This window comes from Lissotriton helveticus, chromosome 12 (genome assembly GCF_964261635.1).
Source record: "Lissotriton helveticus chromosome 12, aLisHel1.1, whole genome shotgun sequence".
In the NCBI taxonomy this organism is placed as follows: domain Eukaryota; kingdom Metazoa; phylum Chordata; class Amphibia; order Caudata; family Salamandridae; genus Lissotriton; species Lissotriton helveticus.
Window position 1 is genome coordinate 782,192,097 of NC_136073.1, and position 72,089 is coordinate 782,264,185.

A 72,089-nucleotide genomic window follows, 5' to 3' on the forward strand; every position below is an offset into this window, starting at 1 on the left:
CTGGGTTCAAACTGGAAAGGCATGGTGAGCAAAAAAACAATGGATTTAGGCCCATATCTCTGTACTGGGGTGAATGTATGACATTGTTCTGCATTCTGTCCATCACCTGTTGTTTTTGCTTTTGCCACCCCGAGTGGGACTGGTATGCTCAGACGTGAGTCCCGTGCTCTCCATGCCACTGGAATCAAGCTATCCAGGCTGATGAGGGCTGAAAGCCCGAAACTGGTCCTTGGATGCTTGTTTCCAGTCTAGGGAGAACCTGGCTTGCCAGTTCGGGCTGGACTGTTCCCATGGGGCACAGGGTCAAGACTGATTTGCATATAGCTGGGTTCAAACTGGAAAGGCATGGTGAGCAAAAAAATGATGGATTTAGGCCCAGATCTCTGTACTGGGGTGAATGTATGGCATTGTTCTGCATTCTGTCCATCACCTGTTGTTTTTGCTTTTGTCACCCCGAGTGGGACGGGTATGCTCAGACGTGAGTCCCGTGCTCTCCATGCCACTGGAATCAAGCTATCCAGGCTGATGAGGGCTGAAAGCCCGAAACCGGTCCTTGTGTGCTTGTTTCCAGTCCAGGGAGAACCTGGCTTGGAAGTTCGGGCTGGACTGTTCCCATGGGGCACAGGGTCAAGACTGATTTGCATATAGCTGGGTTCAAACTGGAAAGGCATGGTGAGCAAAAAAACGATGGATTTAGGCCCAGATCTCTGTACTGGGGTGAATGTATGACATTGTTCTGCATTCTGTCCATCACCTGTTGTTTTTGCTTTTGTCACCCCGAGTGGGACGGTTATGCTCAGACGTGAGTCCCGTGCTCTCCATGCCACTGGAATCAAGATATCCAGGCTGATGAGGGCTGAAAGCCCGAAACCGGTCCTTGGATGCTTGTTTCCAGTCCAGGGAGAACCTGGCTTGGCAGTTCGGGCCGGACTGCTCCCATGGGGCACAGGGTCAAGACTGATTTGCATATAGCTGGGTTCAAACTGGAAAGGCATGGTGAGCAAAAAAACGATGGATTTAGGCCCAGATCTCTGTACTGGGGTGAATGTATGACATTGTTCTTCATTCTGTCCATCACCTGTTGTTTTTTCTTTTGTCACCCCGAGTGGGACGGGTATGCTCAGATGTGTGTCCCGTGCTCTCCATGCCACTGGAATCAAGCTATCCAGGCTGATGAGAGATGAAAGCCCGAAACCGGTCCTTGGATGCTTGTTTCCAGTCCAGGGAGAACCTGGCTTGGCAGTTCGGGCTGGACTGTTCCCATGGGGCACAGGGTCAAGACTGATTTGCATATAGCTGGGTTCAAACTGGAAAGGCACGGTGAGCAAAAAAACGATGTATTTAGGCCCAGATCTCTGTACTGGGGTGAATGTATGACATTGTTCTGCATTCTGTCCATCACCTGTTGTTTTTGCATCTAACATGAAGGGGCTCACTGCACTAGGATTGGGTAATGATCTATTGAATCCCAGTCAACAGGGACAATCTTAAGACTTTTGTGAAATGGAAGACCAATTTCTTCTAGCAGGGAATACAACATTCTTGGGTGCCACACATGACAATGCTTGATTGACAGTTTTGTCTTTAGCAGTTCACTGTTTCTCAAGTAGGATCCAAGATTCACTGCTTGTTCTCGGTCCACCTGTAGTAGTTAGTTGTCTCTATAGGTAAGCTGAGCCTTTTAAATTGATTTATAGGAAATAGAACAGGTATTGAAAGCCATGCATGTTTCAAGGTGAAGCCGCAGGAATCTGACTTCAATTGCTGTTATGTGGTTAAGTTATTTGGATCCTCTAAGAGTAAAAGGCCACCTGGTACTGGTGGCGGGATCTAAAAAGTTGCTGGGCTCTGAATGTCCCTACACAAAAGCTGTTGGTGAAGAGAGGGTGAGGGAAGACACCTGTAATGAACGTGTAGCCATTGACACACCATTCATGGTGGCACAGACTCACTGGGTGGAGAAAGGCACCGAATGTACAAACTCTCTCAAGCCTGCTACCTTTCTCATTACTTCTAACTCATTGCCAGACTGTTAATTATGTCTCCCGCTCTCATCTCCTGCTCTTGAAGGTGCTGATTATAAAATCTTTTTTTTCGTTAGGTAAGTGTCTCTCACCCTTACTTAAGCTCAGTCGTGATGTTTTAACTTCCATTCCTTCTCCTTTTTCCCCACTTTTGCTATCCAATACTTGGGGACATATTCTCAAGCCCCTTTCGCCCCCACAACGTTACTTTCAGTGACGTTGTTGTGGCGATAGGGGCATAGCCTTATTCACAAGGCAGCATTAAGCCTGGCTTAATGCGGCTTAACGCTGCCTTAAGGCCCCCTTCACGCTGTTTTTTTGCGTGAAAGGGGCATGCAGTGGGTGTCGTGGTGGGCATTCCACCGCAACACCCTTTGAGTTTGACGCTACATCCTATTCTCAAGGGCAGCGTAAGCAGGAGGTAGCGCCTAACTTAAGACCAGGAAAGATCTGGTCTTAAGGTGGCAAAACGAGGAGAAATGCTTTATTTCTCCTCATTTTTGCTTTTTACATGTGTGCTGCCTTGTGCAGCACACATGGAAAAAGCAACATGCCATGGTTTGTTTATGTACAGGAAGGTGTCTCTTCCTGTACATAAACAAACCTTTTTAAAAAATACTGTTTTGTAGCACGAAGCAGCACACATGTAAGTTACAAACTGGCATTTTAGGTTGTTTATGTGCAGGAAGGGACACCTTCCTGTACATAAACAAACCTCCCTGCTTGCAGACACCCTTGCACTCTGGTGCAAGGGTTCCTGTGCTGGCACTAAGTTGTGAAACTTAGAGCCATCGCAGGGGGAAACGCGAGGCCTCACCCTATTCTTGAAAATAGGGTGCAGCCTCGCGTTTCCGAAGTGGCAAAGAGAGGCGTTAAGCCAAGAAGGCTAACGCCTCTCTCTGCCACTTCATTGAGAATATGGCCCTTAGTTTCATCCACAAACCCCGCTTCTCATACTCCGAATTTCACCATTATTCATCCAGTATTCATTTTCTCCTCTTTTCTTCTCCTCAGCTGACTTTCTTCTCTACGCCCCTTTCCTAATTCTCTCTTTTGTTAATCCCCCCATGTTGCTTGTGACCCCATTACCCTTTGCTCACACTGTTCTGATCACTGCTTCACTTCTATCCAAATAGAATCTCTTCTTGCTCTCCCAAAGGGATATGCAAATTCACACACAGATTTTGTCAAGTTCATGATGTTTTTTAAACTTGTTAGAACATATGCAGACGAACTTGCAGTGCACATCAAGTTCACATTTCATCAGGAAAAATCAGGCAAAGTTCCCAGAAAGAAGCAAAATGTGTGGAAATTGATGATCAGATCAAAGGACCAGATTTACTATTTTTTCTCGCAGTGAGGCAACCAAATTTACAGCACTGCATTTCGCAAGAGGGAAAAAACAGCGGAGATCCGTATCTACTAGGGTTGGCCTGCAGTTGCTGTCTTCCCCCGAGCTGCCACTCTAATAAGTTTGCCTTGCTTGATGTATAAGCCTGTGCCATGATCCATAGGTAGTCTGCACTGTCTAGCATAGGATTTGTACTGGATGTATACATTACCAGTACATACTGCTATGCTTAGAGAACCTCAAGATGATTTTATGCATTGATTGTGTACTGTGCACTTTAGCACACATGCAATGCATGGGTTTTGTTTGAGAAATTAACACATATCCCCTTTCTAATATCTGGTTCAAGGAGGTGTTACTTTTTTAATCAAAGCCCCATATGTCTATCTCAGCAGATCAATGTTTGCGTGAAAACGTGTGTGTGTGTGTGTGTGTGTAGGTGAATGCCCCCTTGACACAAAGTAACACAGAGCAATTCAAATCTCTTTTTTTGCTGGAAATAGGACACCTTTCCAGCATAAACTACCCTTTGTAATAGGAGAAGTGCAATCTTGATCCCATCTGAGATACTGTAGGAGTGCATCATAATTAAGGCTCTTGGTTTCATGGTATTTTTTATTTTTTTATTTCTGTCTGCATTTATCCTAATTTATTTTTGGGCCATTTTATCTATATTTATCCATAAATATTTTGTGTTTTGCATGTAAATGTAGTTGTAAAACTGTACATTTCCATATTTATTTAAATGATAGATGCGCGCTCATACTTTGATGTCTGACGTGTTTTAGCAATTTAAATTGCCAAATATTACATAACAGTACATCCACTGGCAATTATTAGCATTATACCACAAATGTATGTTGTCACATGCAGTTATTTAAAGAAATTTCATCCTGTTTTTTAATTTCCCACGCAGTCCATCAGCTCAGCTCTTGGGCTATAATTAATGTTACGAAGGAGAATGGAGTATTGCATATTTAAAATATTCCATATGAAGTATTTGTGTATAGAACATGATTATTAAAGGTTGATATAACGGTAATATATTAATGGGGTGGACAAAGTTAACATAAACCGTGTCCCATTGTGAGCTTACTAAATTAGAATTTGTATATGTAAACTAATGTTTAAACATTTATATGTGTAACAAGAATGAATTTCATCCAGGCGCAGGTAGAATGACATCTTCATAATTCTTTACAATTTATACCTGTATTAAGAAGCTGAATTTAGTATGTGTGTAGAAATGTGCACGTATTCTGTAACCTTGTGCACTTTTGAAGTTGACAAGAGTTGGCCCCGTGAAACCAGTTCAGTTCATGCTCATGTATAGAGTCTAAAATATAATTCATATTTAACCTTCAATGCAGAATGCATGTGCTTGTATTTTGTTTCCACTGCAGGTATGAACAGAGCCTCATTAGTTAGCATAGAATGGTTTGTTTTCTTTAGATAGCAAGGTATGAGAAGACGAAGTTGGCAGGCAGAAGCGCGGTAACGAGCAAGGAGGCGAGTTCTCATGGGAGAGGAGAGGAATGACCAAGGACTAACGAAGTTACAACTTATCGATCTGGTAAAGGTTGTACAAGTATCCAGTTGTTCCAGAGCCACAGAAAACTATCACGGATCACATAGGATTTTTTACTCTAAATGCAATTGATATTTGATGCTGAACCTAGTGAGGGACAGGAGAGTCACCTTAGGTTTTCACAGAGAGCAGATCTATGCTTCTTTGGCTTTCTGATACTCGACCCATGACTGGAGTGCTGAAGAATGTAACAGCTGACTCCTCTTTGATTTCACCTTTATTAAATGTGTCTTAGTTTAGGGTTGCCCTGTTAAGGTAGAGTGGGGAAAGACAGCTTGCTCATGCTTTCTTGGAGAATCATCTGATGCAATTTAATACTCTGTTCTTTTACCCGATCATCTGTATCATCATCATGAGCGCCAAGAAACCGTTGGTGTACGTGCGCTTAATAAATGCTTTTAACATAACATAACATAACATAGAGTTAGTTGTCTGCTTTGTATTTCAAAGGTTAAATCGCTTCAGGAGATTTGAACTGATCTTGGTCTTTCTGTATTTCTTTATGATCATGTTGAGATTGGTCTAAATTGATTTGTTTCTAAATTCATAATTAAACCCTACTAACCTCAGAGTAAGTTGTTGAGTGGGTTATTGTGTGGCCACATTTGATTACACTGCATTGAGATGTAACCAAGTGATAGTTTTCTTCCTTTACCTCTCATGCTGCTATAAATGTAGCCGCTCTGGGAAAAAATGTTTGAGTGGGCCTAACCTCCAACTGCTGTAAAGTATATAATGCAAAGCTACACACACTGCGTTAGTTGTATTTACTGGATGTTCTAATACTCCACCAAAAAACATGGGACTCAGATTAAGCCCCTCAACTTGCTGAAGAGTCCAAAAGGTGATTTGTAGGTGCTAAACAAAACTCTGAGAGGTAAATAGAAAGTGGCGTAATAAGGGCACCTTTTATCCTAATGCAAGGAAAGAAAATGGCCCCTAATCCCACTTAAGTAGTAAACCACGCCATAGTTTGGTTACAGTGAACCCCTCACACCTATGGCCCGGTGCCAGGGCATCAGCTGCACCAAGGGTAGCTATGCCACCCCAAAGAAACACATTTCATAACACTTTTACTTGTTTTTCTTTAAAGAGGACTAAGTTGGTCAAAAATATTGATCTTGAAGTAACAAGTGTGCAATTACTTGAACGCTTAAACTTGGAAATATTTGCGCATATGTTTTATTAGAAATTGTTCCTGCCCTCTCAAGTGGAGGAGATATGCCAATGGCCTAGGCACGGTCACTTCTCAGTTGGTGTCGCAGGTGCAGGACTCGGCATACATACATCGCCCTCCTTCTTCTTTTCCGCTGCGCTCAGGTCCTGATGGAACTTCCTAGCGATGTAGGTCAGGAAGGTGATGTACTCAGAGAAGTCGATCAGGCCATTCTTGCGAGTGTCGATGATATCGATGATCTCAAGGCATTCTGCCTCAGACACATTTTTCTGCCGTGAAGAGAAAGCAAGATGGGGCATGTTGAAAATCAGACTCAGGTATGAAGCTAAAGAGAGGAATCACATTGCATAAACTCAGAGCTTGATTAATGATTAAATGAGTGCCAGGGCCCTCGTCATGAGGCGACTGCAGCTAGCACCACCCATTGCCCCTGCCAGCGCTGCCAATGATTGTACCAACACAACTACAAATCATCTCACTGCTACAAATGTGACAATTCTGACTATTCCAGGTCCCAAAGCTATAAGAAACGATTGAGCGGCAGGTTTTAGTAATTTTTAATGCATATTGAATTAATAAATAACTATAGCTGTGCTTATCTCTAAATTAGTCAAACACCGCCACCATGTGGCAGACTGTCCTAAGTGCAGGTTTTGACAATAAGTACCAGTGCCGAGCACACCAGTTCAAATTAAGCACTGCATAAACTTTGCACTGGTGCAAACAAGCAGCAAATATTCTTCTCCACCATTTTTTTGTTTTCTAGGGAATGGGCAAGCATATTGTGCTTTGGTCAAATTTATCCATTTTTGGAGGAAACCTTGAGTCTCTGGCTTTTGTTTTATGCTAAAGTAGGATGTAAAACTCTGCATCACATTATCTGACTGTACATAAGGCTTTATTAACTGGGGCCGTATCCTGAAGAGCTGTGCTTGCTCGGTGCAAAGCTGAGAGCCAGCTAGTATGTGGTTGAGGTGGGTAAAGTTCATACATATGACTCGGAATCTATCAGATTTAATGCATGAAATGCAGACAGTGCAAGTTGGAAAAAATGAGGCATGTACTCTGTGGCTGCAGAGGTCTAAAGAGCGTACACAAGAACTTCTCGGGTACTTATTTCCCCCATTCTGAGATTAAATCTGGCTGCAGCAGGCGCTCGCTGATAAGTCAACTTTAGCTTCACCCCAATGAAAAAACCTGAACAAAACTGGCATGGAAGCGAAAATAGATCTCTGAATATTGCAAAGCAGGACAATGTCAAGAGGGAAGAAAATTCCCCGGGAAACTGTTTGGGAAGACTGTTTTACATGTATGAGGCACTTTCCATGTATTTTTCACCTGGTACGTATTCACTGTGTCAATAAAGTACATTTTCTTGTAAAAGGCTAGAAGGGGTGAAGACACACTCCCTACGTTGGTACACACCACAGGACAGCAGGAAACGAAGGGCCATATTAGCAAGGAACCTTGTTAAAATGATCGCCGTTTAGCGGCAGGAAACTGCCGCTAAAACGGCGATAATGGGCCTGCTAATATGCGTTATAGAATTCCAATAGAAGCCCAGGTTAGATGTCCTGCACATCTAACCTGGGCTTCTATAGGAATTCTATAACGCATACTAGCAAGCCCATTATCGCCGATTTAGCGTCCGTTTACTGCCGCTAAAACCGATAATTTTAACGAGGTTCCTTGCTAATATGCCCCGAAGTGCATTACAGGGAAACAATATTGGGATTTGCCCTATACTGGAGCATAGCTGCCAAGTTTTCAGACTTTCCATGTGTGACAATTCCAGTGCCAAATGTGTGGCATCAGGAAATGGCACTGAAGGGAGTGGGTCTGGGGCAGTTCTTCCAGGAAGCTTGCTGTATGCAGGCTTCCTTCAATAGCCTTCACTATTGTATTGCGAAGTGGTGAGCCAGGGGAGCGGGAATACAAGCTAAAAAAGGCATAATTATAAATACCTTGAATTGCACTCACCTGCTCCAACGGCCGCTACCTTGCTCCCGATCCTCGCCTCCTGCACATCCAAGAACTGCTGCACACTGTGCAAGCTCCCAGGAGCCAATCCCAGCACTGCTCTCATGCTGGGAATACTATTCCCTGCATGAGAGCAGCACTGTGGTTGGTCTGGTTCGGCACTCAGACATGGACTGGGAGCATGTGTTGGTTCTCCACCCGGCTGTACAGCACATCCAGGGGGAGAAAGGCTAAGTGCATGTGACGGTTTGGCCGGCCCCAAAGGGAATGGGAGCACTGTGGAGGGGCTAATGGTATAAATATATGGTTCAATGTACTGTGGTAAGGTGGGGTCTCCTCCAAGTAATCACGCTCTATCGCAGTCTTCCCCTGTGATTGGTCTATGTCAATATCACAAACACTATGCTTCGGAAACGGATGTATGATGTTACAACGCATACTTTTACAACGCATACTTTTACAACGCATACTTTTACAACGCATACCTTTACAACGCATTTTTTACAACGCAACATCAATTACAACGCATGCCATTGCAACGAATTTTTAAAAACTACCTTTACAACGCATTCCATTACAACGCATACAACCTTTACAGCGCATACCATTACCACGCATAACATTACATTGCATGTATGGTAAGTATTGGATAGTGTAGGGGTAAAAATTACTATTCTAACTCCAGGGGGGTGCAACAGTAGGGTAAGTGTTGGATAGTGTAGGGGTAAAAATAACTATTCTAACTCCAGGGGGGTGCAACAGTAGGGTAAGTGTTGGATAGTGTAGGGGTAAAAATTACTATTCTAACTCCAGGGGGTGCAACAGTAGGGTAAGTGTTGGATAGTGTAAGGGTACTATGCGTTGTAATGTTATGCTTTGCAATGGTATGCGTTGTAATGACATGCACTGTAGTGGTATGCGTTGTAGTGTCATGCGTTATAATGGTTGTGTTGTAATGGCATGCGATGTAATGGATGTTGCGTTGTAAAAGTTTCGTTGTAATGGTAGTGCGTTGTAAAAGTTGCATTGTAAAGGTTGTTTCCCACGGAAACTAAGCTTATGGCAAAGATTTTAGGCTATCTCAACATGAGATTGAAGGCCCAGGCTGAACTTTAAACCAGCGGCAGAGGCCCGAAAATTGCAAAGTAGGTCTCCGCACTAAAGCACTTGATTGTCAGACCATACAGTGTCTCAAAAACGAGTAAAGAACATGAATACCCCAGGTCAACAAATGAAATAACCTAAGGTACACTGAACACCATTGATCATACAAGAAATGAATTGAAGCACAGTTTCTCATCGAGATAACAATGCTAATTTAGAAGGTGAAACCAGTGATCAGAAACACATTTCCGCTGGGGTGTCCCTCCTAAGGCAGCACTTTGTCGTGTAGAAAGGTTACTCCAAAACACTGTTGTCGCAGGCTTTTTTACATTTTTACATCCACATTTATTACTGGCATTTGTGGGTTGACTATTACAAACAACAAAAGAGCGACAAAAAAACAGTAAAACTGAAATGCCAAACCCCTCTAACCCACAGTCAGTATTAATGAAGGAGAAAATAGAGGGGAAGAGAAATGAATGGAGAACAAAGTCGGTTAAAGTGAAGAACTGTGAATTGGAAAATGAACCCTCAAACACCAAACAAGTAGGTGTCCAATTTCATCATTGGGTTCTTTTTTCCGAATGGCCTATGAATTTGTGCCCAAAAAGGAATAGTGGATTAAAAGAAGATTCAGCAGTTCCCTACACCAATTTTAATCCAGGGATAGCCAAACTTCAATAAAACATTAGTAAAAAAGGGGACACCAATTGGATGAGTCAATTTGAACCATAGTGTCCTAACTATAAAAACGTGGTCGACATGTTTCTGCTGTAATGAGCATCTTCCACTCAGCACTCATCAGGACCAAAACCTATCCCACAGCGGTATACGCACCCAAAAGTAATCATAAACTCACGGAACTTCTGTGTGGTAACTCCTTAGATTTGCTAAGGGTCTTCAATTTTATTTGAAGACACAAAGAGCCTCATGGGCTTGTGGCAGGGGCAACTTTCATGCCCGGTGTTATTGCATCTGGACGACTACCCACTTGAAACCTCAGCATTCACATCAACGGCATTTGTAGGTTGACATCAGAAATGTTTTTTGCCTGCTATTGTGCAATTTTACCTTGCCAATTATGTGGTAAAATGTATCATAATAGGGTTTTCCCACTGAGTGCAAATGATAATATGCACAGATGTCGGATCAATACGCATATTGCTCAGCATTTTCACAAAAGTGCCAATTGTAATGGTGCAGGGCCCTAGGCCCTCATGCATGCATAAGCAATACACACAGACACAGTACTTGGATAGTAGAAGTGGCCCAGGGCATGTGTGCCCGGCCCCTTTTATTGGCAGGGGCACATGTCCAGTGACACCTATGCTGGATGGGTGTGGGAGGGGGGTGTAAGCCAGCCCTCTGGGAGTGGCTGGCACATCAGAACAACTAGAACAGTGACCAGCAGGTCACTACACCTATGAGGGATGGTAGGTGTCATTATATTCCGATAAATGCTTGTTCCACCACGTACTTAACATTTAGCACGAAGGGCTTCTTTTCTTTAAAAAAAAAGATCACACCGATGCTCCTGTTGGTTTACTCTGTCTATTGGATGCAGGTTCACACATTTTTCAAATTTACAAAGGTTTCGAGAGCACTTGTGGAAACCTGTTAGAGATTCTAATATGCATGAGTAAATCTCTTTACAAGATAATTTGCATTTGTACGTCAAGCCATTTGCGCTTGAAAGCCTCTAAGTTCACTGTACATGCATAGCTTTGTCAATTTGGAGCCAAGACTTAATGCTGACTCATGTGCAGGTTACAGACTTTTTAGATATTTAGAAAGACTGTAATGTTCAGCTTGTAAATCTAAAAAAAAATATTTACACGCCTATGTGTTGGATAATGTTTGTGTAGCCTTCTCATTCGGACAATCTTGCTCAGTGTGATTATACCCAAATTAGAAAAATCCCTACCTTTGCAGCCAGGAAAAGGAGAAAAAATACAGGTAAAAAAAAAATTAAAACAAATAAAAGCAGTTTGTCTTAAAATACTGGCTGACAGCCTGCCTGTGGAGAGGATGTGGCACAGTAGACAGAGCTGCGGACTGGGGAGATGGGGATCAGGGTTTGAGTCCGCTCAACAACCTCTGATTCTGGGCAAGTCACTTCATCTCCTCGTCCCCTTGGACAGCGCCAGGATACCCTCACTGGTGATAAGCGATGCTGTATAAACCTACAAATTTAATTAAAATCTTTAAAAACATAAAAAGACTGGATCTTGGCAAAAAAACACTTGAAGGGTCCCTTTATTGCTCATTCCCTATTCGGAGTTCTTTCAATGTGCAACACCTCCCACACCCCTACTTCCAGCGCCAATGGAGCAAAGGTGCGGTAGCAGAGTGAGAGGTTAGTGGTAGAGTGTGAAGCGGGGGGAACATCCATTATGACGCGGTGTTTACACCGCACTACCATTACAACGCTGGTTTTACAACGCAAGTCATTACCACGACTTGCGCTTGAGGGCGCTCTAGGCTAAGGAATAGTAGATTTACTATTCCAACACCTTTCCTACTCTACGTAGGCTGGTGTTGGAATAGTAAATCTTACTATTCCTAAGTCCAGCACCCTAAAGCGCAAGTAAAACCAGCGTTGTTATGGTAGTACGGTGTAAACACCGCGTTGTATTGACATACAACCGAAGCGAGCAGGATGGATTGCAGGCAGGCTGGTAGGCTAGCAGAGAAAATGGAAGGAGTAAGACTGCAGAGGTGAAAGTACGGATAGGTAGGGATAAAGGTAAAGGGAGAAGAATGCAAGTCAAATCAAGTCAAGTCAAGGTAAGGTTTATTTAGACCGTTGGTCCTTAAACATAAAAATAAAGGAACATTTCCTTCTTTCCATATTACAATATTATAATCATTTGTACACAATAAAAAAGCAATACCATAATAAATAGTTATTTCCTTTCCTAATCTATTCTGTTATCCTAAAATTAATTTCATAAAATCCCACTAAAAACATTTCAACCTCAAACATGAATCTCCCCCCCTTTGCACATGCAATATCCAAATAGATAATTTCCATTAGCAATTCTTCTGCCTGTGCACGGTTCATTATACCATATTTTATAAATACGGGTCGTAAAAATAATTTCTGTGTATCAAAGACCGTAAGACAATGTAACAAAATGTGCCAAATATTGCATTTCGTACCTAAACTGCAGGTGCACTTTCCTTCAGGATCCATCATAACCTCTTTTATCCCCTTATTCATATAACATGGGTTAGTTCCTATTCGTAAGCCTTAAAATGTAATTTCTCAGATAGCGGTTAGGTTGTATTTCTATATACAGGAACTGTTGGTTAGGTTTCCAAGATTTAATCAAAAATCCCACCGATTTTTTCCCCTCCAGGTACTTGCAATCCTGGTCTTGTGAAGAATGCAAGTTGTGTAAGAAGTTAAAGACAGAGGGGCATATTCACAACAAAAGTGGTAGTGCACGAGTTAGCTCCAAATTAGCTAAAGCCGTTCTCCGTCACTTTAGAAATGCCGGGATGCGCAGTATTTACAAAAATACAGTGCAATCCTGCATTTCTCCCTGTGCAGGCACTAAATTCAGCTGCCTATCACCAACACAGGCCCCCTTGCACCACTGTGCAAGGGGGCCTGCATTGAGGGAATGATTGTTTATGTGCAGAAAGGTGTCCCTACCTGCACATAAACAATCACAAATGGCAATTTGAAACTCCTATATGTGCTTAGGGTGCAAATCGTCATTTTTTTAAATGATTGTTTATGTGCAGGAAGAGACACCTTCCTGCACATAAACAATCATTCATGGTGTTTTGCTGTTTATGTGTGCTGCACAATGCAGCACACATAGAAACAGCAAAAACAAGGAGAAATTAAACATTTCTCCTCGTTTCGCCAAGTTAAGACCAGGTTTTCCCTGATCTTAATTTTCGCCCTGCCCTATGTTCACGCCACCCTTGTAAATATCAATGGGGGTTGCTCTGGAACGCCCACCGCAACACCCATTGTCCACCCCTTTCGTGCTAAGTATAGCGTGAAAGGGTGCCTTATTAACAAGGCGTTGTTAAGCCACGTTAAGTGGCTTAACACTGCCTTGTAAATAAGGCGAAGTCCCTGTCGCCACAGGAACATCGGTAAAAGTGATGTTTCTGTGGCGATAGCAGTTTGTAAATACGTCGCAGAGTGATAGTATTGAGGCAGCGTGGGCACATAAGGGAAACTTGCAGAGCAGATGCAAACTGAGGGGGCAGCAGGATAATGGCCAGAGTAGAATGAGAGGTAGGGAAAGAATAAGGCTAAACGGACAGGATGTGGGGGGTAGGAGAAAAGAAGGACCCAGGAGCAGAAGAGAGAGATGTTTCGGAGTAGATTAGGAGAGGGTAGGATCAAAGTGAAGGCGAGGGCAGAGTGAGGGTCCAGGTTAAGTTATTAAGGAAAGCACCAATGGTATGGACGGAGTTAGGTGATGAAGTATAATAGCGAAGGGTACAAGCAATTGAGGGCACTAAGGGTAAGAGCTGAAGAATGAGGTTTGGTAGAGTTAAACAGGAGCAGTTACTCTGTTAGGGCTCAGGGGCCGTGCCCCTCTGCAATTACCACACGTTTACCTAAAAAAATATTAAATAGATCGATTTATTTAGAGATAAGATCATACCTCTAAACAAATCAATGTATTTAAGTCTGGGCTACCTGTCCCAAGCTGCCTACCCTGCCTCACTCTGAAGCTGGAGGTGAAAGCCAGGCAATCCATCAACTTTCTGCAATGTGACACACGATGCAGGGCTGACCTTTCTAAAGCCCTTCATTGCCATTGTAGTCTATGGTGATATCTACTGTAGGAGAAGGGGGTACGCCATCGTACACCCTCCACAATCAATAATCAAGCAAACACAAGTGCATCTACTGTAGGATCACATCATAACACAACGGAAGAGATGGGGGTACGCCATCGTACACCCTCCACAATCAATAATCAAGCAAACACAAGTGCATCTACTGTAGGATCACCTCATAACACAACGGAAGAGATGGGGGTACGCCATTGTACACCCTCCACAATCAATAATCAAGCAAACACAAGTGCATCTACTGTAGGATCACATCATAACACAACGGAAGAGATGGGGGTACGCCATCGTACACCCTCCACAATCAATAATCAAGCAATCATAAGTGCGATGGTTGGAGATATACGGCCCAATTGCTTGTCTATAGTAAGGGTATTCCAATTAGAGTCCCAAAGGAACAGCTATCCTGAGTACCAATGATATTGGAAGCAGAGGCCTCACCCACAATTTGAGCATTGCTTCATCATAGGTGACCTCATCTCACCCTGGTAAGAAAATACAACCCGGGTGGACTCACCTCAAATAAGAGGGAGGTCTTAGATAAAACTAACTGGATAAGAGGGGATCCAGATATGCAAAAAATTCCTAAAGGTAAACCCAGGATAGTACCTTTATTTAGTGGGTACCTTCGGTATGCTTAAAAACAACCAGTTGGTGTACTGGTACAATGGTCCCACCATCCGCCACCTGCCATAAGACAACAAATGTCTGCCCTTACATTTGCCAGTACTTGTCAGGAGCATTCTTCAGGGCCAATGGGGATCCCTATCTCTATAACTCACACAAAGAGAGTGAGTAATAGGAATGTAGGTGTCAAAGTGAGTCCTACCTTGACACCTCAGGAGAAAGTCCCTAAAATATACCAGTACAAAACAAAAATCATTTAAACGAAATTATTGGACTTACGATTGGTAGGCATTTGGAACATTGCATGCATACACATCTCTGCAACACAATTAGTGACATTGCACTGCAAACAGGAAAACACGTGTATGGTGGACACATGCATATACCTAATTTTTGGCTGCTTACCCTAATATTAGGAGGAAAAAACGTCACGGTCTAGGTGAAGATAGTATCCTCTATAGTCACACACTGTAGTTATATAAAAAGTGACATAAAGATAATCATTGTTTCCACTAGAGGAAATACGAGTAGCAAAACCTGTTTAGTATGTTCATTATTCTGATAAGACATCTTTAATTTAGAAGGGTCATTGTTATTAGAAGGCCTTCAACATCTCAATTGCAAACCCCATAGCAGCAGGAAAGTTAATGATGACAAGATGGGGGAACTCTGTGTAAAACAGGCAGGACATGTAGTATTGACATATAGACGAAAGACTGACCTGAACATATATGCTTTGGCTCACACAGCTCCTTCAAACCACCATATTGCCACCGTATTGATGTTAGGAAAGATAGGATGCTGGTCCCTACTCAAGGAATTGATCTACTGATTCACTGTCTTTTCAAAGGCCAGTACCTCTGGTGGCATTTCAAAGGAGGGAGGATTGAATGTTGACTTAGGTCTAGGTCTAGGTCCGGTATTCTTGTCTAATGGTTCAGCAACAGGTTATTTTCCAAAGAAAACTTTCCATCAGATCTTACGTAGGAATTCTGCTCTCTCCATTTTATGTTGGAAGATGTTTTCCCAGGGTGTGGGTACAAACCCAATGCCTTTATTGAGAACACTGTGTGGCACTTTGGTAAGAGTATCTTCACTGTAATTATTAGTGATATCATTTGTGGGCATTAGGTTTTGCTTGTGCTTGGTGTTGCATCTCTCACTGCGGGGGTCCCTTGAGATGTATTTTGACACGTCATTCTTTGATTTTTCCTTTTTTCTCTTCCTCTCCCTCTTCCTCTCTCTAAAAAAGGTCTATTCTATAGAACCATGGAAGGTTCTGTGAGATATTGAGGGGGTGGTACACTATGGGTCCATACTTGGGTGACCACATCCATGAGCTCTCTGTAGATAGTGCAAGAGATCGATTCGTTGAGTAGGGACCAGCATGCTATTTTTAATAACATCACCAAGGTTGAAAGAAGAGCCCTAACTAAGTTAGCTACAGATAATTCAATTGTAATTAAACCTGCAGGCAAGGGCGGGGCAATTGTCATTCTATCAAAATCTATAAAAAATAGTGAATGTTTGAGACTTTAAAATTACACTCTCAATTGGCCATTTCTGTTGCTAACTGTCTAGGTGCTATGTGGTGATTCGTGGTAAAGCTCTCTGCTTCTGATTCGTGTAATACTTAAGTGTATTTCCTTTCTGTCTGGTTTATGCTATTTACATTAATATTAACATTACTTGTTTTAATTATATCTCTTTATAAGATAATCAATCATGAATTTATTTTATGTATAGATTTTATCTACTATCAGATGTATTTTAATATGATCTTTTTATGATTGATCTTAATTATGTAGTTTTTGTACTCATTGTATGTCGATTGTGCTTTCATGGGCCTGGTGGGCGAAATAAGTTAATCTGAAGACAAAGGATAAAGACACTGTCAATTATACGCATCTCTCAAAAGACCCACCTCTGAAATACAGAATGAGATTGCATTTTTGATTAGAAAGGCTCTTGATAAAGACTAGAACATTAAGCACGAGGATGAATTCCATATCCAAAAAGAACTTTGTGTTCCTTATTTTTAAGTTCATAAAGATAATTTTCCTCCCCACCCGGACCCCCCATCATGTCAGGCATTGTCTCTGTTCTTCAGCCTCTATCTCAAATTTGTGACTCCTTTCTCAGGCCATTGGTTAGATGTATGCCTTCCTTTTGGGTGGGCTCTAAAGATGTCTTGAACACATGGAAAGACTTAACCTTCAACAGTGAAAAAGAACTTTTGATCAGCCTGAATCTTGCATCCTTATATACTAGCATCCCACAAGAAACGACATTGTAAGTAACAGAGAAGCTCTGAACTGGATGATGCTGGGATTACTAAACACCACAAGAGTATATGTTGGATTGCGCTCAAATGACCCTTAAACATAATTATTTTGAATATTAAGGTGAATTTATCCTTCAAGTGCACAAGACATGAATGGGTAGTACATTGGCTCCAAGTTTTTGCGCATTTATATGTACATGCCTTTGGAACAGAATATGTCCTACACACGTCAAATCCTTTTATAAACCACATTAAATTGTGAAAACAATAAATGGACAATATTCTATTGATCTGGCAAAGCGTTGAAGATAAGGCTCTGATCTTTTTGAGATGGCTCAACTTACTTGATCCTTTCTGAACATTCTCTACTACAATGGAGAAAGCAAAGTAGTCTAGTCTTAACTTGCTGATTAGTGCTCAGAACGGCTGTCTAAAGACAGAAATGTTCTACAAATAATCTGACAGAAACAATCTCCTTTAGTTTGAAAGTTTTCACCGATGATGCCTAAAGAGTTGGAGTGAACTGCGGATGTAAAGATGAGAATCCTACCCCTAAAAAGTAACCGGGAAATGCCATACAGGGGGTTTTTAGTCAGGCATCTGGAGTCACTTCTTTCTTGATATTGAAGTCTCAATAAGGGCCCAACAGGGTTGCTACGAGGAACTTTCAGGGCCACAGGGGAATAGTTGACGACCTGGGCTGAGACAAGTGCAAGGCCATTGAGGACAGTGTAATGATTATTGTTAATTGTCTCTCATACTGTTACAAGAAAGGTATGACAAATGTCACACAAAAACACATCACAAACATTACACATCAGCGAAATGAAACAAGCATTGGAAATGCAATAGGTCTCGCATTAGGAAAGTTTGAGCAATTGGTATTGTAAATGACACTTTTTTTATTTATGTGTTTGTTTTGAAAATAGCAAAAGTAATAGCTTTGTCAGTTACAATGTCAATAGTTTTAACTTTCGCAAATGTGACACCTATAGCATTTGTAATGCAATGTGTGTTGTATTTACGTGACTTAGATGTATTGATATTGCAAATAACAATGGCTTTTAATTTTGTAAATAATTAATACTTAAATAAAATTTATTGTAATTTATAATGGCAATAGCTTAAACGTTTGTAAATAACTTTTGTGAAGATTATGTTCAGTGTATTTTATTGTGATGAAAATCCAAGAACATTGCATTTGCACCTACACACACACACAGCCACACACACACACACACACATAGATGTGGTGGTGGTGGATCTGGGGGATATGGTGGTGGTGGATGTGGTGGTGGTGGATGTGGTGGTGATGGTGGTGGATGTGGGGGTGGATGTGGGGGTGGATGTGGGGGTGGATGTGGTGGTGGATGTGGTGGTGGATGTGGTGGTGGAGGTGGTGGTTGAGGTGGTGGTTGATGTGGTGGTGGTGGATGTGGTGGTGGATGTGGTGAAAGTGGTGGTGGATGTGGTGGTGGATGTGGTGGTGGAAGTGATGGTGGTGGAAGTGATGGTGGTGGTGGATGCGGTGGTGGATGTGGTGGTGGTGGATGCGGTGGTGGTGGATGCGGTGGTGGTGGTGGATGCTGTGGTGGCGGATGTGGTGGATGTGGCGGTGGTGGATGCGGTGGATGTGGTGGTGGGTGTGGTGGTGGTGGGTGTGGTGGATGTGGTGGAGGTGGGTGTGGTGGATGTGGTGGTGGATGTGGTGGTGGATGCGGTGGTGGTGCATGTGGTGGATGTGGTGGTGGTGGATGTGGTGGTGGATGTGGCGGTGGATGTCATGGTGGATGTGGAGGTGATGGTGGATGCGGTGGTGGTGGTGGATGCGGTGGATGTGGTGGTGGATGTGGTGGTGGATGTGGTGGTGGTGGATGCAGTGGATGTGGTGGTGCATGTGGTGGATGTGGTGGTGGATGTCATGGTGGAGGTGATGGTGGATGTGGTGGATGTGGTGGTGGATGCGGTGGTGGTGGTGGATGCAGTGGTGGTGGATGTGTTGGATGTGGTGGTGGATGTGGTGGTGGATGTGGTGGTGGATGTGGTGGTGGAGGTGGTGGTGGAGGTGGGTGTGGTGGATGTGGTGGTGGATGTGGCGGTGGATGTGGCGGTGGATGTCATGGTGGATGTGGAGGTGATGGTGGATGTGGTGGTGGATGTGGTGGTGATGGTGGATAGATAGACAGGAGTATTCCTTAAAGACTCATTCCCTGATGACCAGGTATTTTTCAAGGCAAACAAAATCCTCCTTTATGAAGATGGTGAGGGAGGAGGCATAAGATATTTTGTAAGCCTCTTGGAGTGCAGCGCCTGAAAAGCTATTTCTTTCAATGACAGGTGTCTCCTTCTTCATGCCCGTATATACTGAAAGTAGTTGATTCCATCCCTTCGTGGTCCAAAATCCAGGCAGAGGCTCAAGAAAAAAGTCTTGCAGCTGAAGGTGGCAATTGTCAGAATATCCAATTTCGAAGGGAAAACAATCAACAGAAATGTTCCTTATACGGTTTACTGCGATTTGCAACATTACTATAGATGCCCACCTGACTGCGCGGAACAGGTTAAGCAAAGAGGGTAGAAAAAGAATCCGGCATATCCTTTGAGAATTACACCCAACTACTGAACACCCTATGCTACCCTACACTTACCCTCCAGTTAACATGTATGTTCACTTGTATATCAGACTAATTAATGCTGGGAATGTTGAATGCTCCGGAGTTCATGAGAGCTGTAACCAGGGCAGCAACTATAACATTCATATTTTCTCATGCTCGAACATTCCTGTTTGTTTAAGTTAGCATTATTTTCCCCAAGCTGGAAAGTTTAATTAAATCATGAAGTAATTAATCTCGATGTAATGCTTTAAATAGAACACAGCAGCTGCGTATAGCCACACATGGGGGGAGGGGGGGGGGGGGAGGGTGAGCTGAAGAGAGCCCATTCAGCACAATACTCCGGCCAAAGAGCTCCGGCGTAAGTTTTTCTTACGCACGTGCGCATAGCATAGCATAGGAGCACCTTGATTTGAAGAAGTCAATATCATAAGTATCGGCTTTCAGTGGCAGGGTCGAAAGTGCAGAATGGGGATCTGGACCAAGCGTGGCCGGATACAAAGCTGTGGGTGACTCTTGATGCATTGAGAGGCAGGGTGGTGCAGGGGTATCAGCATGTTATTGTACACACGTTAGATATGAGAGTGGAATGAAGGGGTTACAGTCGAAGTGAATCCAGATCTTGAGAGCGGATGAATTGTGGATGGAAACTGCAAGTACACTGAAAGGCTCTCTTGATAATCAAAGACCCGCATATGTGGAGAAAAGGAAAACATATTTTGAAAATTGCTGGTGGCGATGATTTTTCGTGTGAGGGAAGAAGCTGTGCTTTGGTCATTAGCATGCCTGGCCCTGCGCACAAGTCTGGGAGTGTGGAAAAAATGTGTAGGATTAGAAGGCATATTTTTTGCGATGAAAGCTGACACTGTCCGATGAGGTCAAGGCGCATGTTCGCCAGTTCTTTACCCCTCTCTTCCCCTAAAGTATGCATAGTCATAGGGTCAGGCAGACAGGGATCAGGAGAGTGCAGCTGGTGGGGAGGGGGACAAAAAGGGAGAACTGGAAGCATAGATGAGAGGACCAATACAGAATCAGGGAGAGGAGCGAGGGCACACGGGTGAGAAACAGAATGGGCGAAGATCACATGTCAAAGAGTGAGGAGGGCATGATGGACGCTGAAAAAGGGGACGGGGCACAGCCGTCTGAAATAAGAGATGGAAAGAAGTTGAAAAGGAAGCAGGGAGGGAAATAATATGATCGGAACTACTGGGAGGGAGTGTGGAATGGAAGCGAAGGAGAGAGGGGTGCAAAGGCTGGTACAACGTGAAAAGGAGACCAGGGGAAGGTTGTGAATAACAAATGAGAGAAAAGATGAAAGGAACTTAGAGAGCCGGACGGTGAAAATTTGACAAACAGCGTGAAAGGGAGCTACAAGCAGGAGTCCGATATGAGGCCCAGGAAATGAGAAAGAAAGAAAGAGGGAGTGTAGGAGCCCGAAAGAGAAAAAGACGAAATGGACGAGACGTGGTGACAAAGATGGCGAGAGGGTAAAGGGAAGAGAGAGAAAGATAATTGGTCACTGGGAGGGAAGGAACAAGTTGGTGGTGAAGAGGGATCAATAGAGTGTGAAGGCAAGAGTGGGAGAAAGAGACAAGCGAATGAAAGACAGAAAGGGGTGAAAGGGAGAGTAGCGGATAATGGGAGATATTGAGGAATCAACGAGGGGACAATGAAATGAAAAGAATGGCGAATGAAAACGATTGAGGGGTGAGGCAAACCTGAGAAATGATATGATGTGAAAAGATGTGGACGGGGGGTTAAAAAGAGATGTCAGGATACGGTGAAGGAAAGAGATAATAAAATTTCGAAGCACACAGCTAATGTTACCTTTCCCAGTGGGAGAATACAAACAAAACAAGACGGAGGGCATTGCTGTGGGGAGGGGGGAGGAGAAATGCGACACGGCGGGCAGGGGAGGGGGCTGAGCGGGGAGAGCGGCATGAGGGTGTGAAGCAGCAGGGGCCTGAGACGCGCCGCCTTTGATGTGGTAATGCGAGGCAGGCAGGCAGGCGGCTGGTGGCATTGTGCACGCGCTTTTTAGGGCTTGCGCATGCGCAATGACCTAAAAAGCACATGCACTGCAACAAATCGCCAGTGGAATCGCCAGTTAGGTAAACTCTCGATAAGCCCCTATATATCGAGCTCCCGCTCAATGCGCATGCGCATTGAGATAGGTCGCTCGACCTAAAAATGGCAAGTTAATGGCATCTATGGTGATTTCCTGTGGTGATTACCCTGTTAGGGAATTAAGGTGTCGTTGGCCTGAACTATGGCTCTGCTATACACACCTGCAACACCCCCTGTTTGTGGTATAAAAGCAGTGTTCTTTTTAGATCTGTTGTTAACCAAGACATTTTGATTTCACTAAATTATTTATGTATAACATTCTTACTCATAGAGGCATTCAGCCAGCACTCTTCAACTATTAGACTGTTGTTGTGTCATTCATATTTTTCTTCCGCCTACTGCAGGGTACAGCAGGGCTAATGAGTTCGCCTAATTCAGAAACTGACTAACTTGATGGTGAATGACAGCATTCTGCTTTTTTACAAGGACTACATCCACACACAAACTAGTTCCTTTCAGTTCCATGGACTGCAACGGCAAAGCACGCTTTGTGATGCCAAAAACGTATGTTTGCTTTAAGCCAATGTTTATTGTGTAAATTGGCAAGGGCCGGGAAGCTTAAAAAAAGTTTTTTCAAACTTAAGGTGAAACAATACAAGCACTGACAAAGCATAAAGGGCTGCCATTCAATGCCAGTCCTACTGTGTGTCCTCTTATAATGCGTTAACTCATTGATTAATCCCAAAGTATCTATCACTTTAATTAAGTCCTTATTATATATCAGTGACTGTTCTGTTAGTAATATGAATATCATTCAAACCACTGTAAACCAACAGCTGCCCTGCATAATTGAACATTTACCTGGCAATTCAATGTGAAAAATGTGGGGCCAGAATAAATCCTCCCTGCCAACAACTCATATCTTGGTTGACATAACTGGATTTATTATAATTTCTCTGGTTCCAAAGTAAACAAGTGACCTAAGACCTGAATAACGTCAGGAAACTCTTCACAAAAGGGCAAACCAACAAAGACATGTGGGGGCATATTAGCAAGAACCTCGTTAAAATTATCGCCGTTTTAGTGGCAGGAAACTGCCGCTAAAACGGCGATAATGGACTTGCCGATATGTGTTATAGAATTCCAATAGAAGCCCAGGTCAGATGTCCTGCACATCTAACTGTGATAATTTTAACGAGGTTCTTGCTAATATGCCTGTAGATCGTTGACACTCAGGGTAGCAATGTAGCACCTCCGGTCCATGCACCACCTTTTGTGGTTTTAGACAATTAAAGATTGTGTGAGACTTCTGCTTTTCGGACACCTAGCTGCTGGCTGGCTGTCCCCATGCTGCATGTATTATAATACATTTTCTCTTTCAGCATTTGTGCTGACGGAGTTTGTATTCATTTTTACGTAGAATTCTACACTGCCACTTCAACCCCGCCTTGCCAAGGTAGCATACTTGGTGACAGCTTCAAATCAACAGTGACTTGACTGAAGAATATCTCCTGCCTCCAAGTACCACACATACTCTTCTCACACAGGTCGCCCTCCGCCACACACCTCATTAACCCCGTATGCAGACTACGGCCTGTGACTACTTCGCCATATGCCAAAAATGCTACAATACCACACCTTTGGCAATTGAATGCTGCACAAGCACCAGAAAACATAATACAAGCAATGACATCCATATGCAAGAATTGTTCTACATGAGCAGCTCTTCAATCTAAGGTCATGGACATCAAATTTATGAGTTCAGGGAGGGTAGTCACTGCTGTCTTTCACATTTTCTTTGGGGCTCTTGATTTTCTCTTTCTTCCCTAAGGTCTAATGACTCAAAAAGGCAGCACCAGGGATATAAAATAAACTATGAACCCTTCTTAGGTCTGTCAAGAGAGTTTTATTTCATGGTCAGAGCTCAAATAAAAAAAAGAGAAGACAGTGTAGACTAGAGAGGGACTTTTCCTCGGGGAACATCCTTTACAACGCGGATGTTACCCCGCACTACAGTTACGACGCGTCTTTTACAACGCAAGTCGTAACCACGACTTGCTCTGGAGGGCGCTCAAGGACAAGGAATAGTAGATTTACTATTCCAACACCATCCCTACTGTACGTAGGCTGGTGATGGAATAGTAAATTTAACTATTCTAAGTCCAGCACCCCTACAGCGCAAGTCGTGGTAACGACTTGCGTTGTAAAAAACGTGTTGTAACGGTACGCGTGGTAATACCACGCGTTGTACCGTCGTACATCCCTTTTTATCTATACCTTAATTTGCCTTTGACAGCAGGTCAGCATGTGAATCAGCTAATGGTACCTCCATTGCACTAGGTATTGCTTCTAATGACTGGTTATTTTCTATTTTCCCACTTGTTGCTCTGGCTTATCCACTCAGCAGCAAATAGGAGGCTGTTAAGGGAAAAAGTGGACCAACAGACGAGCCGTTTCATATGACCAGATGTGTGAAGTCACATCTGCCACATCGAGCATTTGGTGAAACCATGTCAATGTCTGAAACAGGGCTACTGCCTGCTCTTAAAAAATGAAACAGAAATGTTTTCTTTTTCTTTTTTAAATGCATCCCATTTTCTTTTAAGGAAAATGGGCTGCATTTAAAAAAAAATACTGCTTTTATTGCTTTATTGAAAAAGCAGTCACAGACATGGTGGTCTGCTGACCCCAGCACGCCACCATCCTGGTGAGTGCTGGCCATTCCTAATGGGTCACAAATTGCGACCTGCCTCATGAATATTGATGAGGCAAGTCATTTGGGACCCCATAAGGAAATCGCAACCGGTGTCTGAGACACTGTTGTACATTCCATTTTGCGGGTCGCGAAACGTCGCAATTTGCGATTCGAAAAATGGAATTATCGTACATCCAGCCAGTGCTTCTGTCCTCTCTTGGTGTTTGGGTAGTGGGGCCTTACGGTACTCACCCCACAGAAGATGGGCAGTTCCGTCTGGATCATCCTCACGGCCTCTTTTGTGCTCAGGGTGGTTTTATCATTGTCCGTGTCTGCGTACTTCCGAAAGGTGTCAATTAGGAACAAGAGAGCATCTTCCAGGACAACTTTTGCCATCTCGACTGTCTCCTGAAAGACAAACAACAACATATTTTGGGTGAAGGAGATACTAAACGGTAGTGGGTGGACCAGTCTTGTCATTTGTGGTCTAGAACCCAGCGTGGAAGGTTACAAAATAGTCTTACCTGATCTCTGCCTTACTTTTTTTTTAATCTTAACGTGATGTTTCTGTATCATATTTATGTCTCCTCAAAGGCTGTTGCCTTCAAGGACTGTGGAGGACGAAATGCTGACGAGTGCGAGGAAGCAGGATGGATACGACAAGAGGGCGGAAAGAAAGAATAGAGCTGGAAGGAGAAGTGAGGAAGCGGGAGAAGGGAGAATAACGTTTCATCACGACGGGAACACATCAACATGTTAAAAAGGATATAATATGTCCTACTGGCCTTATAATGAACTACATTTTATTTACCACAAAGCCTCAGAGGTCACCTGAGTTCCACTATTGCTATTTTTCTCTTGAATGAGTTCAACTATTTGCCAGTTCCAGAATGTTTTTTTGCATTTAAAGCAGGGAGCTTCTTAGGTTTCACTGAAAGAAAGCTTTTAGCTGCCTGTTGTTGAAAGATCTCTACCAAAACATGCAGCTGGCTTGGAGGTAGTGCGCTGCATGCCATTAGCTGGCTTTCTTGCCGCTCTCATTTACTTCCTTCTTATTCAGTGGCTTTCCTGCCACATCCTGTGTTTGTCCCTCCCCTGGAGCATAGCTTCTTTATCATCCTATTGATTATCCTTCCACAGGTGACACTCCAAGAGAGTGCAGGTGTTTTCTTGCTCTCTCCGTTGTGTGCTGCTTTCCCGCTCAGTGGCGTAACGATAATTGAGGGGGCCCCCCTGCAAGGTACGTGGAGGGGCCCCCTCCGGACTCTATCAGGAGCTCTCTGGCTGAAGTGCTGTGCTGAGGGGGCCCCCTGGTGCTTGGGGACCCCCCAGCACTGCAGGGGCTGTGGGGGCCTGTGTTACACCCCTGTTCCCGCTGCAAATACCCACTCACCCCTCCCTGCCCATTCCATGTTTTTCCCTCCTCCCCACCACCCCGGTTCATTCTCTGCTTTCCTCGGAGAGGCATTATATTTAAATAAATTTTCTTGCCCTCTGTTGCTCTCCTTCCCACTCACATTTGCTTCCCCCACCCTAGCCTCACTAACTTGTTATATGCAGTGAGGGGATTAGGATGACTAAAAATGCCAGGGCAGCTTTTGGGTTCCAGTCTGGCCCTGTGCATGGCCCTGTTTGTCCCTCCTCACAGCAGCCACAGAGCCCATCTTTGGAATCTGGAGAAGGAGCATGAGATTTGTCAAAGGTCCTCCCGCCCTCCCTCCCAAGATAGGCTGCTTCCAAAGGGCAAGGACTGCTATACCGTCATGCCTGGCCTGCATCCCACACATACTCCCAGGCAGCGACAGCTCCTCCACTAAGGCGGATGAGCGTCGCCCCACTGCTATTCAGCGGTGCAAAAATGGAAAACTAAAATGATAATAACATGATGTTATTTTAATTGTATTTGTCCCTGCTAGGGCAGTTTTGAGGGGTGGGATGGGCTGCTCACTGAGTAAGGGGAGGGGAAGTTGAGGCACTTTCTAAGTGCGCATGACAGTTTAGCCAGCCGTCTTAGGCCAGTCTTGCACACTTAGTATGTTCCCCACTGGGCTGTATTGCACACCCTGGGTGGAGAACATGAACAGGCTCCCAGTCCTTGCCTGAGCACCGAACAACGGCGCTCAGAGCAATCAGGTCGCTGCTACGATCATGCTGGTGACAGCAGTGTTGTGATTGGCTTTGGGGAGCCTGTGTGCTTCCTGCTTCTGTTCCGGGACTCATCAGGAAGAGAAGAGGAGGAGAGACCCAGCGGAGAAGAGGTACGTGTATTTTGTTTTTTCAACCTCCCACCCCACCACCCCTGATTCGTGTCCGCCGTCCCTTCACTGCCCTCAGGGGCCTGTAAAAGATTGCAGTGCTCCAGGTGATCATTGCACCCACCTTCTATGCCTGGCAGGGCCAGTCCATGCCTGGCCGTGCAGAGCCTGGTGGAAGGAACATTGGTCAAGCTCACTTGATCACTGCACTCCCTGGCTGCGCACAGTAGAGGGCAGTGGTTTAGCAAGGGGGATGCGGGAGCTGTCCGCCCCTGGTGGCATGAGTTTTGAGGGCGGCAGCCTCCCCCGCTCTTACCTGCAGTTCATGGGGCGGCAATCCGGACTTCAATTAGCGGCAGAGGGGTGGCAAATGAAAAACAAGCATTGGCATAGCCAATAGGTCTCGCTTGTGGGACCTTATAAGCACATCTTCCACCTCATTATTTTGCAGCCTAGGCACATGTTCCAATGCCGCCCAGCGAGTGGCGCTGTTTCCTCACATGAGGTAAAGAAGGAAGAGAAATGCACGGCCGTGAAAGTGGCTCTCGGGGGGCGCATTCCTTTGAAGTGTCGGGTCTGATGCAATTATGCGAGGCAGGCTGGTTAGGAAGCAAATGGCAAGGGAGGGAGGCTGAGGCTTTGATGTGGGGAGTCACAAGTGAAGTGAATAATTAGGGGAGGAGAACTGGCAGGCTGATAGGCAGAAGGCTCAGGCAAGCTCGTGCACGAAGGAGCTTGCTGTCACGTGATTCACGTGAACTTAAAGAAAACCGCAGCGCAAGAAGCCCTTGGTTTCACGAGGATTTTCAGGACATGAATTCTCGCTCCGCTCGATGCGCTTGCACGCATCGATAGGTCGCGAGACCTAAAAATCCCACCAGCACCCCCGCTCTTTCATTTGGCCACAGCAGGCCGGCAAACATTGGGACCGCCACGGGCAGCCAAACTGCTTGCTACGCCACTGGTAGATGGGTAGTCAGATCAAAATTACCAAGAATGCTCTTGATTCCCATTTTGACCCAGACCCACTCAGAGTTTACTGATTTACTGCTTGTCCACCCCACCTCCTCAGCACTTGCTCGCCCAATGGGAGCGTGAGATCGCACTGCGCACTGCTAAAATAGACACTGTTACAGATTGTGCTTACAGGGTCAGTAAAGTTACAACGCCTGGACCCTGAAGATGTTAATAACTGCAGAAGGCGTGGAGAGCAGCTTCGCAGCTGTCCTGTGTTCTCACCCTGGGAGAGCTTGCATGTTTATACTGGAAGGAAGAGGTTGCTAGTCACGACCGGAAGAATTTGCTTTGTGCAGAAACCCTGCCAGTGCTTCAATGCAAAAGACAGCTTTGTTGTTTTAAACTCTTGATGTTCCCTTCAAGATACACAGCAACTCTTGATGTTCCCTTCAAGATACACAGCGTGATAAAACCTGGCCACTATTTGGTGTGTTTGATTTTGTTTATAAATGTGTACTTTCGGTGTGGGGATGGTAGGGGTCCTTGGGTTGGCTCATTTTCTGTTCTGTGCCCAGATGCACAGGGCCTGGATAGAATGTAGAGGAGCTAGCACCTAAATCTGTGCAGGAATGTGTACACGGAGTAAGCCCCTGCCAGCATGCATGCTTTACAAACATTTGTCCTCAAACCCCGCTTCTCCACCTCTGGCACTCATTAGGTCTAGCCTGGCGTACGCAGCACGAAGCGCTGTTGCCAGCGAGGCTTATTGTTGTGGACTTGCCTCGGAAGTGGGACAGGAGATGGGCACGTGCAGAGCTTTTGGCGATTTGAGCAGGTGTACGTGCACGTACAGCCGCGTGCTCTGCACATCTCCTGTCCCGCTTCCGAGGCAAGTCAGCCTCCTGCAATAGCATTTTTTTTAATGCTCACGCGTGCTCCACACGCCCCACTTACCGGCTCTTGTGGGGACTCTGCGCTACTCCCTGGTTGGTCTCCTCGTGGCAGGGGGGCCTCTTTTCCAGTCACTTGCGCAGAAACACGCGGGGCTCCGTCATGCTCACAGGAGCCCCGCAGCAGCATTCACAAAGGCAGGTGGGCTCCCATCGGACTTCTCTCTGCGGGTGGGCTCCTTCACGCGGGCTGCAACACGCGGGGCTCCCTCAGCTCACGGGAGCCCCGGACACTGCCGCGCGCTCCATGCCCCAGGCAGGTTGCCCGCATGCATGCTCAGTACGTAAGAAATGCATGTGTGTTCCTGTGAATACCCGCATAGCGCGCTTTCAGTTTCCTTACCCCCCGTCGGCTTGTTTACAATAGCGATCGCGAACGCTTGTTCTAATACTAGTTTCGGCACTTGTCTAAAAAAAAGTAGATGGGTCTGAACTCATCGTTTTATGTCTGTGCGTATTATGAATCTGTAATGTCGATAAATAGAAACCAAAGAGCGCTGCCCAGTGCTCTCTCACTCCATCATACCTTTATTTTTTTATAATTGCTCTATCAGCTAGGCTTAACGCAAATGATTTATTTACACCTTTTAAGCCACGCCCGTAATTACGAACGCCATGCATTTTGCAAATGATAGTCGAGCTTCTTTGGCCACGCCCCCTTCAGACACCCCTCTCTCACTCACACTCTTTTCATCCCGCTTAAAGCTGTGTGATGCTGTATACTTTTCAAGTCCATTGCCTACAGAAAGCGAAGTATTGTTATTCAGAGGCCAACAGGTAGGGAATTTGTTGTAACCATAAAATGTGCAGGTTCTCATGTGACTTTTGAGACACTCCTTCCCTTAGGCGTTGCTGCCCTGTTTACTCTGCCTGCAGCAAGCATTGTCACAAAAATGTGACTGTCTGCTACTATAACTTAGCAACACATAGCTGCCAAGTTGAAGAACAATCTCAGTTTCAGGAGGGGGCTGGGCCTCGAAGGGGGCAGGGACTCCTGCCGAGAAGTACTTAGAAGGCACTTTTTCATCCCACCCTGCCCGCAAGCCTCCTCCTTCCACACAAAAAACATACAGAGGCTGGGGCTGATATCCTGGGGTGTTTTCACGCCCTTAATGGACGTCAGCAGTTCAAAGCCGCTTGTAAACGAACTGGAAAACCACTATTTACAGTGGTTTCAGCTCGTTTTCCCCGCCATAGTGTGATATCAGCTCCTCACCAGGTGATGGAAGCCGATATCGTGTGTCACACTGTGGCTCCATGTGAGTTAGCTGGTTTGACAGCAGCACTGACATGTCTGTTGCAACACTATAGTTGCACCACGACCACAGCTAGTTAACCGTAACACTATTTAATCTACTTATACAGCACTTATGCTACCATGCTTCAACAAGCATTTGCAATGCAATAGGTCTCGCATTTACGTGAGTTTGAGCTATTGGCATTATAAATGACAAAGCCTTTTATTTATGCCTTTGTAAAACATAAATAAAAGGCATGGTCATTTACAATGTCAATAGCTCAAACTGGCTTAGTTGCGAGACCTATTGCATTGTAAATGCTTGTTCCTTCTTGTCCTCTCAGAGATTGTGGCCGAGGGTGGGCGACCTCAAATCTCAATCGTGTCTCTGCAACAACGCTCAACATCCTCTGATTCTGGGCAAATTACTTAATCTTCCCGTGCCTAATAAAAACAAAAATTAATGTGTGTGTCTGTAACAAAACTGGTGCTCATGTAAAGCGCTCTGATACCCGATACCTTCGGGTCAAGTTCACGCTATATAAAAGTCCCAAAAACAAATCATAAAAACAGGCCACACATCATTTGGTCAGGAAAAACATTCCCAAGCTTATTTCTATTTGTGCCACATGGGTAGGATTAATATAAGGGAGATCTGGGTGTTCAGCGCCTTGTTAAATTAATAGCTGACACTCATCCTGAAAACCAAGCTGGAGCCACCGGAAATACCCATATTGTGTGTTATTTTGTACTGTTTTGCCAAGCTAGATAAATATTTATGAATTACCTCAATAGGAGCACAATGCCAAAGTTTCATGAAAGGCAGGTACGTTCAACATGTGAAACTATGCCAGAGATGTGAAAATATATTTTAAGATCCTTCACTTACAATAAGAACTTTTTAAGACAGGGAAGAAGGTGGAATCAGCAAAAATATGCCAATTGTTGCCAAGTGTGGTCGCGTTGTATAGTAATCATGTATCAAAGGATGTGGGAAAAATGTTGCTCAACAGTCCTTTGGGACATAACCATCAAAACGTTTATTGTTTCTACAAGGGAACACTTAAGAAGCCAGTTGGCAAAGCTGGTCATAGGTGTCTTTACCATTGCAGTTCCAATGCTTTCCCCAGGTGGAGCTGCTCAAAAACAAGTGCTCATGCTTCTCACTGGCCAGATTTCAACCGGTCCAATTTACTACCCAATTGCTGACCTTGTGCTAAAACAATTCACGCCAGGAAGGGCAGCAAGCAAAGTTGCTACACTGCATTGCGTGCACAGGAGAGAGCTGAACAGTGCTATATCTATTAAGATATGGCATTCTTCAACTCTCTACCTGCGCTGTCATGTTTGTTGCTGCTTAGTGCCAATGCTGGCAACCTTCCCTACAATAGTAGCCTGACTGCTGTAGTTTAAACCCTTTTTGACAGGTAAATATTTCCCTTTTAATTATTACAAAGTAACCTTATGTAGGTTTTGTAGCCTGCAAGGTAGGGTCCATGGTATTTTAAAGTGGAACATATAGAAAAGTAGTGTTACGTATCCCTACAGTGACAAGACCCGAAAAGCTATTTTCACTGTAGCAAGCCTAGCTTTCCTATGTAGAAAAGCAGAGTACAGAGTAAAATACTAACACTGTATCTTGGTAAAGGAACCAGCTAGAAAATAATTATACAACTATTTTTAATAGTTATTAAAATCCAATTCAATGGTGAAGTCAGATTTTGTATAAACATTTAGGAACAGTAACTTTAGAAAAGTCACCCTTTCCCAGCCTGAAGTTCCTCAAGGCTAATTTTCATTAACACTCCAGCTTCACACAGCCTCTGCTCAGCCTGGAATAGGTGTGAATGAGGTGTGACATGCCTCCCAGGAGCAATCAATAGGCTTGCCTTAATGGGCAGAGGTAACTCATCTGAGCTCCACAGAATATGCAGGGTGGGCACTGTGGGCCTCCTTTTGATATCACAATGTCAAATACTGTTTCACATGTCTGTCGGGCCACATCTAACACTTAGGGCACACTTGAAAGAGAAAGAACAAAATGCCAAGACAATTCTGGTGGATCGTGTCTGGTTGATAAAGTAGATCGCTTTTGTCCTACCAGACTCTGGGTTTGATGTGGGTACAATGCCTACTTCAAACTGTATTTTAGTCTTAGGTTCCGGAGGATACTAGTATTACCATAGTAAACTCCCTACTCACACCCTGAGCTTCGGAACTCATGCTCAGGATGGCCAAAGACCATTGCCATCTTGGATCTACTCCAACACATTGTGTAGTGTTTGGAGGGAGGCAAACAGAAACTACAGCAAATGCAGGTAGGTGAGGACATGAGAACCTTTACTTCATTGGTCAGAGAGGAAATAGGAGTGTCTTAGGGGGTCTGTCTACCACCCACAGACAGATGAACCCTACAAAGCTGGACCCTCACCCAGCCTTCACCAGAAGACTCAAAAGAGGGCTGGGCCTGCTGTCGGTGACCAGAAAGAAGTCCTAAAGAACTGGACCCACTCCCTCTTGTAACCATGACAAAGAAGTGGATGCCAAAGGTGAGTTGGCTGGTCTCCGGTGTAGATACACGTAAATAACAAGCTGCAAGATGCCTTTTCCTGGAAGTACTCAGCTGACTAGTGGCAACTGGAGCCTGCTGTTGGCTTTTGCCTGACATAGACAGTCTCTGAGTCTCTAAGTGCCTCCCCTAGGCATTGGTGCTGAAACCATTTTCAGACTGGGGGTGCTGCCATCCATTTTACATCACTAAACTCAGAGGGGTTCCGAAAAATCCAGGCATCACACAAAGAACAGGTGTTGTGATTGAGTCACGTCTATTCAGCACGAGAGTGATAAGAGTGTAGTATGTAGCTGCTGTGGCATTTAGAAGAACACTTAGATTAGATTAGTAAAGTAATGCTTATGCAGCGGGAGGTAGAGCCCTGTCACTTACATATAGCACATTTTTCCTTGGAATGACCACTAAATTTGCACAGAGATACGGCATTTCTGATAAAACTATTGCACACAGAAAGGATAATGCGTGGAAACTGATTTTTAGAAAACATGCATCATTTGCACATCGCCAAGTAAACTGACTTGATTAGTTTTGATCCGATTAAAAAATTTGCTTCCATCACACTTCAGAATAAGAAAACAAAGTCCTTCATTTGGGGTTCCTTTTTTATTTATTTTGACATACTTGTAAACACCAATATCCACGTTAAAAGGATAAGCTGCAATTTGTCAGAAGACATAGCCTAGTCTTTGATCTCTGCCGTTGCACACACGGAAAATGTGACAAGATAAAAACTAAATTTAAAGCCAGTTATTGCTCATTCACCCTCTAAAATGCAGCATGGGTATTTTATGGGGTGCTGCAACACCCCCGCACCGATACGAGCACCTACGTCTTTGAGGCCCCGGGGGCCTTAGAAGTGTACTCCTGCAGTTGGTTGAGACTCAGAGGACTAAACCAGAAGGAAAATCTTTGACCAGGACAAACAGGGTTGGTGTATCCAACCGGTGCTCCATCATGGTCAGCCTCATAATGCGCCTAGGTCCCAGGCTGTCACCGCCTTTGATTACAATAGGTGCCTTGTCCATTCGTGCACTATTTTAACTCAAACATTTAAAAAATATATCTGGCTCCCCAGTTTTGGAACTGCATAAATACTTTTAACATTGCCCTAAATTAAGCCAGCCTGCTCTGCGCCAAAGCTACCAAGGGTTGAGCTCTGGTTAATTCTCTGGCTTTGAGAGTTCTTTCTGACAAGAGCTGTGATACTCATGGAGGGGAGCAGTCACCCACCACAAACAATAATCCAAATTCTTACACTGTAGAATTGTCTTCAAGTCTCCAGTTTTTCAGACCTCTGTTCTCCTGATCTTCTATCATCCTGCTTCAAAGTGCTATGTCACCTGATCTTTAGTTCTTCAGTCTGGCTGACTTTATAAGCCTTGCACTTTGGGAAATTTGCAAAGTTTTGTAAACTTTTTGTAACTTTGCTTGTGAGTAAAATTTCTCGCGAGAACAGTTTTTGCGGAAGAATTGTCTCACCAATACCAAAGCAAGAGCAGTTTTGGCTACAAGTGGCCACAAGGATGCTAATCTTGTTAAGTGATAATAGTAGGCACTCACCCTTCAATGGTCAAACTACTCTAAAACCGTAAATACAAATGAACAGAAAAATACACAAAAGGGAGTGCCTCAATAGTCAAACCATTTTACTGTAGAGCTTCTCCCCTCTTGTCCTTCAGAAAAAAACACATTATTTAATGGTGTCAGTATCAATATACTTTTCTCCTAGATCAAAATAACATGGGAGCCTTAGTGTGAAGTCTCAAAAGAGTTCTGTATATTATTCTTCAAAACATCAATGATTCAGTCCGGCCAACACGTTTCATCCTCCGAGAGGACTTCATCACGGTTTCTTAGCTGTGGTGCTGCGTCGTATTATCCTGTGGGAGCTTACAGAACCCAATGGGGTGTGGATATTAAGCTGATATTTTGAAATGGCCTTCCGTTATATTCCTACAATATAAAATGAGCAATACACATGTCTCAAGAATATTTTGAGAGAAATTATTCCCTTACACTTAGACAATGATGGGATATTGCTGCAAAGAAATACATAAACTCTGATGAAGTCCTCTCAGGGGACGAAATGTGTTGGCCGAGCTGAATCATTGATGTTTTGAAGAAAAATAAAGGCACTGTTTTGAGACTTCCCACAATTGCTCCCATGTTATTTTGTTCTTGGACAAGAGTATAGTGATACTGACACCGTCCTATAATGTGTTTTTTTCTGAAGAAAAAACGAGAACAGGCTCTACAGTAATATTGTTGGACTATTGAGGCACTCCCTTTTGTGTATTTTTCTGTTTCACAAAAACCTTTTGCGTGAAAATTTTCACAGATTGAAGGAGATTTTTTTCTATGAAACATATTTTTATTGATTATGTTCTCAAAATGAAGATTTTTCATTTTTTACAACATTTTCAAAAATTGTGACGTTTTAAAGAAAACTTTAAAAAGGTTGAGGAGTATATCACATCTTCACACACACAGTATCTTCATCTTCTTCTGCCCATCTGGCCACTTTGTTCCCACCCACCAGATGATAAGGATTTTGTCCTTCTCTGTTCTGTTGTTCTTACTTTTTGTCACACTGTCATCTTCCATTATTCTAGATTCTATCGGTGTCTCTTATCCTCTTTAAGACGTTGTTTTTTTTAACCTTAGTTCAATTTATCCCTGTGTCTCTTTTTTCCACCATTCATTTTATGGCCTCTCTTCTTTTCTTTAAGTAGCTTTGTAACTTGTGGCAGCCTTAGCTATGCTGTTATTTGTCCTTCTGTCTGATAGCCCCCCTTAACTCCCACATGCTTCTCATGTATCTGTTATCATTACAAACACTACTGAAAGAAAAAGATTTGCAACAAAATGTTTATATTGAAATTGATTTTCTAAATAAGAATGCTCCTACATCTAAATCTGATTAATAGGTATAAAAAAATGCAAGTTTTCTACAGATAAGGGTTTTCGATTTGATGCTGTTGCCTAATTTTAAATACTGGATTCTGCAGGTGAAAGTCTCACAGTTCTAGCTTTACTGGTGTGTTGAAGGAATTTACTTAAACCTGCTTAAGAAAATAACCTTTCTGTAGGTGAGCTGCAAAACTGGAAAGGGTGCAGCAGGCTATTAAGGCTGCCGAAAGGGGCATTCCAAGCCAACGCCCCAAATCAATCTCGAAAGGGCAGAGGGAACCAGCAAAAACCAGATGTAAGCCTCAGCAGAGCAGCACACAGGCGAGTTCCACCCCCTTCTTTCTGCTGCCGCTTTGATCATTCATGGATATTAACCTCTTACTGTGCAGCTTTTTGTAAAACAAGTCAAACCATTGTCAATAAATGCATGGAGAAAATGGGTTTTGCATCAGACATTCATATTTTATCACGGGATTCACCCCACCTAAAAATAGAATGTAAGGTCTAGTTATGCAACTTTGTAGTGAGCGCGACCTTAAAAAGCAAGAAACTAGGCAATAAAATGGTCTTGCTCAATACTCTTATCCGAGGACTCTTGGAATTCATTCCTGGCCAGCAGAACAATGAAAGAGAGGAACTGGGAAAAATACCCACTAAGTAACTCATTTTAAGACCTGCACAAATCCCAGTTCTTCCACAAAGGGAGCATGGGCCACATCAGGATTATACAAGGGGCGTAACGCAGGCCCCTACACCGCAGGGGCCCCAACTCTTTAGGGCGACCCCAGTCAGCCCTCAGCCAATTCATATTTCTGTGAGGAATGGGAGACTCGGGGTTCCCGTCCACATTTTGAGGGGGGGGGGGGGCGGCTTCATTTTGTGTTACGTCATTGGATTATTATACTTGGCACTCTAAAGTGCACAACATGGGTTTTGGCCTGAACATTTTGCATCAGGAAAAAAACAGATGTGAAATGTGCATGCAAACATCCATATTCAGATTTCAGCGCGCCTCAGAGGGGTTTTGAACTCTAATGGTGTGATAACTCCACTTGGGCTACTTTTATAATTCGCGTCATAAGAATATAATATTTTACTTAATGGCCCTTCAGTACGGATGAAATTCACCCTGTGAAACATATATATATATATATATATATATATATATATATATATATATATAATATTTTATATGTGTATGTGTGTTTCCGGTCTTCTTTTGTATCGCAACAAACCACAGACATCAAGAGAGTGCTCCTCAGATTTATTTTATTTTAAAGTGCTATTCGTGCTCCCGCTGATGCCTTGCTCGCAAACAATGGCACCATGTTTCATATATATATATGATACTTTGAGCAATAAAAGGAGATTGCTGTTAAAACCAAATCTGGTTGTGCGATCCGTTTTTCCTTTGATGGGGAAAAGTTATTGGCATATTGAGCGGCGTGGGTTCAGCCGCAGGATAACGCACATGCACGAGCGCTGCATGAATCCCGAGTGGTGAACCAACGTGGATGTGATATATATATATATATATATATATATATATATATATACACACACACATACATACATACGTGTGGGTGTGTGCATGTATATACACACCACTTTCTGGCCAACATATAGGGAACAATGATGTATTGGCTGATTGCAGAATAGTGACATTTAGCTAACCAGTAGAATATTTCTGCTGCCACTGTCATTATCATATATCCCAGACCCTCCTTCTGATGGTCACTGCAGTATTCGGCTACTCAGACACAAAATAAATGTCCGCTCACCCAAGACAAGATGAACTGACTTCAGACTAATAAGACCTAACCAACAACAAATCTAATATTTCACCTCATGCCAATTAATATATTTGTCAATGTCTGTGTTCCTGTTTGACATGATTTGGGATTCATTGACCAAGTGGTACAACTTCTCATCAAATACCTTTACTGAAATGCTTTATTAATTTTTAGAATGAGAAAACACGTATATATTTGGAATATCTGAATATTAAGTAATTTGGTCCAGTAAAAGAATTGTCATACACTCTACAGAAACTGTTTTATCCTGAGGCAAAAACTGTTTTATCCTGAGGCAAAAACATGTTGACATGATGAGAGGGAGGGAGACGGCCATTCCCCGGCAGGGGATAATGAAACCCTCAGTACAGAAGCCTTCACGCAGAGTGGATTCTGCCCCTCTGCAAGATCCGAGGCACCAGAAGTCACTTGGTTGCCTTTAGAATTCTGAAAACAAGTACAAGTAGACTCCATGGGGCAGATTTATGAAGGCCTTGCGCCGCCGGTGCGTCACTTTTTCCCATGTTAAAAATGACGCACCGGCGGCGCAAGGCCTTCATAAATCTGCCCCCATGTATTTGGTGTGGCAAAATTTAGTATGGCCTTCTGGTTCAGGCGTATTAAGTGCCAATGAAATGATGTGGACATGGGGTTGTTGTGACTCCATTCCGCCGATGGTATCTACGGACGGGGGCACTGGCTTTGTATTTGTAACCTCAAAGCCAACATGGACCTGTTGCTTTTACATATCATGTGAAGGTTATTTTAGTGAGTCATTAATTTGTACATTGGTGCTTTCAGTCTGTAGGAAGAGCTGCTTCAATTAAACCTTAATATTCATGATTTTTTATCCATTGGTATGTTTTAACTTCTCTATTTCCCTGTCAACACCTGGTTTGTTTTTATTCATGTATTTTGTATCTTGTTTATATTTTTTTCTGTGCTTTGATGATCATTGTGATCGAAATAAAGTATTTGTGTGTATGAATCAAAACCGTATTGAAACTTTTCAGTACTTTTAAAAACAAATCCTATCATTGGTCTAGCATGGACTTTGAGGACCTTGCAGCAAATTGTATGAGATTGCTCTTTTGCTATGATCAAGTACTTTTCTGTTGGAAAAAGTATTTTGGATGACTTAACATTTAGAGAAGATGATACAGTAAAATCAAGAGGGTTTTCACTGTGAATTGTTTTTCTGTGTGTTTAGAATGCTTTATTTAGATTATATGAAAAATACAATACAGAATATACATGTCATATTAACTGTGAATTTGTTTTGATACCATGGACTGCACACACACCAGGCTTGGTTACAAGTCTACCTATGAGCCATCATGATGCAGGACATAATTGACATGTATTAAAAAAAATTGAAAAGATATGCCCAAGAGTAACACAAGAGATTTTATGACCCTTCACTTTCAATAAAAGCGTTTGGGGGAGTATCACACATTAATCATGGCTTGCATGTGACCTTTGGAGGTATGAAGATTTTTCATAAGTGTGTCACATAGTATTGTAGATTTGTGTTAAAAACGATATTTACATTTCATGGGACAGTGACACACCAGAAAATGATATTGTTTGCCTCAAAACGTATATATTCCAAACACATTTTGTGATCAGTTCACAAAGCTCTCCATGTCATTGCATTGCCAGTGTTGAATGAATTGCCCAGAATCAGGTGATAATGCTTTCAAGCTCCTCTAAGGCCTGGTGTCCTGTCAGTCTAATGCTCAATCTTAATGCTGATCTTGGTCCATCATAATTACCAGCGAACATATGTAATGCACTAAAATGAGCACGCGGGTGTCTGAACCCTGTGCGTGAACAAAATTGAAAGTCAAAGTCTTAGAACAGCAATGTTTTTAAGAGATATCTTAAGACATTAATGCTACAAAGGATGACATATCCCTATCCACAAGAATTACTCATTCTGACAATTTCACTTTATATCACAGCGTGCCATTTGGATGTTTTTTTCCCCCACTCTGTCTGCTGCTCTACTGGTGCATTTGCTTAAATTTGCCTCTTTCTTTACCGGATGAACTACCACGTTTTGCATTGATTTAAATCCAATTTCTTATTACCCACCGATATTATGTCAGTCCTCCTGTGTCAAAATCTCCTGATTTTAGTCATCCAATGGCCAAGTCTCCTGTCCGCCAGTCTGTTGACTTGATGCCTTTGAGTCTCCTGATTTCGATTTTTTGCTCTTCCAATTTCCTTCCCTCCTACTTTCTTCCCTATTAGGATCTGCTTTTCTGTCTCTCCACTTGTTCAGTCACTAATTCTCTTCTTGTTCTGGCTTCTGTACTACCTTTTTCCAAGTTTCCTAGATTCTACTATATGGTCTCCAGTTCTCTTGATCTTCTAGTTATCTTTTTCCAAGTAGGTGCCCATGTGATCACGCCCTCCTACATTCTAGTCATCTGTTCTCCGGCTCTAGCTCTTGTCACCATCCGCTCCTTTCCAAGACTCTGTCTCCTGTCTTCCCGATTGTCTGCTCTTGTACCACTTGTCCAGCCTTTATTCTCCCCTCTATAAATCTCCTGTTTCCTGTCCTTATTCTTTTCTTTACTTCTGTCTCTAAGTCTCCTGTCTTCAAGACCACAACCTTTTTGTCTTCCAGCCCTTATCCTCAAGGGTACATCTGAAATCTTCTATCCTCTTTCTCTTCTGACCCGTGTCTTTGCTCTTTTTTTGTCTGATGGTCAGTTCACTTTGTCTTCTATCCTCTGGTCTCCAAACTACATGCCTTTAGTTCTGTTCTCTAGTTTCAATGTCTCTTGACCAACATAACTTCTGCTAGTGCCCAGCCTCCATTAAATATCTTTCAATTGCCTGTCTCCTGATGGTGTGACTCCTGGCTGCCCAAGCTATGTTTATTTTATGTGGTCTGATTTATGACTATTTTAGTTTAGATGTCCTCTGGTATGTTTCTCCACTACATGTTATCCCAACAAACTTTACAAGAAGAGAAAAGTTTATGTTTGTAAATATCCTCTAGACCATTCTCCACCTATAAGTAGATTTGTAAATGTCATTAATACATTGGACTACCTTAAAATATTTAAACGTGCGTGCACGCAAAATCAAAATATATGACTATCCAACTGGAAAACATATAGCACCTGCATTTTATGCGCATTAGGTGTTTTCCATTTGCTGACTCATTTTGAAAGAAAAGGAGTTTCCCAGGTGAAAGGTGCTAAATTCCAGCTTTACTTGAACAATGAAGATATGCAGAAAAAACAGAAAATAATCACAGCTTACCCAAGTGACACAAATGGAACAGGTTCAGCAGGCTGAAGAAGGCATCTATCGCGGAGATGTATAGAGTACTTATAGAAGACATTCCAAGCCAACGCCCACCAGTAATCCTCATTATGAACGACGAGGTCAGCAAAAACCTGATCTATCCCTCAAGAGAGCAAGCACACTCCCTAGCCCCAGGCCCAACCTCTGCTCAGCCTAAGATAATCACTGCTTTGCTGAATTAATGACTCTGCCTGCATGATTCTTAAAATGTACAAATCTTACCGTTTCTAAGACATCTCTCAGAATAATAATAAAACATGGAGGGCAAAGATTTTAGAAAAACATTTTCTGAAGCTATGCACTTTTATGTTGTAGTTCTGATCCAGAGATGGGCTGTTCTATCACAGACTTAACAGTTAAAAATGAAAGCTACAATTCCACGGCTCATCATGTTCGTCCCTCAAAGATTGAATGAAAAGATCATGGAAATTTAACGTTTTCCACCTAATGCTAGATACATTTGTGGATACAAGTTCCCTCACCTGCGACACGAACGTAACTAATTCTTTAAGTTTAATTAGCTGTGGTCTTCAAGGGGCATATTAGCAAGAACCTCGTTAAAATTATCGCCGTTTTAGCGGCAGGAAACTGCAGCTAAAATGGCGATCATGGACTTGCTAATATGCGTTATAGAATTCCAATAGAAGCCCAGGTTAGATGTGCAGGACATCTAACCTGTGCTTCTATTGGAATTCTATAACGCATATTAGCAAGCCCATTATCACCGTTTTAGTGGCAGGAACGGCGATAATTTTAACGAGGTTCTTCCTAATATGCCTATAAGTTCTTAATATCCGGAAAGAACCCTCTTAAGGGGTAAGGGGTAAGACATGATAACCGAACGGAGACAAATGGATTCCACAAACTGGTTAATTTCATATTCGAGTGACATGAGTGTATATCTAGTTATATCCTTTGTACTTTGAATCTGACAGAAAGCCATTCGCTAAAACCCCGAGCAAGAAGCTATAAATGGCAGCGGCTACTAACTTGAAAAAGTACTATATATTACAATTTCTGAAAAGCGGTTGTTCCACATGAGCTTGGAGCAGAGCCTTTTTACAGAAATATTTAGAAGTAGATCCAATTTCCAAAACCTCCACACTCTCCTGACCATCTTAGCAGTCAAGACCAAACCACCCAAAACTTATCTTTCTTCCCACTTTGAACAAGATCAGTTGATAGAACAGCACAATCTTTACCAGTAAAATAACAACATATGGCAAAAACCCTGTCCATCTGCTGTACATCATTTATGATCAAACATCTGCCTAATCTTTTATGTTTAATTTTTTATCTTTCCAACAGCCCCAGAACACTTGCCTATCCGTTAGAGATATAAGAGTTGTTCTTTAAAGTTGGTCAACACCTGTTCACCTACTGCAGAACATATAAGATCTGTCCCCCGGATCATACATCAGTTTATTTATTGTACAGCATTAAGATCTGTACCTAAATCCAACATCACCTACCCACTTATTGGCCATGATTCAAAGGTTTAACATTTTACAGTGCCTATGCTCAGGTATGTACAAAATTTGAGATCTATCTATGATTGTGGACTATTTCCGCTCACCTGTAGTATAGCATTTAAGATCTCCTCCAATACGGGCAGCAACTGCTAAGCGAATTGCTTAGTTCAACTTCCAAGAATACTCACAGACAGGAGTAGCGTAATTAAGGAGGTTCTATTATGCGCTTCTATTACGCCATCAAGATGCAGTCACATCAATATCTAATTCTCAATTGCCAGATCCTATGATTACACCAGATTTCCAGTGACACCAGAAATTTCCATTCTATATGACCAAAAGGGATTCCAACTGATAAAGACAAACTACAACACGAATGCACAACATTTTGGTTGTGTTTGTGGACAGACCTTTGCAGTAGTGAAGGACTAAGCATGAGTGTGATGGAGGTCAGATCTATATTGTGGTGGAGTATAGGTAACTGGTTGTGGGGTAAAGAATAGGGGCCTCATTTATGAAAAGTGATGCATCGCTGCGTGAAAACAGCGATGCGTCGCTTTTCACTGCGCTCTCCTTGCGACACCAATGATGCGTCATATTTACAGTATGACGCATCATGGCGCAAGGAATTAGAGATACGTCAGTATTTCTGACGTATCTGTATGGCGCAAAAGTGACGCATTGCTGGAGTGTGTCACAAAAGTCATGCAAATCCAGCAATGTGTCCGTTCACATGGGGCAAGCCCCATGTGAAAGGGCCTGCGTCAGTCTTACGCCTGCTGTGAGGCAGGCGTAAGAAATTGACGCATTTGTGTCCTAGAAGTGGCGCAGTGAAATCTTATAGATTGCACTGCATCACTTCTATGGCCCTTTCTTGCGTCAGAATGCCCCCCTGCATACATTATACCTGGCGTAGGTATAATGTAGCGCAAGGGTTTACAAAGTGACGCATCTACCTAGATGCGTCACTTTGTAAATATGGTGCAACAAGGCACATTTTTTACGCTGCTGGTGCGTCACAAAACGTGACGCACCGGCGGCGTAAAAGTGACGCACAGCCTCATAAATGAGGCCCTGATTTTTACTTACCTTTAAATATTTACCTTCATGACATTTCTGTAGTAGATGTTTTGCTACAATATTTTTGTTGCAGAATATTTAAGATCCATATTCTGATTGTGTACTTTATTGGGAAGGAGGGCTGCTAGTGGCTATTGCCTTGAACAGTTCTTGGGTGTGTTCAGAACATATCTTGGTTGTGGTGGAGGATGTATGAAAGCTGTAGTGGAGGAAAGATGTGGGTCTGTTTGGTGGCATGTCGTTTAGTCTTGCTCGTTGTCGTGGTAGAGATATTTCTTGGATGCATGGCAGATAATGCTTTTGAAAAAAGGCAGGCATTTGTTGTAATGGAAGAGTGGTCTAGGGTGTGGTGGAGTGGAGGGTGGCTCTTGGTTGATTTATAGGGTTGATATTGATCATGATATATGCCAGATTGTGGTTGGAATAGGGCATACTCTGATAGGTGTGGTGAAGAGCAGATCTTGGTACTAATGGAGGGCAGCTTTCGGTTAGGTTGTAGGGAAAATCTTGGCTGGATGTAAGGAAGATCTTAGTTCTGGAGGAAGGTAGAAAAATGGTTTTGTAGAGAGCTGATTTTGAGTGTTGTTGTGGACATGTTAGTTGTACTAGAGGTGAGATCATGTTTGTGTGAAGAGAACATCTTGCTTGTAATAAATGTTGAAGAGCAGATCAACAGACGTGGTTCTAGGTTTGAGACAAATGTTAAATTATGCGCAATAGGCCAGCAGACATCACACTAGTTGGTGTGCAGATTTTAAATATTAAGCAACACGTGGGCATATGTTGTCTAAGCAAAGGGGCAGACCTTGGATGTTATACAAATGAACAGCAGATGTTCTCCAATGGGACAAAAATTCAGTGCTGCAAGATAAGTGTGCAAGTTTGATTGAATTAGGCGCTGGATTTCAAAATATATATTGTCATGTGAGCAAGGCTCCACGGAGCCGAAACGTCATGCGACTTAATTTGCTTCAATAAATTGATTAAGCACAGAAACTGGTCCGTTTCCGTGAAGTCTTTTGCTGGCAAGGCGGAGCCGGCTCTTTGCCTGCATCGAGATGTGGTATTACGCGATATATATATATATATATATATAGATATATATAGATATAATATATATATATATACAATAAATAAGAAGACAGGTGGTTAGGGGGTAATTCACACATTTTCAGAGCGGTGTATCTGCTATAAAATAGAAGATGCACTGTTCCTCTAAACCTGTGATTCTCTTGTCCTATTTATAGGTAGGGAAACAGAGGGTTTTCGACGATGGAACCCCAGCTAGCTCCAATTCAAACTTTTTATCAGACAGCCTGTTTGTCAAAGGATTCTGAGGTCACAGTGACAATTGCAGAATGGTGTCACTCGCTCGTTTTCCCTAACCAGGACCACTGTGCTAGAAATGGCAGACCTGGGTATGGAAATCGCACAATGGCTCCCACACGTAGGAAGAATTCTGCGTTCACCTCGTGACCATTGCTATTTTGTTCTGCAAGAATACACTCCTGCTTTGGGAGTTTGCTTTTGCAAAACTAAGGGCCTCATTTATGAGGCCCTACTGACACTATTGTGCCACTGGAGTGTCACTTCATTTATGTTCTGGTGGCGCAATGGGACACTGGCATATTTATAAGGCCACGTAAAGCCACGTTGCATGGCTTTTCATGGCCTTATAAATATGTGCCCCTCTCACCCAGAAAACGGTGTGAAAGGGGCGTTCCATGGGTGTTGCTGGGGATGTTCGCTTCATTTGTTTTTGACACGCCCTCAGATTTACGAGAAATCGTAAGTCTGAGGCAGCGCCAAAAATGTACACCTCCCCAGGGGAGGCGTAAGGGAGGCACATCGAGGAGAAATATCTTTATTTCTCCCAGTGTTTCCTCTTTCTATGTGTGCTGCATTAGACAGATGAAAAAACCTCTTGTGATTGCATTTGTGCACAAAAGTTGCACCAAAATAATCATCCCCCCAGCGCAGGCACCCTTGCACCATGGTGCAAAGCTGCCTGCGTTGGCGCACTGCAGCCCATTGTGCGCCGGCACAAGGGAAAAGGACAGGAATGCGCCGTATCTAATAGATATGGCGCATTCCTGCCCTTTTCTCTTGCCATAGGGCCTGCTGCATCAACTTTGGCTCCCCTGCACAACAAGATTATTGCCTTCAGTAGAGCCACGGTAGCACCAGCTCTACTAAAAGCACAGAAACCCCTGCCTGGTACACAGGGATCTCTAAAGCTTAAGGCCCGTCCACTGCAAGGAGAGTAGAGGTCATAGCCACTGCTCACCTGGCAGGACGTAAGGAAGACCGCTAGATTCTGAATTATGCCCTAAGAAAGAGACGTGTACGAGCCTGTGGTTGCAAGTTTACTGCATAATTGTGGATTTTCTGTATTTGCTAGATAATTTGCATAGGAGACAAAAATGTTATTCTATCTCAAATGAACGAGAATAATACTGCTAGAGAGTATGAAGGATATTTTGCTTTTTTGCAGCATACTTTAGAGAATTTTGCCACTTAATTATTTCCTTCATGCTGCATAATCTTAGTAGCTCTGACAATGGTAAAGCTCTGCAAAGTATGATTTGGAGCGGCCATTATAAAGAAGAAAAGCCTCTTTCAGGTGGAACTGTGAAATATTTGCAGCCTTTCATAGTTCCCTGTGAAATATGAGTTTTGTATATCTCCACATTTTTGCAATACAAGCATCAAAATAATGTGAATATTGCTAGATAGATAGATAGATAGATAGATAGATAGATAGATAGATAGATAGATAGATAGATAGATAGATAGATAGATAGATAGATAGATAGATAGATAGATAGATGGATGGATGGATGGATGGATGGATGGATTGATAGGATGGATGGATGGACGGATGGAAGGCTGGACGGATGGACGGACAGATGGACGGATGGATGGATGGATGGATGGATTGATAGGATGGATGGATGGACGGATGGAAGGCTGGACGGATGGACGGACGGATGGACGGATGGATGGATGGATGGATGGATGGATGGATGGATGGATGGACGGATGGACAGATGGATGGATGATGGAAGGATGAATGGATGGATGGATGGATGGATGGATGGATGGGTGGGTGGGTGGGTGAATGGATTGGATGGATGGATGGATGGATGATGGAAGGATGAATGGATGGATGGATGGATGGATGGATGTTCAGAGTGTAATTTAATGTGTGTGTGGAGGGGTCAGGAGTCACGTGAGGCAAAGCCTAAAGTTGGTCACGATGCCGTCCTCTTCATCAACAGTGCTAAGAAATATTGTATTCATCAGATCAGCATGTACTGCTTATGCTACGCAGTTTTTCATGTATAGTAGTAATAAGCAAAGGTATTTAACCTACACCTGAACATAAGAGGCTAAATCTGTGCAGTGAGATAAAATGACAATAACTATGTGACTATGACACTCTATGCAAAGGAATTAGAAGAAAACGTCTTCTGTACTGACACCCAATGTGTAGCCCTTAGCAGAGACCACAACAATTCAGATATATAATACTTTTGCATCATTATTCCAGCATTTAATAAAGTACGAAACTGGGACAAAGAAGACTTTCTTATATCCCTAGTGCATTCCTAGAAACAGCCACTAACAGAGAGAATAAACTTTGTTAACAAATAAGACACGTCTCCCTACTGACAATACAAGTTCAAAAATGGAGTTTGCATTAAAAATGCTAAAAAAAGAAAAGAAAAGGTGAGCAAATAACTTGAGTAACATGGGCAGCCCTGCCATGTTTCCCAAGTCCACCTGTGATGTGCTGCGCCACTCCAAATTCTTTCTTTGAACTCTGGAACATGTGGTCCTGCTAATTCGTCATAAAGTAGGACTACAGCTCTCAGGATTTAAAGAAAAAAACCTGGACTGGAGTAGCACATCACGCATGGACCTGGAAAACTTGGCAGCTATGCTGGGGCACTGTCATGAACATTGACCAACCACTAGTATTTATCATTATTGGTATTCAGGGAAAACGAGGAGGCAGGGGACAAAGGGCCATATGTACGAACACATTTTCCCATAGACACAGAATGGATAAAACCCTTTGATTTATCTGGCCCAAAATCCGTAACAACCCTGATCATGTTTCTAGTCTTGCCCACAGAACTAGCCCCTAAGTGTGTCCCTACCTATTCAGTCCACAGTATTGTTGCTGCCTTATAGTTAACACCCTCAACTATACTGACCTCTGCCTTAATAGAGGTGTACCTAAGACTCCAATTAGTTTAATAAACTATTCTCTTTAACTCGTTAAAACAAGTGTAAGACACTCACCTATGAAGACATGTTGATGTGTCCACACTCCAAAATACATGCAGTTTCACAGAGTACGTAGAACTCCTTAAAAGTGTCAATATGTTTCGCTACCTACTATCCGGGGATCCAGCAGGACCATGGTGTTTCAATGTTTATATCGATCCCTTCAAATGCTTCTACTACAGCTTAATCATACATCTGTGTGATTCAGATAGTTCAGTTGTAAAAGAAAACATTTGTCTTCTTTATTCTTCTGAAACTTAAAATAATGTCACAAACCATCAACTGCCTTCATACAATCACAAGCCATCCTCTGCCGGAACATGCCAGGCGGTCGACCTCGAATTGGGGTAACTGTGTTCAAGTCTCGGCAACAACGCTGAACATCCTGTGATTCTGGGCAAAATCACTTGCCTAACAAAAACAAGCATTTGCAATGCAATAGGTCTCGCAGTTACGAGAGTTTAAGCTATTGACAATGCAAATAGCAATGCCTTTTATTTTTGTTTTCTTTTTAAAAACCTAAATAAAAGGCATTGTTATTTACAATGCCAGTAGCTTAAACTCACGTAACTGCGAGACCTATTGCAATGAAAATGCTTGTTATTACTCCTAGCACTCGGTGGTAGAAAAGACTGCTAAAAATATCTGAATTGAAATGTTTTTCAGGCCTGCTTTCTGATTATTTCACAACTATGCAGTCAGGGCCAGACTGGCGGTAGCGGGCACCGGGCATTACCCCGGTGAGCCACAAGGGTGGGGGCCGTTTTTGTTAAATCGGCAAAATCGTCCCCTGTAACAAAATCGACCGAAACTGGCCCTGGCAAACAGCTCGGCCCCACCCCCAACCCCCAGGGCCGGTTTTGGTTCCCAGTCCAGGCCCTGTATGCAGTGCCTTTGCACAGCGCAAGGAGGCCTTTTTGTGCAACCCCCAGACCATCCTCAGACCTCACTAATGCTGAGAGTTTTGGAGGGACACCTACTCGCCCCTGCTTACTGTCTGCCGACCTCCAGAAGAGAAAGGCTGCGCTGACAACAGGCCGGACTCTTCTTCATTGCATGCTGAAGGTGCAGGAATATTGGGTGGCACTGCCAAACAGAAGACCACCCGGGGAGTGTCGCCATCCTCTCACCAGGTCTCTGCCTTTAAAAAGCCAGCATGGGTGGGGCAATCAGTCCCTCGACAGGGTGCAGACCTGTGTGTGACCAAGTCCATGTGGCCTTTCAGAGTGGGGCCCTACAGAGAACTCGGCCCATGTTCAGGTTGCCTGTCCCACTTGTGTTTTTAATCTGCACACCCCCACCCCCAGGGTTTACAGCTGTACTCGACCCCACTATTGACAGGGGCTTGCTGTGCAGTCAGTGGGGGTGAGGGGGGAGTGGGTGGCTGGTGTACCATCCTCTGACGTAAGGCTAGACTCTAGGCATGGTGGTGCCTTCAGCAGGGGCCTCTAAGGCCAGTCACAGCCTTCAGAAAGTATGGGTAACAGTACACACCACCATCTGACGGGACCCGTTATTAAAATTGTAGGCCACCGTATTTTCCTTAGGGTGGGGGGCGCATAATATTAATTGGAGCTGCACGATCATGTACACAGTATACATGTGTGATAGGAGTGGGGATGATGCAGCAGGTGCACACACTTTCATGGGTGTTTGTATGCACCATGTGACACTTCTAACAGTATCTGTCTGGAATGTACAAGGGCAGTCTGATTAAGCAGAGTACAGGACGTTTACAGTCAGGTTGTTACAGGATGTGCACCTATTTACATGTGTATGTGCTTACAATGTGCAAGAGCATTTCACTGTAGCATTTTCATCTATGTGCATGCATGTGAGTAGTATGTGCAAGGGCTTTGACATAGAGCATGTGTCTTTGTTTATAAGACGGAGTGCACAACCTGAACTGGCATTTGTATGTGCACCTCTTTACATTTATGCTAAAAAAAACTGCAAGGGCATTGACTGCTATGCACGTATTCACAAAGACTGTAAAGATTTATTGTAAGTAGCATGTAGCATGTGCACGTACGTAAATTGAGAGTGGGAGTTATTTCGATGCAGCACGCGAACCTGCTTGCTAATGTGCCCATGTCGTAGGTGCAAGGGCATTCCCCTGACCAAAGTGGTCATATTTACAATTATTTCGATAAAGTGAGCGAGCACCTGCTCTGTGTGCACGTCTTCCTGTTTACACGTTCACAATCTGCAAGGACATTTGAATGCAGCACGCACGTGCATACATTGACTTGACAGTACACTGTTTACACGATGCTCGTAAACCACGGAAACCTAGTGCCTCACTAAGTGCTGCCAACAATCTCACAAATTTATAATTGTAATAACTCCCTTCTGCTCACAGGAGTATCATACTTATGTTTTGGAGGCAGTGCAACTTCCAGTTTGGGGGCGTTCCTCTGTGTTGCTTGTAATCTCTATAAAGATTGTTCTGGAAGCACGGCCTCTATGATTTGAGGGGGAGTTTAGCAGATCATTTGTCTGTGAAACATACATACTCAGCCAGAGCTGCTGATTTTGGAACTGGGGAACTAGGTTTGAGTCTTGACCTTCAATCCAACATCCTGTGATTTTGGGCAAATCACTTTTTTTGCAGTTTTAGATAGCGCAACCCGAAAGTATTGGAACGCATTACATGAGCACCAGTTACGTTACAAAAGGACACATTCATTTTGGTAGACACAGATAAAGTGATTTGCCCAGCTTCAAAATCGGAAGCTCTGGCCATTACGCCACATCCTCTCTTTAGCCCCCGCCGAAAAACACACAAAAAATTGAACGTGTCATTGGGTAATGTAACTGGGGCGGTATGTAAAGCACGCCGATACCGTCAAATCAAGTTCCCCCTACATAAAACTGCTAAAAAAAACAAAAAAACACCATCACGCACACACGGAGGACATCCACGCGCCTGCTGCCCACGTGGTCCTCCACGCCGTGAAAACACAAATTGTAAACCCTGGGAGCCCGCATCCTTCCCACCGCCGTCTGCCCCGGGGATGGCGCGCTGTAATCACGCCCCGCGCGTACACCGCTGCTCCGAGAGGCGGGACGACGAGGGGAGTAGGCGAGCTGCGTAGATCGCTGTACCCGCTCGTTGGCTGCTAAACAGAGAGGTGGCTCTTTCAGAGAAGTGGTATGCTGGGAATCCCTCTTGGTGACAAACGAAACAAGCAGTACAGGAAGTCCGGTGGGAGCCCACCCCGCCTTCGTGAATGCCGCATGGTGCGTCCAAAGCAAGATTTCAGACGGGGCTCCTGTGAGCAAGACGGAGCCCCGCGTGTTGCTGCAGTGACCGGCTGAAGACGCAAGACCAGCCGGGGAGCAGCGCAGAGTCCCCACAAGAGCCAGTGAGTGGGGGGAAGCATGCTGGACATGGTAAGCATGCCGCGCCTGGACAGGAGATGTGCACGCGTATGGTGCGAGCAGGAGTTGTGATAACGCAGCGACCCGTACGCGTGCACATCTCCTGTCTGTTAAGCTTCGGCACACACAGTAGATGTGTACGAGTACGGCTTTCGGCGTTATTACAACTTACAACTCCTGCTCGCACCATACGCGTGCACATCTCCTGTCCGGGCCTTGCCGTACGCGTGCACAGGTCCTGTCCCGCATAGGAGCCAAGTCAGCAACAATACATCTCGTCAAAAGCGAGCAATGTTTTGCGCTGCATCTCTAGGCGAGACCTAATGAATTTGTCCCCATGTAACGCAACTGGTGCTATGTAAAGAGCTCTGATACCCGATACCTTTGGATCAAATTTGCGCTATATAAAACTCTGTAAAAAAAATGAAAAATTTAAAGAACAGAAACTTTCAACTGAATTGGTAGCATATTTCAAGGTGGAAAGTAATCAGCACATAATCTACCACTGAATGGTGTTGGAAGAAGTGATTGTTCACAATGAGAGTCTACAGCGTATCCGTCACCTAAGGAACAGCCATGAATCTTTCCTCACTCATCTGACCAAGAAAGTTTAAATAAGAAACTTGATTTGTCATCAGTTAAATAAGCATAATCCAATGTAAGTAAGTAATTCACTCGATCACTTTATGCATAATCCAATGTGATTTAGTTCATATGCAATCTTGCAAAGAGGAACTTGGACTCGTACTCTTGGTAATAGAAAAATACTATGAAACCCTCTAAATATGTAGCTTATTTTGACCCTTTTGAAATGACTATTGTGTCTATAAAAGGGCATCATTTAAACCAGAAATTTCAAATTCAATCTCAAACTGAAAGTCGTGACTTCTCTGTTTTACAGCAAGAAGTAGATGTATTTCGGGCCATAGTCTTTCTAAAATGGTGCACGCAGGGGGATTGAAAAAAATATCTCAGATTGTCATTAGAGCCCAATACATCAAACAATTAAACATCACATTTTGAAATGTGGAATTTCAAATATTTTGTAGCCAGGAAGAAGGTGCATCTTTTTCCAATGTCTGAGTGTTAGACATTTCAAGATGGCACCACAATGGGAAAGACAATAGAGTACCTTTTAAACCTGGGGTTCAAGTTATGATAAACAACAGTTTTTAAGAGTAAAAGAAACTGTGCCCAGAGTCATACCTTTTGGTGGTTAGTATGATAATTTTTTTCTGACATATATTACAAATAACATTGAGAGGGACAGGGTTTATTCGGTTACTTCCTGTTCATTTTATGAATAAACAATGATCTTTTATGAACCTAGGATAGGTTTATTGTACACAAAAGTTCCAAACCAAGGACTGGATATACTAAGTAGATTTTGCAGGGCTAAACACTGCAGTTCTCAAAAGTCACAGAGTTTGAGGCCACAAAATGCCTTTTCGAATGTATTAACTCCATTTTGCAACTTGTAAACATTTTTCTTAATAACAAAATGGGGTTTCCAACACCCATCGAATTACTTTTTGGAAGGATATGATTTTGGCATACCTTCCAAATTGCGAGTTGGTAAGATATGTATGAATGGTTTGCAACAGTAATTCCGGTCTCAAACCATTGATCAGTTACCAACTCCCAAAGTTGGGGTGGTAATGGATTTGCAAATGGGAAGGTGCCCACTTTGCACCACTTCTGCTTTGGGAACCAGAGTGGCAGCTTTGCAAAGAGAAGCCAGGGGTCCAGGCATCCGCTTTCAACTCTCATTGCAGTTTTTCAAAATAAAAAACTTTTTTGAAAGCAGACCCATGCCCTTTAAGTAAAGTGGGCTGCTTAAAAATCAAGGGGCAGATTTACAAGCCCCTTGCGCCACTTTTGCGTCACTTTTCCCATGTTAAAAGTGACGCAAAAGTGGCGCAGGGGCTTGTAAATCTGTCCCCAAATGTTTTACATTTTGATTTGCGATCACAGGGATGGTGGCCTTCTGTCCCTTGCAGTCCACCATCCCTGTGATTAAGCCAATCGCATGAGGTCATAAAATACCACTTGACTAATGAATAATAATTAGGCATGTTGTTCTATGACTCGCCCCTCGCGACTACCTATTTTGCAAAGAGACCTTTTAATATACAGGTTGGTCCTCAAAATCAGATTGGATTTTCCAAATGTTTGTCCACAATTGTTGTCCACTTTTTGCAAATCCAGTCTTGGTACATCTGCCTTCGAAGTAGTGGGAGATCTGGGGCCCTTTAACAAACTTTTTTGAAAAGGTGGATGCAGGTAGGTGAATACCACATTTCTACGAGGTATGACCCACTGTGCAATGTTGTTCTAGCAAATCAATGTGAGCGAATTGACCCTTGTATTTATGATTATTTGTATTCTTGACAGCGAGTCTTGCTTCACTGTATCAGAGGTGTTTTTGTTGCATCTTGACAAGACATCTTTAATAAACCCTGTAGAAGGAGAATACTTTGTCTTTCTTTCTCTCTCTCTCTCTCTCTATTAAGGAAATATAGAACCTACTCCAAAAAGGGGACGTGGATTTAAATATTAGGAAAATGGGGTCGCACACTGCTTACACACCAGCGGGATAGCCCCTAAGGAATGTTTATGCTCCTTGGAGCCGTGAGCTGACGAGCCCGGGATCCCGCACCTGCGTGCCTTTGTGTGGTACTATACCTGGTAATATTTGGCAGCACGCAGCAACCCCAGAAGATAGCCTCATCCCTGCTGACGAGGGGTAAATACCCCGAAACACGTGTACAGGGATGGCGAAGATTTGAAGATACGCAATTCGAAAGAAGATGCATCGCAGAAAATGATACTACAATTACCATGGTCCTTAGGGGCGATCCCGTTGCATCTTGACAAGACATCTTTAATAAACCCTGTAGAAGGAGAATACTTTGTCTTTCTTTCTCTCTCTCTCTCTCTATAAAGGAAATATAGAACCTACTCCAAAAAGGGGACGTGGATTTAAATATTAGGAAAATGGGGTCGCACACTGCTTATACACCAGCGGGATCGCCCCTAAGGAATGTTTATGCTCCTTGGAGCCGTGAGCTGACGAGCCCGGGATCCCGCACCTGCGTGCCTTTGTGTGGTACTATACCTGGTAATATTTGGCAGCACGCAGCAACCCCAGAAGATAGCCTAATCCCTGCTGACGAGGGGTAAATACCCCGAAACACGTGTACAGGGATGGCGAAGATTTGAAGATAGGCAATTCGAAAGAAGATGCATCGCAGAAAACGATACTACAATTACCATGGTCCTTAGGGGCGATCCCGCTGGTGTATTAGCAGTGTGCGACCCCATTTTGTGAATGTTTATGCTCCTTGGAGCCGTGAGCTGACGAGCCCGGGATCCTGCACCTGCGTGCCTTTGTGTGGTACTATACCTGGTAATATTTGGCAGCACGCAGCAACCCCAGAAGATAGCCTAATCCCTGCTGACGAGGGGTAAATACCCCGAAACAGGTGTACAGGGATGGCGAAGATTTGAAGATACGCAATTCGAAAGAAGATGCATCGCAGAAAATGATACTACAATTACCATGGTCCTTAGGGGCGATCCCGCTGGTGTATTAGCAGTGTGCGACCCCATTTTGTGAATGTTTATGCTCCTTGGAGCCGTGAGCTGACGAGCCCGGGATCCTGCACCTGCGTGCCTTTGTGTGGTACTATACCTGGTAATATTTGGCAGCACGCAGCAACCCCAGAAGATAGCCTAATCCCTGCTGACGAGGGGTAAATACCCCGAAACAGGTGTACAGGGATGGCGAAGATTTGAAGATACGCAATTCGAAAGAAGATGCATCGCAGAAAACGATACTACAATTACCATGGTCCTTAGGGGCGATCCCGCTGGTGTATTAGCAGTGTGCGACCCCATTTTGTGAATGTTTATGCTCCTTGGAGCCGTGAGCTGACGAGCCCGGGATCCCGCACCTGCGTGCCTTTGTGTGGTACTATACCTGGTAATATTTGGCAGCACGCAGCAACCCCGGAAGATAGCCTAATCCCTGCTGACGAGGGGTAAATACCCCGAAACACGTGTACAGGGATGGCGAAGATTTGAAGATACGCAATTCGAAAGAAGATGCATCGCAGAAAACAATACTACAATTACCAAGGTCCTTAGGGGCAATCCCGCTGGTGTATTAGCAGTGTGCGACCCCATTTTGTGAATGTTTATGCTCCTTGGAGCCGTGAGCTGACGAGCCCGGGATCCCACCCCTGCGTGCCTTTGTGTGGTACTATACCTGGTAATATTTGGCCGCACGCAGCAACCCAAGAAGATAGCCTAATCCCTGCTGACGAGAGGTAAATACCCCGAAACACGTGTACAGGGATGGCGAAGATTTGAAGATACGCAATTCGAAAGAAGATGCATCGCAGAAAACGATACTACAATTACCATGGTCCTTAGGGACGATCCCGCTGGTGTATTAGCAGTGTGCGACCCCATTTTGTGAATGTTTATGCTCCTTGGAGCCGTGAGCTGACGAGCCCGGGATCCCGCACCTGCGTGCCTTTGTGTGGTACTATACATGGTAATATTTGGCAGCACGCAGCAACCCCAGAAGATAGCCTAATCCCTGCTGACGAGGGGTAAATACCCCGAAACACGTGTACAGGGATGGCGAAGATTTGAAGATAGGCAATTCGAAAGAAGATGCATCGCAGAAAACGATACTACAATTACCATGGTCCTTAGGGGCGATCCCGCTGGTGTATTAGCAGTGTGCGACCCCATTTTGTGAATGTTTATGCTCCTTGGAGCCGTGAGCTGACGAGCCCGGGATCCTGCACCTGCGTGCCTTTGTGTGGTACTATACCTGGTAATATTTGGCAGCACGCAGCAACCCCAGAAGATAGCCTAATCCCTGCTGACGAGGGGTAAATACCCCGAAACAGGTGTACAGGGATGGCGAAGATTTGAAGATACGCAATTCGAAAGAAGATGCATTGCAGAAAACGATACTACAATTACCATGGTCCTTAGGGGCGATCCCGCTGGTGTATTAGCAGTGTGCGACCCCATTTTGTGAATGTTTATGCTCCTTGGAGCCGTGAGCTGACGAGCCCGGGATCCCGCACCTGCGTGCCTTTGTGTGGTACTATACCTGGTAATATTTGGCAGCACGCAGCAACCCCGGAAGATAGCCTAATCCCTGCTGACGAGGGGTAAATACCCCGAAACACGTGTACAGGGATGGCGAAGATTTGAAGATACGCAATTCGAAAGAAGATGCATCGCAGAAAACAATACTACAATTACCAAGGTCCTTAGGGGCAATCCCGCTGGTGTATTAGCAGTGTGCGACCCCATTTTGTGAATGTTTATGCTCCTTGGAGCCGTGAGCTGACGAGCCCGGGATCCCGCCCCTGCGTGCCTTTGTGTGGTACTATACCTGGTAATATTTGGCCGCACGCAGCAACCCCAGAAGATAGCCTAATCCCTGCTGACGAGAGGTAAATACCCCGAAACACGTGTACAGGGATGGCGAAGATTTGAAGATACGCAATTCGAAAGAAGATGCATCGCAGAAAACGATACTACAATTACCATGGTCCTTAGGGGCGATCCCGCTGGTGTATTAGCAGTGTGCGACCCCATTTTGTGAATGTTTATGCTCCTTGGAGCCGTGAGCTGACGAGCCCGGGATCCCGCACCTGCGTGCCTTTGTGTGGTACTATACCTGGTAATATTTGGCAGCACGCAGCAACCCCAGAAGATAGCCTAATCCCTGCTGACGAGGGGTAAATACCCCGAAACAGGTGTACAGGGATGGCGAAGATTTGAAGATACACAATTCGAAAGAAGATGCATCGCAGAAAACGATACTACAATTACCATGGTCCTTAGGGGCAATCCCGCTGGTGTATTAGCAGTGTGCGACCCCATTTTGTGAATGTTTATGCTCCTTGGAGCCGTGAGCTGACGAGCCCAGGATCCCGCACCTGCGTGCCTTTGTGTGGTACTATACCTGGTAATATTTGGCAGCACGCAGCAACCCCAGAAGATAGCCTAATCCCTGCTGACGAGGGGTAAATACCCCGAAACACGTGTACAGGGATGGCGAAGATTTGAAGATAGGCAATTCGAAAGAAGATGCATCGCAGAAAACGATACTACAATTACCATGGTCCTTAAAGCGATCCCGCTGGTGTATTAGCAGTGTGCGACCCCATTTTGTGAATGTTTATGCTCCTTGGAGCCGTGAGCTGATGAGCCCGGGATCCTGCACCTGCGTGCCTTTGTGTGGTACTATACCTGGTAATATTTGGCAGCACGCAGCAACCCCAGAAGATAGCCTAATCCCTGCTGACGAGGGGTAAATACCCCGAAACAGGTGTACAGGGATGGCGAAGATTTGAAGATACGCAATTCGAAAGAAGATGCATCGCAGAAAACGATACTACAATTACCATGGTCCTTAGGGGCGATCCCGCTGGTGTATTAGCAGTGTGCGACCCCATTTTGTGAATGTTTATGCTCCTTGGAGCCGTGAGCTGACGAGCCCGGGATCCCGCACCTGCGTGCCTTTGTGTGGTACTATACCTGGTAATATTTGGCAGCACGCAGCAACCCCAGAAGATAGCCTAATCCCTGCTGACGAGGGGTAAATACCCCGAAACACGTGTACAGGGATGGCGAAGATTTGAAGATGCGCAATTCGAAAGAAGATGCATCGCAGGAAACGATACTACAATTACCATGGTCCTTAGGGGCGATCCCGCTGGTGTATTAGCAGTGTGCGACCCCATTTTGTGAATGTTTATGCTCCTTGGAGCCGTGAGCGGACGAGCCCGGGATCTTGCACCTGCGTGCCTTTGTGTGGTACTATACCTGGTAATATTTGGCAGCACGCAGCAACCCCAGAAGATAGCCTAATCCCTGCTGACGAGGGGTAAATACCCCGAAACAGGTGTACAGGGATGGCGAAGATTTGAAGATACGCAATTCGAAAGAAGATGCATCGCAGAAAACGATACTACAATTACCATGGTCCTTAGGGGCGATCCCGCTGGTGTATCAGCAGTGTGCGACCCCATTTTGTGGATTTACATATTGATGTGATGTCAAATATGGATGAAGACCAAGGTGGCGATTTGGAGTTTGGCGGACACGGTACTCTGCACGGACTTTACACCAGTCCTAGGTTTTCCAGATTCATAAAGGCAAAGGCGGAACTAAAATTCCCAGAATGCTTGAGTGTGTTGACTGAAAAATCAAGACTTTTCTCACTTTGCCACTCGATTCAAGCTAGCCTGGCTAATGACGGCTGATTAGCCAGAAACTGGTCCCAGGATGCTAGTTTCTGGTTCAGGGAAGACATGGCTTGGCAGTTTGGGCTGAACTGTTCCCATGAGGCACAGGGTCAGACTGATTTGCATATGGCCATGTCTGAACTGGGGTGGCGGAGTGAGCTAAAGAATGATGATGGATTAAACCCAGATCAGTTGACTGGGGGTGAGTGCTTGCATTGTTCAACACTCCGCCGAGAATCCCCTTTGGTTTTGCTTTGAAAAAACAAGACAACCTGAAGTTTTTCTCATGAAAAGGACAATCTGATATCTATACTTAAAACCAGTTTCTTTCATGTTCCACATATTTTTCTCCAGTCCCTTTTCTCTGTCTTGTACTGGATCTTCTGTGGGGGGTTGGTTATTATGCTAAACTGTTGTTTGTGCATGTCGCAGTTCCTCACCATAGCAGCAAGGTACTCTAAATACACTTGCAACAAACACTAAAGTGATGAAAGGAATGCTTAAGTTAATCTCAGCCACTGTGATCGCCCAAGCCACATTCCATTGTTTTTCTTCTACTGTGCCACTCTAGACATTGGGGAGACATATGAAATTATTCTTAATCCTTTTCCAATAGCAACAGCCCATCCCAGCCTCATCGTTGAGGTACAGCTTAATTCCTATGGCAAAGTGAACACAAGACCCACGTCTGGGCATACCTGTTACACTTAGGGTGTCCGCTACAAGAAACAACAAACTGATGCACGGAATGCTTCAACTAATCTTAGCCAGTGCCATGCGTTTGGTTTGCATTCCATTCCATCATTTTTCACCCTCTTTACCACTTTAGACAAGGACCACCCACTCTTAGGCCTAACGCAACACAAGCAGGCCACCTGCCAAACCAAGCCAGGTTCGCTCCAGGTAGAAAAACAAGTTTGGTAACTGCAGCCTAGTGGTTGGCATGCTGAGGTCTAAATGATGAAAGTTACCTTGGGGGAGGGGGGGGGGGGTTGGGCGAGACATTTTGCGATTCTGTTTGTATCCTTAAATGTCAGCCAAACATTTGATCAAATATGTGGCATCTCTCCCTAAATTGCAGAATCATTTTAGCTGATGATGATGTACTGCAGGAATTACAAGTAACCAAAGACATGACTCTTCAGACCCTTTGGTTGCTGACATGCATGGCAGTCTCTGAAAGGAGTGTCCAAGTTCTGTGATTACATCAGAGCATGCAGTTGTCTAAACCAAACAGGAGAAGGCAGCCATTTTCCTTTGAATATCTTGCTTTAGAACCGTTTACAAAATGGAGGGCTGCTAGGCGTGGCGGCCGCTGTACCTAGACGCCTTGATGCCAAGTTGCACCCTTTTCCTCGCTGCAGCGTCGGACGCCTGAACGGTACGGTGTTTCTAGCCCATGGGCACACAGAAGTTGACATGTTGCTGGACCGGTGCCACTTGGCAGGGAGCGGTGCCCCGAGGTTGCTATCACAATGTCATGGAGGGTGACTCACCGCACAGCCCTAAGCAGCATAACCTGAGCAGTGAGCTGTGACAGAGCGAGGAACTGGCAAGAATACAATTGTACTGCTAGGCTTTTTTTTAAAATATAATCTTCATGTACAGCCGCGATAACTATTAGTCGTTTGAAATAACACGATCCAGTTGCCCACATTTCATGCCATTTTACAGTTGTGTCATAAGAGGGTTGGCACCCCCCCAAAATAAGAATATGAGAAAAATGATAGCAGAATATAAGAGAAGTGAGGTGTGCTGGTAGACCAGTGTGTAGGTGGTGGCTGGGGATATAGCTGTTGACTTTTTAATGTTCGCTTTTGTGTATCCATATATTTGTTTCCGTTTCCTGTAAAGTTAAAAGTAGCTACAAGAAACAAGATATGCTTTTCATGAATTGCTCACCCTGAGCCTGATCTGCACATTTTGCATTCGCAAAATATGGTTGGAAACTACACACTGACTTTTTGCGAATGGAAAGACATTTTGTGAACTGAGCTATGTACTCACCAAATTTGAAATTGCAGTGGGTAGCAATTCGACCCACCTCATTAATATGCATGAGACAAGTTGGAAATTGCCACCCACTATGACTGGTTAAGAGTCACAGGCATGGTGGCCTGTTGGGGCCAGCACGCCACCGTGTCTGTGATTCCTTTTAGATAAAGCAAGCTTTTATTTTAGTGCAGACAGTTTTCCGAGTAAGAAAATGGGATGCATGTTTAAAAACTGAAACGTTGAGTAAACCTGTATTCTTAAGAGCATTGGACCACAGCCTTGTCCTAAAAATAGTTTTTTGTCAACATTCTCAAAGTGGACGGGGTCTCCTTTAGCCCCCGACCTGTTTGGAAATTGCTCAACATCAATTTTGAATAGCTGGTAAAAAATTAATAGTTTGCGACCGGATTTTGGTAGCAAAACATTAATACATCTCTTAAGGAATCAGTGTTTGCAAGGGATGCCCGTAATATGCCACTTCCAAATAACGATTTCATAATAGCTACTTAACCCATGTAATAATTTAGAAAACCTTTTATGAGTAGTTAAATGGGTTTAGTAAATTACAAGTGTTTTAGGGGTCACAGACTTTCAGATTGATCAAATCCCAGGGTTTGTGACCATTAAAACATTTTGTTTACATCTGGCCCTATGAGATAAATCATGTCTGGTTGCTTGGGCTTCAGTGCTGGTGTAAAGTGTTGCATTTACTGCCATACAGGCGGAACTACCAGGGACGTAGCTTAGACAGTGGGATCCAGGGGGTGTGAATCTCAAATCTCCCAACTAAAAAAGCAGTGGCCTGCAGGGTGAACGGCTGAGATTTTTGCCATAATGAGCTGGGTCAATACTGATTCACCTTAGGGGAGCTTCTGGTGCTGAGTTTGGCAGACAGAGTACACCATCGCAACAGTGTCCACCAAACTCATTGTCTGTCTGCCCCATTTTGAACTGGGCAGGTGTCAAACTTTACACAGTTGACATAAAACATCTTCTGATGGAGGAGGGGCCATCGGGAGTAAGCCATCCAGCTGTCCTCCCTATTAGACAGTCAGATGGCTTTTCCTGCCCATCACTTGCAGGTATACCAGGAATACTTCAGTTAATATCTTGGTCTAAAACCATATGCGGAGTAAGCATATTTTGCAATGGTACAGTTCTAAAAGAAACAGTCACAAGGTAAAACTTGTCGGCGGAGTCTGAGCAATAAGGCAAAGACATGTTTTACAGACTAAGGGCCTAATTGCGTAAACCCCGGTGGAGGTGTGGTAGCAGTTGGGGGCTGCCGCACCAGTGGTCCGACTGCTGTATTACAACTATGGTGGTCGGACCACCATAGGACTGCCGCAACCAACAGGAATCCGCAATCCCTGGCGGTGGTGCAGCGGTCGGAGGGCTCCGCCAAGTGTATGACGAGTTTCCTCACGGCCACAGATTTCATGGTGGTGAGCCCGCCATGAAACCTGTGGCAGTGAGGAAACTAAGGGGGCCCTTACAGGGTCCCTTGTTCCCTCATGGCCTGATGATGCATGCAGGGGGGTAATTGGTGTGTCCCCCTGTCTGAATGCACCACCTTTACCGCATGGCATGGACTGCACAGTTCATGCCATGCAGGAAAGCACTTTGGCATTCTCATTTCAGTACCTTTTTAAAAGGCATCACCACGGGAACACCAAAGGACCGGACGCCACACCACGAGAAAACTCTTAATCTGGCAGGCGGGCATCGGTGAGGCTTGGCGGAGTCGGAGCGGGCAATAGTGTGCCGCCCCACTCCCATTCCATCAAACTCATAATCAGGCCCTTAGCAGTGGAAGGATGTCAGTACCTTTCATGAAGTGCAGCTGGGTAAATCTTACAGACTTGTGGAAAGACACATTGGGTTAATGGTGGTGTAAGGTTAAAAACAGGCATTGGTATGAAATATCTTCCACAATGTTACAGAAGGGAGAGAAATGGGTGGACTGCTTCGGGTGGCTTACATGTACTTTGGAACCTAATTTTGTTGGTAAAGAGGTCAGAAAATGTAAAAAGTATTTAGTAATCTATTTGTTTATTTGGCTGATTTATTGTAGCTCTTTTATCAGAAGGCAGTAGAAAAGCGAGCTCTAAAAATATAAAGAATGCACAAGCAGGCCAGGACAAAGACTAAGAACAGTTAGACAGTGGGGTTCTTTTAATAATGCTTTGAGGAATGTCAGAGCAGTAGGAGCAGATCTTACTGCCAGAAGAAAGTGTTTTCAAAGCAGAGGAGCCAGTACCATAGAGAAGCAAAAACAACGAGGGACAAAAAGAATGGGATGAAGACATGAGACATGTCGAGTCAGAGCAAAGGAGGGGACAGGGAACATATAGTGAAATAAAACAAATGTAAGGTGTAGTAAGACAGTGATAACACGTGAAGACAATACATATAAAGCCAAGTTTACACTCCAAGGAAAAAGGTAGCAAAGACACTGGAAAAAGAAGTTGCAGCCAATGATGGAGACAGATTCAGGAGTTGTGTATGGGTTGAAAAGGTGTAGTTAAGTGTCTGGGCAGACAAGCATAAAAAGAAGTCCAGTAGCTAAGGCAAGACAAAACCAAGGTATGAAAATGTAATTTAAAGGAAGGAAAACGTAATACCTGGTTTGAATCTGTTGATGTTAAAAAGATGATAGTGACAGATTTTAACAACAGTGGAAATCTCGCTGCTTATTTATGAGCCCCTTGTGTCGTCGGTGCGTCACGTTGCGTGACGCAATGGCGGCGCAACCTGCTGCGTGATATTTACAAGCACATGTAAAGCCACCCTGCGTGGCTTTATTTATGCCCGTAAATATCGCCCCTTTTCCCACAACACGTTGCGTGTTAGGGGCATGACATAGGGTGTTGCTGTGGGTGTTCCCACGCAACACCCATGTCCACTGATGCATTTCCAGATTTACGAGCAATCGTAAACATGTAAATGCGTCAGAATGCTACATGGGTGGTGTAGCAAGGCGCAACGAGGAGAAAGGTTCTAATTTCTCCTTGTTTTTTCCTTCTTTCAATGCGTGCTGCAGAATGCAGCACGCATTTGAATAGGAAATCACCTCAAGTTATTGTTTTTGTGCAGAAAGTTACCCCTTCCTGCACAAAAACAATCTCCCCACGACACACGCATCCTTGCACCTTGGTGCAAGGGTGCCAGCGCCGGCGCATGGGAGCAGCTTGTGCATCAGCGCAGGGAAGAGCACCGAGATGTGACAAATTGTTGTAAATATGTTGCATCCCTGTGCCTCGAAACAAACGCAGTGTGGCGCAGCAAAATTACTTGCGGCACAGCACTGCGTTAGTTTCTCATAAATAAGTCCCCTTGTTCCTGAAGAGAGAAGGCTGAGGTAGGAAACAAAACAGAATCTCAGACTAATGGGCACTGTGAGTTTAAAAAAATGTCAGGCCAACTGATACAAATTTGCTGAAAAACATTACATGACGCGTCCCTGAAGAGTATCAGGAAAAGAAGAGAATAAGATTTGGAGTCATCAGCGTAGGACTGGAACTCTAAGGGGTCCATTAGGATTAGTCCGCCCACCATCCCAGTGCAAAACGGGACCGCCCGCCATAGGTGCAGCGGTCCCGCCTTGACAATTAGGATGCGCCCGCCACTGTGGCAGGCGCATCCTGTATTTTAACTATTGAGGCGGGTGGTGCAGAAAGCGCCGCCCGCCGCAATGGTAAAAATGCACGTTGTGCCTATCAAAGCACAACATGACAGGCACCGGCTGCCATGTTGCACTTTGAAATGCGGGGGGGGGTGCACCCCCCAACCCCTGGACTCCCAGGGGGCCCGCTGGCGGTGTCTGATAGACAACACCACAATATTATTCCTTTTCCGCCCCGGCCGCAAGCCGACGGGGGCGGAAAAGCGGCGGACGGTCTTTCCGTCCGCCGAGGTCCCCCCCGCCATACTAATATGGCGGGGGGAAACAAGTGTGGATGTCGGGCGGATTGCCCCAGCCAGGCTGGCGGTGGCTATGGGTGGGGAGGGGATTTGACAGACGACCACAAGGGAACATGTATTATTGATTTAATTTTCCCTCGTGGTCATCTGTCGAAATCCACCCCACCTGGCCCCAACTCTCTTACCTGCATGGGCCGCGGCTGCATTTGAGTTTAGCCTAGACAGCAGCCTAGTCAGGGTCCTGATCCTCACAGATCCTGTTCACCCAACTTCATCAGTGCGGACCTCGCCAAATGTAGATCCTAAAACTACTGAGATGTTAAAGAACACAGCAAAGCTGTGTCCAGGACCTCAGGAATTATGTGGCAGTGGAGGAACAAGTTATACAACAGGATTAACTAAATTATGCTGCAAGAAAGAGTAACCTATGTAGCATAATGTGGTACATTTTGTGGCAATATTGTTTCGCTCTTATGCCATTTGAACATACATTAGCAAATGTTTCACCTCATTAGCACAAGTGTAACACCAAAAAACATCAATCAGCAACTGCAAAGTTCCTAGTTAACCTTTACAAAGGGTCTGCAAAGCATGATGTGTTATAAGCTTTTCTACTGACTTTTGAGCCATTTGATCTAGAAGCAATTTGTGTTAAATCCACAAATGTTATGCAGAAGATGATGGATTATGTGGCAAGTGGGTAAATCCATTTACGTCTGAAAAGTTTTATCTGCAGAATTGCATAATTCAAGTGGCCCTGGCTATGTCTCGATTCAGAAATCAAGAATGCTCATTCTCTTTTCTGAAAATTTAGGAAAATTATCTGAATTGATTTCAATATGATGTGCAAAATACACGCTTTTTAAAGACAATCCATACTGTCTTTAAAAAATGCCTGTTTACTAATTCCGAGCCAGGGTCCTAAGATCAAGCCAGTTAACTTTGGTCCTTTAACAGCAGAAAAAACACTGATTAACAAAAATAAATTCAGATGGAAGTACAACTCTGGGGCAAATCTTGAACTGTCCTGCATAATGCAAATGAACAATCGTAAAAAAGTAAGGAATGAGGCCCTGCTCTCTTTGCAAGTAATCAACCTGGAAATGTATTCACAGAACATGCCACTTTTTGTTTCAAAAGACATCAGGACCATTTGACAAGCCATAGGAAAATGTGACTAACAAGCCAATCTGATAAAGACTTCCAGTTCAGATTCCTTACCTTAGAATTATGCCTAGGCATCAGACTGGATCCGAAAAGGTTTCTTGAGCAGTGGCCTTGCGTGCCAGTAGGTGGCGTAGTTTGGCATCACGTGGCATTGTCAGCATCATCCGTGCTGCAAGTGACTTGCGCAGTGCCCATATAGGCACCACCCCAGTGCGCTGATTTTAGTTCTATTCTTTCTGGACCAGTCAACGCAGATCTGGGAAGAGCTATCCCGTAGTCAATTTTTTACTAACTTTTTTCAATTATTTGTTGAGGTTTTTTTTTTATTTTTTCCTCCTGGTGTGGCAGGAATGTGATCAAAGAAAGCTGGCTTCAAGCCCTGTGGTGACCATCACCATTTGATATCGGTGATGGACCCACATCTTGTTTGCCTCTGGTGCCTTCAGTGCGACGATGACCCGAAAGCCTGCCCCGATTGCCATGCCATGCACCTGAAGACCTTGAGGAAGCGATCCCTCAAGCTCCTGGTGGGTCAACATGGAACGATCCAGATCCCTGTCAAGAGGAAGGTCCTGGGAGCGTTCGCAGAGTCCAAGATCCTCGTCGGACTTGAAGTCTTTGAGCCATTTGTGTAAGTCCTGCTCCCCCAAGAAGAAGAAGAAATCGAAGTATGCTTCAACTTCACCTCGCCCATCGCCCGACGAGTCGAGTGAGCGTTGACACACGAGGTCGGGCTCCATAGTTCAGCCAGCGCCTGGGCCTGCTCCATGCCTCCCCGAGTTTCCGGGCGCCACAAGTGACCCCCGCCCAATTAAAAGAATGTTATGACGCTATGCACCTGATATGTGGGGGGCCCATTCCCTCCTGGGTGTCGTCGGTCTCCATGGGTGCAAGAGGGGCCCTTCTGGCTCCTTGCCTGTGGCTTCGGTGCCAGTCGGGCCTCAGGGATCCACAGATGGATCCAGATCGGCGCTGATCCTGCCATCTCGACCTCCCCAGTGCCAGTCCTGAGGTTGATGCTCACAGCGTCCACCGGTGGCGCCATCCCCATTTATATCCCCAAATCCAACTTTGAGCCAAAGGAGCTCCGCCCAACTCCGGCGCCAACTGGAGCCATGCCTTCCAGGCCAAAGCCTGAAATCTTTTCTTATGGGATAGGACTCGGGGAGGAATAGGAGAGGTCGCTGAACCCTGAAAGATTCCAACCTTATGATACCTTGGACTGTTGAGAGGATCTGGGTGAGGCCCATGGACTGGACAGTTTTACAGATACTGGAATGCTTTCTCCATCCTACCGTGGCTACAGAGGAGGGAATTTTCTTCTCAATGGTGTTGAGGAGGGTGGGGGAGGTCTTGGACCATGGTGGCAATCAAGACGAATGTCTTGACGGATGTGCTTCAGCTGGGTTTGCCCTCATCAGAACCGCTTCTCCCTTTTAATGAGGCACTTACTGACGTTCTGCAAGAAACTTGGTCCAAGCCAGTACGGAGCTCCTGTGAACAGTACGATTGCCTGCTGCCACCGCTCCACACCTGGGGTCCCAAACTTCCTCACACAATACCCCACCCCAGAGAGTTTGGTGGTCCGAGCCTCCACCTCACACATAAATCTGAGCAGATTCTTAACCGCACCACCAGATCGTGAATCCAAGAAGCCAGACAACTTCCGCAAGAAGATGTTTTCTTCCACCATCCTGACTCTGGGGTCTAGGACCACTGCGTGCCTTTTGGGCTGCTATTCCCACACTCTGTGGGATATGGTTGCACTGTGCTGCCAACATTCCTGGTGGAGTCTTGGGCTGTACTCTCAGAGGATGTTGCTGACAGGAGGGATGCAGCAAAGTTCATGATTCCTAGTGGACTAGACATGACCGACTCCCTGAGCAGAGCAGTTTCATCAACTGTGACAGCATGCCTGGTTGAGGATGCCTGACTTTTCTGGGACTGTCCAAGCAACGCTTATGGGTTTGCCCTTTGATGGCTTCCATCTCTTCAGAAATAAGGGGGATTCAGCATTGAAGTGCTTTAAGGACTACAGGGCTATTACGGGCTGGTCCTTGGGTCTTTCCATGGCCCCTTGCCATCCCCAATCTGCAATGCGCTCCTATCTTGGCCATGGACGGAGCTTCCAGCTGCATCTGTACCTGCGCAGCCAACGCAGCACGCAAGCTTCACAGCCTCTGTGTATCCAAGGATGCAGTAACTACCAGCCCTGTGGGTTGGGCTGCCAGCAGTCTGGTCAGTCCACTACCCCCCTACCGGCAGCTGCAGCCTCCAAATCTTCCTAGTCTTCCCTTTTACCATCATGGGGATCCACTGGCCAGTAGGATTCTCCATCACCTGCCCCACTGGTGGTCCATAACATCAGACAGGTGGGTTTTGCAGATCGTCCGAAGGGGCTACTCACCCCCTTCGAGTCTACTCCTTCCTCTATGCCACCTTTTTAGGACAGGCTGATGGAGGCCCACTTACCTATCCCTTCTTTGCAAGAGAGTAAGCTCTCTTGGCCAAGGCAGCCATAGAGAGGGTGCTGGAGCCCAAAGTTGGTAACTATTCCTTCTACTTTCTGGTGCCCAAGTAGGACGGAGGTCCTTCACCCTATCTTTGACCTGCGCTCTCTCAATTTCTTCCTCAAAATCGGAGAAGTTCAAAATGCTCACTCTTGCTCAGGTCCTGTCTGCCCTCGACCCAGGAGACTGAATGGTAGCATTGAACTTGTAGGACACATACTTTCATATCCCCGTCTGCCTACCCACAGGCGTTACCTGGGGTTGATGATGGGCCGCAAACATTTTCAGTTTGTTGTGCTTCACCTAGGCCTCACCAGCACCCCTCGAGTGTTCATCAAGGTGATGGCTGAGGTTACAGCTCATCTGCGGAGATAAGGGGTGTCAGTCTTCCTCTATCTGGCTGTTGAAGGCAGGCTCATCCCAGGCTGTCTTTCTCCAACTCCAGACTATGGCGGACCTCCTGTATTCACTGAGGTTCACTATCAATGTGCCGAAGTCACACCTGACTACCTCTCAGATGCTCCTTTTCATCAGAGATGTTCTGGACATGTTGCAGTTTCAGGCCTATCCTCCAGAACAGCGAGTCTAGGATATTTAGGCTATGGATTTCGGTGAGGCTTACTCTGAGGCTGCTGGACCTAATGGTTTACTGCATCTTGCTTGTGACACATGCCTCATGGCATATGCGGGCTCTTAAGTGGTACCTGAAGTTCCAGTGATTACAGCATCAGGGGAATCTCTCTGACATGGTCCATACCACTGAGGGAATAGCCCAAGATCTGCAGTTAACGAAATACGATTTGGTAAGCGGCAGACCCCTATCCCTTCCCCAACCAGATCTGACAGTGGTGACAGAGGGAAAACTCCTGGAATGGGGCGGCCATCTGGGGGAGGTGGAGATTAGAGGCCTCCACATTACCCTTTTGGAGCTCTGGGCGATGCGGATGGCATTGAAATCCTTTCTGCCCTCCATCAAGTGAAGGCTAGTACAAGTGTTCAGGGACAACACCACCGCGAAACATGGTAGGTGGGGTTTTGCACTCTTTGTCAAGAGGCCATGTATCTCTGGACATGCCTGAAACATCAGGGCCCTCCCTTGGTGGTTCAACATCTGGCGGGCTCTCTCTGAACGCCAGAGCAGACAAACTCAACAGAAGATGCATAGTGGATCACAAATGGCATCTCCATTCAGAGGTGGTGAAAGGTCTCTTCCAGTAGTGGGGAGAGCTTTGGTTAAATCTGTTCACCACCACTGATAACGTGTAATGTCAGTAGTTCGGTGCACTGGAGTTTCCAAGGCGGCACTCGCTTGAAGTGGAGCTCAGGCCTCCTGTACACCTCTCCACTCATACCATTCTTGCCCAGAGTTCTCAAGAAGATCAGAGGCGACCTGGCCCAAGTCATCCTTGTGACTCCGGACTAGACACGGAGAGTCTGGTTTCCCGAGATGTTGATCATGGCCATTTGGCCTCTCCAATTAGATTGTCTCTTCGGTAGGATCTTGTCATAGCAGCAGGGAAAGGTTTTCCAACCAAACCTGTCTACGCTCCGCCTTCCTGTGTGGTGATTAAGCGCCGACAGTTGACAGCTTTCGACCTTCCCTCTGAAGCCTTTGACATTATCTTGGCAGCCAGGCGTCCCTCCACCCCGACAGTATAAGCTTGCCACTGGGGAAAATGTGCAGCATGGTCTCCGGAGAGACAGATTGATCCCCTTTCTGCCCCTCTTCCTCAGGCTCTCCTTTTCATTCTGTCTCTTGCCCAGCAGAGCTCTGTTTTGGGCACTCTCAAAGACTATCTTTCTGCTGTCTCAGCTTTTCTGTGGATGCCTGGCCAGCCATCCTTCTTCAAATCCCCTATTGTAAAAACAATTCTAAAAGGCTTACAACATTTGTTCTCTCCTTCTCCTTTTATTATGCCCTACTGGGACCTCAATCTCATATTCACTTACTTTATGTGCACTCCCTTTAGCCCCTGCACAATTGTCCACTCAGGCTTCTTTCCCTCAAGACAGCCTTTCTCATACCTATAACATCTGCCAGTAGTAGTGAACTTCAGGCGTTGTCACCCAAGCCTCTTTACCTTAACATCTACCCAGAGAAACTGGTGCTTCATACAACAGCTTCCTTTCTTACAAATGTGGTCACTTTCTTTCATGTATGCCAATCCATCACTCTGCCTACTTGTTATGCCTTGCCTCATCCCTCCAATGGAGAGGAGCAACGTCACCACCTGGACCCAAAAAGATCATTGTCGTTCTACCTTGACCGCACATGAAAGTTCCAGGTGGACTCCCAACATTTTGTGAGGTATGTCAGAGAGAAGAAAGGACGGGTCATATATAGGAGGACCATCTCACTATGGAGCGTACTCTGCATAAAAATCTGCTAAGCATTGACTTAGAAGCAACTCACTGAGTGTTTGCGTGCTCATTCCACTACAACTAAAGTTGCAACCACTGCGTTAGCATGTGGAGTTCTGGTCCTGGCCATCTGCCAGGCAGCAAAGTGGGCTACTTTGCACATGTTTACCAAACATTACTGCCTGGACAGTAAGGTCCATAGGGATGGGTATTTCACCCGTTCTGTCCTGCAGGACTTCCTCATGTGAAATTGGTCCAAAGACCCACCTCTGCAGAGATATTGCTTGGGTATCTATTCTAAGGAATGTGTGCTAGAAGTCTCTATCAGATGAACAAGTTACTTACTTTCAGTAACGTCTTATCTGGAAGAGATTCTATTTAGCTGCAGATTCCTTACCGACCCACCCATCCTCCCCGCTCTGTGAATGGATTACTAGGGACAGGGCTTTCCCCTTTCAGGGCACTAGTTTTCCCCACCAGAGATCAGTGTACTTCGTGGCTCCGCGCTTATGGAAAGGAAAGTCGCAAAATGTAACTGATGTCTGCGTACTGGGGTAGCACCTATATAGGCTCTGTGCACATCACGCCGATGAAGCTATGCGTAACCGAACGACACCACCTACTGGTGCGTGAGGCGTTACTGAAGATAAGTAACTTGTTCTTCATTACTAGCCCAGTCTTAACTGACTGGCTCATTGAATGACTGATTTCACCTCCTACAATCAAGACCATCCCTCTCACACACCACTCTCACTGTTGGAGCATGAAATCAAAGAGAAGGGAGAAGAAGATGTGAAGCCAACCTCTGGGGAATCCATTGGAAAAATTATGGAAATTCGGACCAGATGTTTTGGCTCTTACACAAAGCATATTGGACTCCAGCCTGCCTGTACCTACACAAGATTAGAGAAGATTCCAGTGTTGGAATTGTAAGGAGGAAACAGGGGACCTAGCACATCTGATGAAAAGGGAATTCTCTACGCTGCTATTTGGCTTCCTTAGTGTGGAATTCCTGAACGACAGTGATAGGGCCCTTTTGGATTTTCTCCTGATAGCAGCAGTTAAAGTCATCTTAAATAACTGGAAGGATACAAACAAAGCGTCTTTTAAATACTGTTTAAATTGGGTCTCCCACTTGAGGGGCGCTGACACAATTGCCCTCCAAAACTCACCATGGAACCCCCCCCCAGACATATGTGGGATAGTCTTGACACATATTTTGAATCACACAAACCACCATGAAATATACCCCTTACCGATGGGTAGGGTCATAGTCTGCTCAAACCTGGCTTATACCTGGTCGCTACCTAATTTCTTCTGTAGGTAATCATCTGTACTATGTTGTTGCAGTACATAAGTAGATGCTTACTGGCAGTGTATGTTTTGTGTTAATTTTTCATTTCTTTCTTTGTTATTTAGGTTATTTTGCAGTATTGTGTTTATATTTATGTATGATATGTGTATTTGTTTGTTCAGAAAGCAACCAATAAAAACTTTTGAATACAGATGTGTTATGGGATCACTGACACATCGACAGACAAAATATCGAGAGGACAAAATATAGAAGTAAAAATATCGACTGCAACAATATCGACTTCCTATCTTCAAACAGGTAAGTACAAAAATATCGACTCCAAAATATCGAGTGTAAAAAATATAGACTGTCAAAATATCGATTTTTTTAAATATCTTAAAAGTAAATTAAAAGTAATATAATAAGAAATTAAATTAATTTAAACATATTTAAAATACTTAAATAAACATACAATTAAGAAATAATTAATGAAACTGAAAAAAATATATATATTTTAAATACATAAATATATATATATACATATTATTTACAAAACATATACAATATTTTTACCGTAGGATAGCGTAGGGGTAAAAATTACTATTCCCACTACAAAGAGTGCAACAGTAGGGAAAACATTGGATAGCGTAGAGGTAAAAATTACTATTCCAACTCCAGCGAGTGCAACAGTAGGGAAAGCGTTGGATAGCGTAGGGGTAAAAATTACTATTCCCACTCCAGCGAGTGCAACAGTAGGGAAAGCGTTGGATAGCGTAGGGGTAAAAATTACTATTCCAACTCCAGCGAGTGCAACAGTAGGAAAAGCGTTGGATAGCGTATGGGTAAAAATTACTATTCCCACTCCAAAGAGTGCAACAGTAGGTAAAGCATTGGATAGCGTACGGGTAAAAATTACTATTCCCACTCCAAAGAGTGCAACAGTAGGGAAAGCATTGGATACCGTAGGGGTAAAAATTACTGTTCCCACT

General features: G+C 44.4%; 1 protein-coding gene across 1 annotated transcript; it reads right to left on the reverse strand.

Moving 5' to 3' along the window:
• Window positions 1-6,127: 6,127 nt before the first annotated feature.
• LOC144797630 (protein S100-A6-like) lies at window positions 6,128-40,332 on the reverse strand. Its single transcript, XM_078668323.1, has 3 exons — window positions 40,290-40,332; window positions 24,589-24,744; window positions 6,128-6,409 (listed from the first exon to the last, which is right to left on the reverse strand). Exons 2-3 carry the CDS (start codon window positions 24,730-24,732, stop codon window positions 6,206-6,208), a joined length of 348 nt encoding a protein of 115 aa, XP_078524449.1. The 5' UTR covers window positions 24,733-24,744; window positions 40,290-40,332; the 3' UTR covers window positions 6,128-6,205.
• Window positions 40,333-72,089: the final 31,757 nt, after the last annotated feature.

Excerpts from the sequence above, each read along its gene's own strand:
- LOC144797630 (XM_078668323.1), bottom strand. The coding sequence starts at position 24,732 with ATGGCAAAAGTTGTCCTGGAAGATGCTCTCTTGTTCCTAATTGACACC. Across the intron at positions 6,410-24,588 it reads AACTGCCCATCTTCTGTGGG|AAAAATGTGTCTGAGGCAGA; the intron begins GTGAGTACCGTA and ends TCTTCACGGCAG.